Genomic DNA, 72089 nt, shown 5'->3' with positions numbered 1-72089 from the left:
ATAATGTATGATACTGCAGTCATAATCTACCAATAGGCTGGTGCTGCAAACTCCAGCTGGGCTAACATCAGTTCACTCTATTAAAGTGCAGCACTGTGCTTGTTACGGAGCCTTAGTAGGTTGAGAACTTTGGTTTAAGGAAGAAACCATTTAGTAATAAAGATAATGTGACCATGTAAACTGTCACTTAAGAGTCTCGCTCCTGACTCTCCTAATCCAGAATTTACTGAATCTATCAGGCAGCTGGCTTTTGCTGAACTGACCACTATACCCGGGACAAACCAGGCTCTTGACTGTGACTCTGTGGTTGCGAGGAGCTGGCCGTGAGGTGCTGGGTACGCAGTCTGTGCTAGGCACATGCTGGCTGCCCAGGCAGAACCCACCCAGCACCGTTCACTGAGCCTCTCATTCACACCAACGTTCCTCTGAAAAGCTGTTTGGTTGTGTTTTGAACTGTTGCTGCTTTTATAAGATGTAGGCAGACTGCAGGATTGGTCCTGACTACAACCGTAGCTGAAATATTTCCATACTTATGATTAAATATATATGTGAATGCCTTTTTTGACAGGGTTATAAAGCCCTATACATTGAGGACTAAGCCCCAATCCCAGGATATTGGTTTTAAACCACATTTTGCACATCCTGGAGAATCCAATAATAATAACATGCTATGCTAGTGACACCAGATATATATCATTCATTATGTCTCTTTCAATCTCATTTCATAAAAACACTTTTATGAAACTCATCCTTCTAACCCCACAACTTCAAGTCACATTTAATGTCTTCACTGTTGTGAAATAGAAAAAAATTGGTTTATGATCTGAAGAAATATTAGTTTTATAAAAGTTATACAGGGATATTTCTTAACAAATTTGCTTCTAAAGGTCCACTGGAATGAATCAAGTACCCAGATTCTTGCCATTGATTTCAATGAGTGTATTTAACTATTCAGTGTAAAGAAGATAGAGTACCTCCTTGACTTCAGCCTACAAAATTTACATCTTTATCTAACACTTATCAGTGGAATAAAACACTAAGTTAATCTAATTGGCAGTATTGGTAGGATGACTTCCTAGTATGATTCTTCAGGGCACAAATAAAACATTTTTAAAGGGTTTTCTTTTTTATTTTCTTGTTAAAAATTTATCGCCCTTCAGAACAATGCATAAAAAGTTTTGAGATCAAAAGTAGCAGTAAACTTAGTCTCTATGTATTAATTCCAGTCTAACCAGTCTGCCAAAACCACGTGACAGCCAGTTTCATGTACGACAACTACAAAACAGATAACAGAATTCTCTTATTTTTTTTTTCAAGGAAATGCACCAGAGAAGAGCCAACAGCTATATACTTGTTTCTCTAAGCCCGTAGAGAAACATGGGTTAATTCATTAACTATGTAAACATGTATAAAGATAGTGCCTCCACTGGTTGTATATATATAAAATTAAGATCAACTCAAAAACTGCATGAAAGATTATTTTTTTTTTACAGGAAAAAGAGATTAGCTCATTGTTCCATGTATAATAACTAGTGATCCTACATAGGAGTGACCATATTTTACATAAAATTAAGTCTTAATTTCAGTATAATTGCAAATAATGTCCTAGAAAAACAAATCTATGTATCAAATAAGTGTACCAGTTTTTATCAAAAGGGTCATTTATGTTTTTCAAAGAGGAAACGTTTCAACCGTATCTGTTTGGGAAACATAATAAGTTGTTTAGCATGCTTTTAAAACCATTTTTGTGGGTTTTATTCTACTTTATTTTAACAAAGACCACCATAGTTTGCTTTGCAAATAGCGTAATATGAAATGCATAAAAACCTAAAAGTATAAAACATTAGAATAGCTTTTCATGTTGTTGTTTTTCTTAAAGAGCATGTTTTCTAGTTAAATGGTACATTTATAAGCGAGTGAACATTTAGCCATCTTAATCCATTTGCATTCTGTTGAGATAAGTTATCAGTAGTTCAGTAATTGAATTTCTTTCTAATTCATACGGAGTCTGCCTGCAGGGGACACATTAAGTGCTAGGCTCAAAATTACATAAACTTTACAACGTTCTGCTAGAAATCAAATAACAGAAAGCCAAAACAAACACACGCACCCAGAGCTTGGAGAGAACTGAATTTTAAAGTGTTTTCAGCGTGGGGGAGGGGTCCGAATGGCAAGTTAATTCTTGAGATTCAAGTTACCCAGTTCACCAAACTGTGCTAAAAGCTGTTTAAAATCCAAATCAGCATCAGTATAGGCATGATGTTGACAGAATTCTAAACCAGAGGTAATTACTCTGTAGACCAGCACAACACAACCACTTTGATGGAGTGACAGGTCTGGAATACCACCCTTTCTGCTGTATTTGGCTGGCCTAATGGTCAACAAATGTGGGTCATCAAACATCTCGCGTGGGGAATGGCTGTATAAAAGGATAAGTACCTACACAGACACAGTTCCACAGAAAATGCACATTTCTACAGTACTACAGCCTAAGGCCACTATTTTCTAAGTGTGGCTATGTAAAACAGCTTAGTTAGATAACATACAGTATAGACAAACCATATCAGACTCTCAGCTGTATTGAATGGTGTTTGCGTGTCTCTCACCAGTAAGATTGCATCAGTTAATGCTATTTGTGGATCCTGCCTTTTGAGCAAACCATCACTGGAATTGTGAAAGAAATACAAATCCAGCCTCTCCTCTCCTCTTCTCCTTCCCTCCTCACCCACACCCAGGACTCCATGAGCATCATGCTGCACAAAGCAGAAGCTGTAACATGTACATCCAAGAGCTACTTCTTCCAGCTTGACCACATGATCATCCCTTATCCTCACACTACAAGAGATTCAACTGACTTTTTGCCTCCAGTGATGGCAATTCAATTTGTTTGACACTGGGCACAAGATGTTACTGCTGCTGATTTCGAACCTATGATAATGTATATGAAAGGTTGTTGTCTGTGAAAGTGATCATACTTGGATGGCATCCAACAGTTTACAAAGCTGACACTGTAACAGGACAGGTAACTCCTGATGACTTATTGCTGGTATTTCCATTTCTTTTTAAGATTTAGTGACAAAATACCACATTTAGGTTCACCAACCTAGAACTGCGAGTGACTACTGGGAAAATTGAGAAGCTACATGCATGAAAGTGTTCTCCAACCCAAAGAGCCAGAATAGAAGGAGAGGGGTTATTTCCTGGCTTGATAGTGCCACCAAACCCACTGAGCACCAGCAAGAAGGGTGGAGGGACTGTGACCTTAACACATCCCAGATGAAATTTGACTGGACCTGATCAGTACTTTTACAGCAATGAGCTTTATTGCTTCCAGTAGAACAAAGCAGCTATGCTTAAAATATATCCTTAAATATAATATTGTTAGCATTTAAATGTTACGGATCAGAGATGTGATACATCACCCTAGGATCACATCATGACCATCTGTCAGCTTCAGTTTTTCTCATTAGCAGTTGTCTGTTGACAAATACCGGACCCCCACTCCTACTATTCTCTGAAAATCCCTGGCTGAGGTATCTGGAAGCCATTCTCAGTCTGTGCTGCTGCTGAATAGCGCTGTGATGCAGAGAGCGTACACATCCGTGCATCGGATGCAAAAGGGCTTAGGGATTTAGAGCCACGGATCTTTTAATAAAAGTTTCTTTCTCCCTATTTTCTCTGCTATCCCGAGCACTTTTGTCATATATAACAAAAGCAAGATTCTTTATTTCTTGTAACAAAAGTTTCGCGAAGTTATGGCATTGCAAAAGCCCCAGTGTATGACACCTGTTTTTCTTTTTTTTGTCCCAGTAAATATTTGCAACTGGGAATGTGAGTGATCTGATTCTTTACTTTCTTCTAATAAAAACAGGTGGTAAGCACAGATTCTTTAGATGTCAAATGCTGGCTTTCCTAAAGGGTTGCTAGTGCTCATCCTTGCAACATCTCCAACAAATATTATTCAATGGACACGTCACAGATTCAGTGAGAATAAACTGCAAAGGAAAGCACAAGGGATATGAACAGTAACGAGCACACTGCATTAGAGAGAAATGCTTTTGTAAACTTTAAGTGTGTGGTCCCTGTGAACATCTGTGATCTTTCATAGAATGTAAATCTGTTGTTTTCCCACTTCTGTCAAAAAAAGAGCTGGAGCATGCTGGACCTCAAGTTTCTAAGACAACAGTGTTATCTGTCCCTGAACCTAGGCTGAAAACAACTGCTACTCTAGAATGATATTTCCACAGCCTCTACAGAGTAAATAGGGTGATCCATTGACCCTTCTGCAATATTTTAAACATTTATTAGATGTTTATGGTTTCATTTCTCCATCACACTGTAACCTGAAATAAACAGTACATTAAGAAATGAAAGATGAAAGGTGTCCCTTAGAGTACCAAAGGTTGTATAAGAGCCTCAGCACTAATCATTATAGCAGCAGATATGTGAGATAAATATGAGTTGGTGTAAGGGATAGAGAAGCCTACAGAGAGATAACAAAGCAGTAAACCAAATTAAAGCCATTAACTAGATATTGATGAGCTGGTTTGTCAGTTATTGTCGAAGGATTGTGAGTGAAGAATCACTGAGTAAGTTGCTATATCTGCAAATAGGAAAATGGAGCTTGTGTGGTTTTATTGCCAGTGATAAAAATTTAGCTGTTTACAATTTATAAATTACATTGATTTGTTCTTTATATTTTCCTTAGTGGTAAAGTCCGTAATTCAGACTGATTCATTTTAATGAATGGCTTCTTCAAGACCACAAAGGGCTCTAATTTTTTTTAGACTGATGGCCTGAGCATTATTCATTATACTTGTTTGTTCAGTGTGGCTTTGTTTTTCACAACATTTGAATTACCATTCACTTAGATTGCTACCAGAGTTAATCTACTGCATCTAGCAGGTTGCAGATCCATTTGAAATAATTACTCATTTATTACTAGCCTTATTGTTTTCCTCTGAATTCCTTTAAAAAGAGAAAGAGAGATCATATTTTCAGGTCAGTTGTTTAGTCTGAATCACGTTGGAGAGTGAGTGATCTGGATCAAGATGACAGTGACTGGAATATCAGTACTGATTCTCCTCTTGCTTACATTGACCAAACCAATAAAGACTGTGCAAAATTGGCAAGAGAAGTCTGAAAACCTTAATTTTATAGAGGTTTTGAGAATATCTCTAGGGAAGTTAAAGGACAGGGATTGACCTAAGGAGCAACGGGAACCACTCATAAGAAAGTGTAATTGGCAAAGATTCTCAAATCATGGTGGGTGGGAAACTATTAATGTGACATATGGCTATACACTCTGTACAGTCGTAGTGGTTTGACGCTTATTTAAGGCAGGGTTTCTCAGTAGTGTGGTGGGTCACCCGAAACAGAACTACATGCATGCCACAGCTTTGCAAGGACCTGTATAGAAAGGTCTCCAATTTAAAGTATCTGCGTAATTCTATGGAGGACATAAAACAGCACAACACAAATTGGGAAAATTATGCAATTGGCAGGCATTGTCTTGAAATTCATTAGTGAATGATTAGAAAAGGATACAAGGAAAAAGCAAAGCACTGATCTCATCAGTACATAAGGCCTCAATAAGGAAAAGTAAAAGAATGTAAAAGATGTATTTTGTGCAGAACTTGAAAATGGGCTCTCCTGAATTGAAATTCTCAAAAGCATGTCATAGAAGTTGCCTGTATGGACTTTAGTGATAACAGAGGAAAGAAAGATGTATGGAAATGAACAACAGGCAGTCAATGCTTTCATAGTGTACCTAGCAAGAGTAAAATTAATCAATTCCATTATCTATGAAGACTCTGTAAAGAACATTATGTATTTTCATAACAACATAAACAGGCATAATTAGATGCTTACATCCAAGTTCACCAATCGGTTTACCATATTATCATTAGTTCAAGACACATCAGTAATGTCCAAAATTATCACACTGTCAGAATCTAAGGAGACATTTTTTTCAGGGAGAAATAAACAGAGTCAAAATCTTTTTACAAATATCTTTCATTAATTTAGAGCTTAAGAAAAATTCCTGGTCACGAAAGGAGGAAGTTCTACTGATATTTTTGAGAAAAGAGGAGAAAACTGAAATGTAACCCCTTTACCTGCTTTGGCAGTGGTGTTGGACTAGATGATCTCCAAAGGTCCCTTCCAACACTTACTATTCTGATTCTGTAACCATAGTGAAGTGTCCCATCTCATTATACTCCACAGAGTTTCAACCTTTCACTTTTTAAAGAGTTACTCCTTGTCTTGAATACTTTGGAAGAATATCTGTTGGATTTGACACAGAAAGCCTACCTGGGATCAAGTGTTTTCAGTTCTACAATTACCTGGTAGAAGATGGGAAGATATCTAAAGCATATTTTCTCAGGACTTAAAAAAAAAAAGCTTAGGATAACAGGTTGTAATATGGTGTCCGTGTTGAAGTGACATAATTTTACATCATAGTAAAATTACTAGGAACGTCTGTATGTCAACAAAGAACAAAATCTCATTCACTTCCTATAATCTCTTCCACTTGCTCTATAAGTAATTTTGGATTAAACACAGTGTCTGTGCTTTTCTTAGTATACCCTCACACAGATATGGAAAACTATTGATATGGGCTTATAAACCGGTTCAAAAACTAAAAAGTCTTTATTTCTAATAATTATTTGATAAGAGAAGAAAGCCACTAATGGACATAAATCCATTTTTACTTACTATGTAAGTAAAAGTTACTTTCTCTGAAGATTATTTTTTATTTGCAACACCTGAGCAAATCTAACTTCAGTTATGAAACATCATTCTATTTTATGCTGCATAAGAATGGAGAAGTAATTAAAAGGGAAGAAAAGCACCTGAAGTGGAAATGAAATATTAAGAAGAATTTTGTAGTAATAAAGAATTATATGTGGACAAGAAAGGCATGTATAAGTAAGTGTGAGAGAATTTCAGTAGGATAGGTACGTGCCTTATACACCAGACAGATAAGGGAAAGATACATTTTATACAACACATGGCCCAATAGCTCTGAATATGAACTGGTGTAAACAGTGAAAATTGTATTAAAATCAATTAAGGAAAATTAGCCACAGTACTTTCAGTTAAGATTGCTAATCTGCATTTATTACAAAATTACAAACAGTCCTCTAGATAGCCAGGTTAGATCTTCTTTAAGTATCCCTGGTCATTAAAACAAATAATTGCACTGAAAAATACTAAAAGTAAACAAAAAGTAATACATTCCAGTCTCAAAAAACATATTGTAACCAAAGGAAGAACCTTTATAAGGTTCTTTCTTTGTAAGTAACGTTGCCATTAGTACACAGATATCAAAGGCATGTAGTCAAGTTAGTAATGTATACATAAATATCTAAGAAATCATTTTCATGTCGATGAACTAACAGTGACCTTAAAATAAGACAGTGAATGATTGTATAATGATAGCAGAAGCCTTGGAAGCACAAAGCACAATCACAGACTGAAACCAGAGGAGCTAGGCCTATCAGCACAGATGGTCATTTATTGATCTATCCGAAAGCAACCTGGGAAGGCCCTGGTTTTAGAGCACAACAGAAGCAATGCCCACAGCTTAATTGTGCTGATGAAGTCATTAGCAGGATTTCAGAAAGGTGTGTATCCTGAACAGTGATGAGAGAAAACAGGAATCTCTAGCTGAAAGGGACTTTATGGTTTGAAGAATGGTGAGGGAAATCAGGAACTTTCTTAAATCCTTTGTCAGCAAATGTCCAGGGATCACATAACTTAATTACATCTAGAACTGTGTATCAGTTCATGAAAACTGCCCTTAACTCATCATCTGTCCAAGTCTGCAGCAAAACCCACTGTTTGTGCTGGCTCCATACTTCAGATCCAGTGCAGATCACTCTGCTAATCTGCACTGCACACCTACATACACAAGTGGTGTCTTGTTATCATCAGAGGGAATTGCATTTTCACATTTGCTCTAAGGTCTTGCTGATTGTGTTTGACTTGTCTGGTCACCTGCCTTTGAGGACTGGCTGTTAAATGTGGATGCAACACTCAGGCTGCACTTTTTCTTCCTATTTTTCACATGCTAGCTCTCAGTGCTCTGATAACCTGAAGGTGTTGCAAGATTGAAAAGTCCAACCTGCTATTTCACTGGAAATAAGAAATTACTGTATAACCCTGTTTGGTAAAAATTGTATTAAGATGATACAGGAATAGTTTCCAACACTAATGCTGAAGTGTGTATTGTGTTATAAGCTCAACTGTACCTTCTTCTTAAAAGTCTTTTTAAAAAGGTTATTTCTACCCCAGATATTGCCTCCTTGAACTGTGACAGCAAAAATTATTTTACCCCCATTTAATGTGATTTGGAAAATCTATTTTTGATACAGAGGCCTCAAGAAAAGGTGCTCCTCATCTTTTTCAAAATTTCCTCCAAAACTTTTCTAACCTGGTCTATCTCAAAAGCAGCTTATTTTAGTAACTGTAAAAGAAGGTTATTTGAAAAAATGTGTTGAGGTTTAGCACACAGGGTCATTCTGCAGAAGAAGGAAAGTTTGTATGAGAAGTTATTTAGTAGTAAACCAGCAATGTCAGAATAAAGTAGCAGACACCAACATAGCATATCAGTATTTGAATTTCCAGATTCAAAGCAAAAAGGCGATGTGTACAGAGCAATGCCTCAGCTCTTACTGTGAGCAATGTCTAATCCCTCTGGCATTTTAGAAAGCTGATTTATTTGATTACCTTGATTACATACATGTTTTGCACCAGGAAATGCTGTTCATGATGATCCCACTAAGAAAAGCACTCAGACCCTGTAGCAAAGTATCCCTTAAAATGCCATTTATTGGAGCTAAAACTATAAAGAAAAAGAGGATAGTATAGATAATCCTATGTCCATTCAGATGCTGGAAACCCTGAGCCGGGCAGCGCTGAACAGACCTCCAACCAGAGCATGGCATGCTGTGCAGATCCCATCCATGGAAAGGCAGCCTCATTTTGGTCTTTTGGGCTCTTACACAATTTTTTTAAGAGAAAAATGCTCTAGTTGTCATTTCTACTGTCAAACAAAAAGCATTTCACATGATGACTTGTTGCTGCACTTTTAGGTAAAAGCAAAGACATGCATGTGTTGTAATTGCCAGCGCGGGGTGGGAGTTGGCTGCAGACTCAGTTTAGCCCGTGGCAAAGGGGTCCCACAGCACAGCACTGGGCTGGGGCACACGCTGTGTGTGCAGCACACAGTGAGCACAGGCTCGCTGCTACGGGGGTCACTAATGCCTCAACGCACAGTGGTCTCCCAGTCAGGATCACAGCAACACAAATTATTCATTTTCGCTGAAAATAGAAACGAGGAGCCACTTTTTTTAACATGTGGTCTCCACTGACTGACTTGACTGAAGTTGGACGACCAGTCTTTGAAAAGTCCAAGTCTAGAAAACCAGTTCCTTGATTTCCACTTCAGAGCACAGCAGAACAAAATTTTTTGCACTTATTTAGGTAACAGAGTTGTTTGACATTTAACTTGAGCACAATGATATGTTCACAGGTGTGTAATAAACTACAGAAAACTTTGTCCTGGAAAGCAGGCCTTGGAGTGCTTAGTTTACTATTTTTTATCATGTTACCTTACTCAAGTTGATTCATGCTTAAATAGGACTGGACTTAAATAGGAACACAGAGTATAGGCTGGGCAGGTACCCAGCCCAACAGAATATCCCTCTTCCCATTTATTTCACTATTATCTGATAATTAAAAAAAAAAAAAAATTTCATAAAAGCAGTTTTACTATACCTTTGTACTTAGTTCACATGAAAATTATTTTTCAGGCTTGTTTTTTGTGATATGTTATCTACTTGGGAAGCTGGGGGGGCTGTGTGGTTCTGGTTTGGTTTCCTCAGTTTGTTAAGTCACAAAATGCTGAATAATCCTTTATACCTTGGCACGGCTCAAATTATTGACTTTAGCTTTGTGACATTAACACAAAAAGTGTGTTCTTAATTTTCTTGCTGAAACATATTTGTGGTAGAAAGACTTTGTACAGCTGTTAAGTTTATGAATTACTGCACTGTTTCCATGGATACTTCTCAATACAGGCGCAAGTAGTATCATTAAAGTTAACGTTGAAATTCCCCAACAATATCACAACTAGACATTTGCATACTCTGACACCCCTATGATTAAGTTTGAAAAAGCTACCTAAAATGGAAAGGATGTTTCCAGAATGTTAAATTAAAGCAGATTAAAAAAAACTACTCTTCTCCCCACCCCACCCACCCCTCCAAAAAAATAATTAGCTTTAGCTTACGGTCTGTAACAAACCTTAAATTATGGTCCTACTAGGAAAGGTGATTCAATAAAGTAGCCCTGTGTTGTTGTGCTTCTCTGCTTTCTTTTTTTTTTTTTCCACCATCTACCTCCAAATGTATTATTTGGCATTAGCTACAAAATTGCATACACACTAAGTAGCGGAGCTGAACATTTCCTCAGTTCAGAATAATTCTTTGGTGCTATAAAATTTTCTTCATCAGTTCTCTCTAAAGCCACCGGTGCCAGGAAGGCGTGCAGCCAGCAGACCTTTTAAGAACATGACGCAATCGGCTCCTCTCCAGCGTGTCACAGCCGTTCTCACTGGCGCCAATCAGGGCGCCCCTTCAGAACTGGGGAGGGTATAAATATCTGACTCGTCTCTTTTCCTGCTTCCCAACAGAAGCAATTCACAAATGAGAAGGACGTCCTGTGTGTATAAGTGTGTGTGGGAAGGGGGATGTTTTTGTCTTGCAGCCGCCAGTCCTGCACACCCACCCCACACTCTGAGAGTCAGCTAGATTTTACCTCTTCCAGTGCCCACGTTTATTTTGCAGGCCACGTTTTGCAGCCAGCCACAAGTACACAAACTCTATATTGTCATGATAACGGAATTCTTTTGTTGTCAGCAGAGAGCTTTCATGGAGGAGAGAGGCCGGAGCACAATAAGGAATTGTGACTGCCCATTAACGCAACACTGAGCTGGCCTGAAAAATAGGAAGCGTAACTGTTGCAACCAGAGTGATGGGTGCTTAAGAGGATGATTGATAAAATGCTAGATAATAGACTAATGAGCAACATGTGTATTATCTGGCAGTGAATTAGCAAGTATCCACATAAAGATACCAGTCATATTGTACAAAGAGGATGTGCATGATGGAAAACATTATTTATTTAGCATTTGAAGACATCTCATATGAACTGAATGCCAAAGTGCTGCTGAGAGCCTGAATATCTGTTGACTTTTGGCTAAATCAATTAAGTTGTCAATAAAAGCATAAAAGTTTCATGGCAGAACGCAACCTTTAGGAAATAAGTGGTACAACACACAAAGGCCTGTTAAACTAAAGATGCAAAGGCACAAGGAACCCATGGGCTCATTTCCTTGAGCTTGGTCTGCTGGAGAACTGGCCCTTACCAAATGTTCTTTTGCCACTGGTATATAGCGTTTTGCTTTTATTGCCTGAATAAAGATGCCTACATGTAAAATTCAATCTTGAGTTTTAGTCCCTACAATACCCCGGTGTAATTATGAATTCAGAGAGAGACAAGATCTTTTTAGAGCAATGCAACACATGCCAGAGGAAATTACAGAATAATTTTCAAAGTAAAGCTTTACAGGAAAACATACTTTCATTTTTTAATGGGGATTTCATCTTTCATTTGATTTCTTTGTGTTCTCTTCTTTATCGACCAAGCTTAATAATGACTCCAAATCTCTGATTGGACTGACAATAATGCAAATACTTCTCTTCACTGCTGACTTGTCACATCAGCCTTTCATTCTGTTTTTTCAAGTCTCTAAACTGAAGGCAGACTGGCTCCCTTTTCTCTGAGCATGAGATAATGCTTTAGGAGCAATCTTCAGGCACTTTCCCCTGCATATGCTAGGTCAGACATTCATCAAGCTGCCTAGCTATATTAACTTCCATAGCACCATACTGACCTACCTCAGCCACATACATGGTCCCACTATATAAACTCCATTCTCCAAGGGGTCAGTTGAAGGTGTGATACTAAAAAATTTGTTTGATTTGTGCTCTTCTCAGAAGTGTATGACTGATGTTCTGCCTGACACTGCTGTGACCATAATCCTTAATTCCTAGTGGTACGTCATCTCCCTAAATCTAACAGAACTGGCTAACTTGACATGACAAGACACGATCAAAGACATGGCTCCAGCACCCTGGAATAAATAAGGTCTCGCTGACTCATACACAGCATTTGGGAGAGGTGAGTGTCTTTTCTTTGAGAAAGCTAGCAGTAAAAAGAATCTAAGGTGAAAAAACCCCACAAACAATATCATGCTAACTTTATTCTTCACCTTCTCAATAGTAGATTAAAATCTCAATTAGCTCTTTAAGAATATACCCCGTTCAACCTCCACAGTATTTCATGTAACTTCTAATGCAATTTTAAATAGGTTTCTTTCTCTTCCAGGCTTTCTTTTTCCTTGCCACTGTTACTTTGTCACTTTTTGAGATCCTGGGCAAATGTCTGATCGAGTACTCATTGAGCATTTCCTCCCTCTCACAAACCAGAGTTGCAGCTGTTCTGTTCTCAGGTGTTTTCAATACTCCCCAATCTATCAGTTATCATTTCAAAGAAAATCTATTCTAAAATGAGTTAGTACAAAAAAAAAAAACCTCAATACACAGCCAGAAGCTCTGAGAACATCTTTCTCTTTCATTTAGACTTCTGTTACGGTCTGAGAGAAAAATCAAAGCTTTGAAAAATCAGATTTGAAAACAAACAGTACAAGAAGCAGTTATAGATTAATTTCATATGAAATGCTAGTGGCATGTATTTACTTTGCTAACTTGTTATATAATACTTAGATAAGTATGTTACCTAATACCTATCTAATTACTTACTAAGTATCATGACTTATTATCATGAGTTGAAGGTGATTTCACCTGAGCATCCACATTGATCCATTGATTTTTATCCAAATATTTTACATTTCTAGATATGTCATCTTTTTGTGTGCATCTGTACGTGAGAGCTGTTGAAGCTTTTGTTCATTGAGATTTACAAATATAGAAAACTAGATCTTCTGCACCACTGTTTGTTTTGCTACTGGCTTTAACAGACTGTCAGTCACAAGGAGTAAGCCTTACATTCAGATGACTGTAAAAAGCTAAGTTTACCTGTTCATCCTCTTAACAAAGCGCAAACAGTATGTGATGTAACATAAAATCTCTCAGGAAATAAAACCACAAAATAGAGATTGCATTACTTCTTGAAATGGAGGTTAATGTTCATAGGTGGTAGGATTATTCTGCTTCTTACCAAGTGTCTTTCAGTCACTGCTAGGATCACAGTGGATCATACAGTCTTGCCTTCAGGTCAGTCCCATCTGGAGAATTCCCATTTCAACAGAATGACCTATATGTAGCTCTCATAAACATACAGGCATATTCCAAAGTGCTAAAATGTTGAATGAGGGCTACAATTTTCAGATGATCCTGTGTAGATTTGGATTCCATGTATATCTGAAGCACAGTGTAGATTCAAGTGTCTTTTTAGAGTTTAAGAAAATCCCATCCTACATACTCAGTGTCCTGGTTTGAGGTAAAACAGAACTAATTTTCTGTTCAGTAATTTTACTTTTTAAACTGGGCCTCTTCTAAGTAACTAAACTCTGAAATTAACAGCATATTGTTCAGAAACTATTCACTCTCACAGTGATAAGACCTGATTACACCAAGGAATGGCAGAGAGGCCCTTGCTTATACTTATTGCTATAACCACCAAGGTCAGGTAACTTCATTATTTGCCCTGTCAGAGGGTCAGAAGTGGAAAAGCGTAGAGGGGTCACACCTGTGGGGAGGAGCGGACAGGACAGGTGACCCAATACTGACCAACAGGGTACTCCATCCCATCTGCATCATGCTCAGTATAAAAACCGAGGGATCAAAGGGTCAGCTCTCCATCTTTAGTGGCTGACATCCATGGAGGACCCTCTCTGTTCATCTGCCTTTGATTCTGATCTGAGCATTCCTGACTCCAGATCCGGAATCCAGTCCCGGTCTGTCACCAAGTCCAGTCTGGGACTTTTCCCTGTGCCTGCTGGATAGTTATCCTGGGAGCTTGATACAGTTTTGTATATACTATATACTTTTGTTAAACCTTTTTTTTTTTAGTTATTTATTACTTCATTATTTAGTAATATTTTCATTAAAGTAGTTTGTTTTTTTTCTAACCTCATAAATCTCTTTATCTCTTCCTCTCCTCTCTTTCTTCCTAGAGCGGGGAGAGAGGGGCAACCTGTCATTCTGATTGGTCAATCTGGCAAAAACTACGACACTCAGCAAGACTTCTAGGAAGAGTTTCAACAGTTTTACTTGACCATGATGCTACTCTACCCATCGGGATTCATGCAAAACAAAGCAAGTGCCACTGTCAGCTCTCAGAAATTTAAAGTGACTGTAATTAACAGCAACAATGCTTCCATTATTTTAATAATTCAGAAAGGTTGAATTTCCATTGTTTACTACAGCTTTGTTATAATCATAAGATCTGTAAATAATAATTAGGCACCAACTTTAGACCTGAATATTGAATCATATTTCTTTGCAACTTAACTAAGTAATTATATTCTAATATATGTATTAAATTAAAATAGCACTCTAATTTAGAGGATCTTTATACACTTGATAAAGTGATGACACCTGAATACAAACCTCTCCATGAAGTCAGTAGCTGGTCTTATGCAGAAGAGGTTTGAAAGCATGAAGTTGTCTCAACTACAGACATTCCAAACCCAGATTTCTCTCCTTTACCCAAACTTCATCTTAGAGCTCAGGCTTCTGCTTCATCTAAACTGAATGTTTTTCCACTGCTATCACCAGCATCATTTTTCCAGAGAGTATCAATGGAATAAAATGTTCCATAGATTCTTATTCCTTTAGAATAAGATGTTTCTAAGGTAACTGTACCCAGGAGATCTACTAATAGCAAAAAGTGGAAAATAATGTAACTTCTATTTTAAAATTACTTTTCTAAAGGGAAGAGGAATTGCATTCCCCCAAACTTTTTCCTTCGTAACTCTGTCAGTCTCTTTAACAAAATCAAAGAATTCAAAATTTAATCCTGAGGCTTTATATATAATCATGTTGGCAACAGATAGAGAGGATGTATTGGGATGTACGGTGTTATAGTGTTAAGCATTAGCTCAAAAGAAAGAAATTGGGTAAAATTTAGTTATGTTCTATGGATGGTCAAAATGTTTCAGATAAAATAAGATCCAGCACAAAATTCTGTCCAACCATCAAACCAAGCCTGCAGATGTTTTTTTTAAATAAAGTCTAGTTTTTAATTGTTGCTAGAATTTTTTTTATAATTCCTAGAGAATGTTTCAGTAAAAGGTTGAAAACCAAGTTGGAAAATAAAACCTGATTTAGAACTCTATCACTTGATCTTACAAACGTTTGTGTTAGACTGCCTCATGAGTGCTTAAGTTGATCACATTGGCCAAGATTTCCAGTAGGGATAACTCTCCTATGGTACCTAAAGGCACATACAAACTAAACAACTGCAAATGCAATTACTTATGTAAACATTTACTCAATTGCTTTAGGGAAACATGGCTTTTTATGCATACAATCACAGTACTCACCTTATACTACAGATCTTTAAGTACAGCCTGCTGCAAATACTTAGGTTTCATTAAAAGGCCCTCAGATCAGAGATTTTTTTGGGATCCATATTGGTAATCAGCTTAAATTAATGGTACATAAAATGATGACATTTTTTAGTGAAATACTAATAAAGAATTAAAGTAAGCAAAGCATCCACTGCAAAATAAATGTTTTTAAATGGCTTCTATGACAATGATTGGCCACTTAAAAAAAAAAAAAAAAAAAAGTGAGAGAAAAAAATAACTACTGTCTGCAAAAGGAAGGCAGTAGAAATCCAAGAGCTGAATCATTAAAAGTGCACTACACTAAAGTTTTTGCACATATTACAGTAAGGACTATGGAGACTAAATGAACTTTGGCAGAAGGAAGAAAATGGTCTACTGATATTTACTTGATTTGTCTCATTCCCCTACTTATGTATATTAAAAACATGATATTTTAGTTGCTAGATATTCACACATTTGCTGTTTGAAATATCCATCTGAAGCTGGTAGCAGAACAAACTGGATCCAGTTTTCAATTTCACCAGAAACACAGAAACATAGACTTAGATCTATAGAAGCTCTATGTACCTATCATAGAATAAGAAGATACATTGGATTGTTAAAGGAAATATTTAATAGCTAAGAAGATGTGATGTTTTAGTTTTCCTCATTCCGTTTTCAGTCTGATCCACTGCTATTTACTATGTTTGCCTAAAATACACCTTTCCAGCAGAGATCTTTACGGCAGGTGAACACGAGCTAAGAACCAGTGTCAGGCAGTCTGACGGTAAGCTGCAGCTCACATTTGATTGTAACACAGAGGAGGAAAACAAGCCCCATTTTGGTGTCAGCCCTTGTCATATATCTGCACTGTGACATGAGGCTATGCTGACTCACTCGGCACTGTTGAATTAAGTGCACTGCCGTAGGTCTGTCATTTAAATACAGGAGCAAACTGCTGAGTCTGAGCCGCTGTGCAAGCAGAATTAATTTTTTTTTAAACTGAGATATTGCACTTAACAACCTAAACAGAAACTCTAGTCAAGCTAGACAGAAAATGATGCATAATAAAGCATTTCTTACAAAGGAGTTGAAACACATATTGGTTTTGGCTCATAAAGATCCTTCTTGGTAGACTAGATTTAACTACTTTTGTCCTGACTTTCTGGAGTCTAACAAATATTTATGATCCAGGCCTTTCCAAGAATATGTGATAAAAGTACTGCAATGAATGTTCAAGAAAATGATTCAATATTACATTTTTAAACCATGGAGACTTTCAGTATAAAAATCCTAAGAAAACAATATATCCAGTCAGACATGATACATAGAGGAGGAAACTAATTGTACATAAGCTAGAGGGCTAAATGTTGCAACCCAGATTCTTTCGAAAACAGGTATTGAAAAAGCAATGCACAAGGACAGTCTGAGGCACTCAGAGCAGCAGTGAGTAGGAGGTTTGCAGTGTTAGCTGTGCTTTGTTGTGGTCTACAGAGACAATAATACAATTTACATTAACATCATAGGCTAGCAGGAGAATTAAACTCTCTTTTAAATAATAAAAATTCATAAATAACAAAAGCAGTGACAAAAAGGCATGAATTAATTGGTAACCTGAGATTTTAGGCATAAGGCAAAAAATAAATTTAAAGACAGAAGGCAGAAGGGAAAATGGAAGTGGGAAAGACATCCACCAAACTGGGACGTTCATGCATAAGCAGTGAAGTGATGTGTGTCCAATAAAGACTACAGACTAGTGTATAAAAGATCCTCAGGGCATGTCTCATCAGGGATGCGAAGCCTCCGTGATCAGGATGCTCCGCAATCAGGATGTCCCCACTGCAGCTGGCAATAAACTCCACAGGCAGCTAGTGCATCATCAAATCTCCTTTGCCACAAAGTGTGCAACCGTTTGCCTTGTTCTCAGATTAGGGAACACTAGAGCTCCTGTTGTACATCTATAAATCATACATTATTTTACTCACTCTATCACATTCCTTGCTTTCCCTGTCCTTCCTTCAAAGCCTGACTGTCTCAACAAGTCCCCTTAGGGTTTCATTGCCAAATTAGGATGCCCTTTTGCACACACATAATTTCACTGAAGGGTAAGAATGTACCAACAATTCACATGAGGCTGTAATATCATATTATTGTATGACTTAAACATCATGATATTTAACTTCCCTTCTCATTGTAACTCAAAGGAATAAAAGTTTACAATTCTTTATCCCTACTGACTCGCCACTTTTTTCCTGAGTTGTTACATTCAATCTACCATTTTTTACAATGCACTTCACCACAAAAATCCATCTACCATTTGGAAATTTTCCTGCTTCTGTCCCTCTTGAAGACCATCCTTCATGGTCTTCCCTAATCCTAACTGTTAGCAGCTATCCATTACCAACTCTGGCATCACTCCAGTTAATGTACTTTCCAGATATTTAATACACACCCTTAACCCATTAAGCCTCATCAATCTCTAACAACAAGGTTCTATGCAAATAGCTTAATTTACTGCAGCCATCAGACTGCTTTTACACATGCTAGAAATGGATTAGCAGGAAAACCATAATTGTTTGAAGGTATACCTATATTTATAATGCTTTTTGAGACAAAAAATCAAGCAAAATAATACAATGTTATAGATAATCACTGGAACATAATTATCTACTTAAAACTTCTTTGTACCAAGTTTCCACAGTTTTTTCAGCTCTTTCACCTAGCATCTTACTTGAACTCACCCTACTGCCACGAGTATTCAGATCCTCCACCAAATCAGCAATGATGGCAGCAGCAGCAGCAGTGACATAGAGCAGGGCATGGCCATGAGTCTCCGTTCTCAGACTCATGAATAACCCAGAAAAAATGTTACTTCTACAAGTCCTGTGGACACTGTAGATGATGGAAGAAAAACTGTCCATTACTGAAATCCAAGGTGGTATAATTCTATACGCAGAAGATCCTCTTACACTATTTAAAGTCTGTTTGTCTGTTTTCACCACTTGTTACTGGTATTTATGAGAGACTTGACATAAAGTCTTTTCAAATGTTTGTAAAATATGGGGTTGCAGTAATATTACATTAGAAAGTAGATATAAATTGATTAGTTTCCCTGTTGTAATGGAATTTTCAAGTAACTGGAGCACCCATACTGGAATCAGAGCTGACATTGAGCATGTTACTACTCATAAGAGTATGTATAAATGTTTGGCTTTATTCAGACATAGACTTTTTTTTAATTACTTGACATTGAGTATCAATGAGATCACTGACATAGATCCTCAGCCTCTAGCTGAAAGGTTGGGCAAGTCTTCAGAGACCCATTATTCTCAGTCCAAAAAAGAAATTGACCTGATCTAGCACAGGAGGTAACTTTTATTTATTTAAATTACACATTTTTGAGGTGTTTCCCCTGCTACATATCATCATCAGCCTGTCAGATGGCCTGTCTATGCTTCACCAATCAAATGAACAGTGGCAGAAAGAAAATATCAAAAGCTTTCATATTGAGAAAGTTAGGCATCCTTTGAAACCAGCTGTTTTGTAAAACAGCACCACTATAACATACAAGTAATATTAATGTATAAAATAATTTATTCACTTTGCAACTTTGCAATAGTTCTGCAATGGGTCTTCATTAAGAACATAAAATAAGTAGTAATATATTTCACTCTTCTTCAAGCACTTTAAAATGAGCCTTTTCCACACTACCAGGTTAACGGAAAATCAGTTGGAAATATCACTTTTTGATTAAACTATCAGCGTTTTGAAAACTGGTCCTAAATACAAAAATTAAACTCCCAAAACTTTAAAAGAGTAACCCACAAAGCATAAGGATAAGCATATGCACATTATTGAAAACAAAACCATATAATTCTACTTGTACTTAAAACTGCAATGAGCAAAGGTCTCCTGCAGACACGCTTGTCCAAAATCATGACAAATAGAGCTAAGGGGGCCCTCAAGAGGCCACCTAGTTCGTTCTGTTCCTCCTCATGTTTTGCAACTGCCTTTTGCATGCTCAAAACTCTCCTCTTGTGTTTCCTCATTCTCCTTTTTCTTTTCTTGGTTAAATTACTCATCTCTTTCACTCTTTGCACACCTTTTGCCCACTGTTTATTCTCTTTGTTCTCCCACACACACTCTGTGATGTGCTGCCTCAAACTGGATGCTCTACTCTTACTGACATCTCACTAAACAGGGTAAAGAAAACAGCTTTTTGCGTCACGGACATCCCTTTGCTTGTACCTGTTACTTATTGCAATGGCACGATGCTGTTAACTTTTTTTCTACCTAGTCAGACTAGCTAGAAACTCTATCTCCCTTCCCACAAAACTTACCACTTGTTCTCCAAAAAGAACTTGTGCAGTTGATTAACGTTGCTTAAAAGTAAGATTGAACTTGACCATAATACATTAATCCAGTATCAAAAAATTATTTTTCTTACGATTTTCCAAAACTGTTTCAAATTCAAGCCCTGTCCTCTAATGTGTTTATACCCTTAATGCTCTTTATTTCATTATTTATGTCTTTCTTATGGTCCTAAAAATGACCCTCCCAGAATGCACTGGATTATTTTTTTTGGACAGTAAATCACTGATAAGATTCCTTTGACTACAGTTTACCTTATAATAGTTTCATCAAAGTTATGTTACCCTAGCTTATTTATGAAAATGTCAAAAAAGACAATTATCTCTTACTAAGTTCAAGATGAATGACTTTATGGCTTTGTAACTCATAACAAGGCCTGTTAATCTGTCAAAAGGAAATTAGCTGGTTTTTGGCAAATCCATGTTGTCTGATAGTGATTTCTTCGCAACCCTCCAGGTGCTTGCAAATATTCTGTTTATTTTTAGAGATTGAAGCTGAGTGGTTTGATCTAAAATTTCTTACCTTGGCTCTCCCTTCCACCTCTGTATTTCCTTCTTCACAGTATTCCACTACTTCCACTTCATTTTGGAAGATAAAAATCCTCAAAGGTAACAGCTGACAGCTCTGAGAAGGCCTTGGTCATTTCTTTCAGTTGATCATGCCCAATGTACAACATGTCATCAGCCTTTCCATTATGTGGGATTTGTCATACTTCATACATTGATAACAGCCACTGCCAATAAAAAGAAAAGATATATTTGAAGTCATGCACATTTTTGAACTCTGAATCCACCAACATCAGCTCATAATGAGTTCTTCATTTTGCAAAATTAAACAAAGTAATGTCATACTTTGAAATAAATACTTCTCTTTCTATTTAAAATTATTTAATGAATCCCCCTACTGTCTTCATGTGTATGTAATAAAACAGGTCCTCAGAGAAACTAAGAATAAGATGCAGAAGGCTGAATTTTTGAATCTTTAGGTCAAGTTAGGGTCACAAAAGATATCTCAGATTTTTTTAATGTACCATGAAAAAAACTTACTGCAGTAGTTTCTTCCTTTTCTAGGGTAAAAGGCTGGAATAAAAAGAAGGTCAATAGCCCCCTGGGGTGGAGCACAGGCAGAAAAGCAGAAAAACTATCCAAACTGAGTTGATTTGCCTGATTGCTGAGACATAAATTTGGGGTTGACTGTGACCTTACAGTTCTTCCCATCTTCCCGATTCCCCAAGCAAAGGAAGACCAGCGCATGCACCTCCCACCTCCACAACCATCACCTCCTGTTCTTTTTTTCCAAAGTAATGAGTCCTATGTATATGGAAAGGAAGCAACTGCTGGAATGACTGGATGCTTGGTAAAGCAGAACCGTGGAAGGATGTACCATGGAGACTCTTGCACCAGAGCCTAAAGCTAGCCCTTTGACCTTTGGGGTTAATTTTAAGGGGCCTATGACACATCACTGACATTTAGACAGATTTACTAAAAGAAAAATATATCAAGATTAGAAAATTTGTGAACAGGGACAAAGCTGTTACTGCACTGTAGTATCAAAAATTCATTTTAAAGTATTTGGTATACATGGAAAATTCAAAGGCCAAGCTTATAATTTAGGTTTTGTTCTCAGTGAATACAGAATTTGAGGTGGTGTGCAAAGTAATCACTGAAACTATGGAAACGATTATGCAAAAAGCTACAAGAGAGACAGGGAACTACTGGAGAGAGTCCAATGTAGGACAACTAATATGATTAAGGGATTCGAGCATCTCCCTTATGAGGAAAGGCTGAGAGACCTGGGACTCTAGTCTGGAGAAGAGAAGGCTGAGGGGAGACCTTATTAATGCTTATAAGTATCTAAAGAGTGGTTTGAGGGAGGATGGAGCCAGACTCTTTTCAGTGGCTCCCAGCAACAGGACGAGGGGCAATGGGCAAAAGCTGGAACATGGGAAGTTCCATTCAAATATGAGGAAGAATTTCTTTATGGTGAGGGTGACAGAGCCCTGGAACAGGCTGCCCAGGGAGGGTGTGGAGTCCCCTTCTCTGGAGATTTTCAAGACCCGCCTGGAGGCCGTCCTGAGGAATGTACTCCAGGTAATCCTGCTTAGCAGGGGAGTTGGACTAGAAGATCTCTGGAAGGTCCCTTCCAACTCCAACAATTCTGGGATTCCGTGATACAACACCCCTTTTTTTTGGACACTTATGATATCTCTGAATGCATTCATTATATGCAAATATTCACTTTCTAGTTTACTCAAATAATTAGTTATGCTCTCTGTGTTTACTGTTCATTCTTGATATTGGATGCTTGTTGATTATGGTGTGCAGGTGGCACTTTTAAGCCACATGGATTTTCATCCCTGACTGGATGACTGAAACTTGTAAACAGAATTTTCTAACATTTAAACAAAGCAGAATCTTTAACAATTAAAAAAAAATGACAAAAAAATCACTGCAGAGGTCACACAAATTTAGATTATTCTTGGGTTTTGTGCTGTTGCTGTTATTCAAAAACAAAACATAACTCATCTGCATTTACATGAATAACTAGAAACTAGAGAAAACCCTGTTTTATGGAATGTTCATTAGTTTAAAAAAACACCTCCCTATGTCATATGAAGAGTTACCTGTCTGGCTCTAGTAGCACTCTTGCACTCCTGAGACACATAAGAGATGAAGGACTATACGTTTTGGCACTACATTTATGCAGAATTTATGAATACAGTTTGGAATTTCAGGAAGCTGATTTCAAAAGCAGAAGGATAAATAATCAGATAAAAAAGTAGAGTCTGTGCTTCTTGCACATTATATTGTATCTTGATTTCTATTAAGAGTATCTAATCAACAGGATAACTTGCCACCACCAGGAGATCTTATGTATTTATTCTTCAGAACTTACCAGAAGCATGGATGACATCTTCTAACTTTCTTACGTTTAAAATTGTATAGAAAACATACTTTCAAAAGAGCATTTTTTAAAAAAAGAGAGGGGAAATACCTATTGAGTTTTCTGCATTACTGTTACACCAACCTTCCCTTTATATTTTCTTTAGGTACCATATAAACTAAAAGTGCCATAATTTCAACATTTCCATCTGTAGATAGTAGGAAGTAATTTTAACTTTTACACACATTTTGCTTGAGTTATTCAGCACCAGTGAAGTTAAAATGATTTATTTCTGCTAAGATTCCTGTTTAATATATTATTATATACATAACACAAAATCAAGCCCACATAATATGATTGCTGGAGGGAGTGGATTGAAGGCAGCATCCTGTCAGGTGTTATAAAAAAGATGAGTGAGACAATAAAGTAGGAGAGCAACAGAGAAAAAAGACTGATAAGAGAAAAGGAACATTATTATTACTGCAAGATCTTCAGAGTACTGTAAGGTTTGGAAGGTACTTTGTAGGTCTTGTTAAATCTTTTCATATAAAAAGAAAGTGAGCAGGGCATACTTGTTAACCTGTTAGCTAAGCACATTATTGTGGCAAAGAAGTGTGAAGCAACAATAAATGAAATTTGTCTGAATTATTCTTTCAGATCCCATTGAGGAACAAACAGCCACAGAGGAAATACAGAGTACGGTAAACATGGTTTACAGCAGTATATTGCAGTTACAGATCATGCCACTGTAATTTAAAATGAAAGCCTTAAAAGTCTATACTTTAAATTGCCAGACTGCCTGTAAAATATGTGAGTTGCCTCTTCTGCAAACAGCACAGATACTTTTCACTCTTTCATAATACATAGCTCTGGCCTCACACAGGTTAATTACAACTTTTGAGGGCAGATACAAAACACTTCTTTTAAAATATTGCAGTAATCTTTTCTGCTTTCCATAGAGCTTATCCATCAGCTGCAAAGCTTCTTTATTTTTTAAGGAACTCACTCAGCCCATATTAAAGTCAAAAGTCAGACTGGCAATGGGAACTAGCTTGGGATCTTAATACCTTTTTGACCCTTGTCAGTGTCCCAGTTGATTGTGGGCTTCAAGGGTCTAGACTTCTTAACACTGACTTCATTTTCCTCTCCTTTGAAAGAAGTGGGCAGCTAAAACATATTTTTTGACATGTTTGTCTAAGGCATAAAGACTATGGCTGACAGCTCCATTCCTGAAGCACAATGGCACATCTTAACTGCAGGAAAATATCCTTCCTGTGCATGACTTATTTTGAGCCAGCCTGAGGCAAAGGAGTGAACTCCTACAAACACCAAGAACTGCCTCTAATCTTGCCAGCCTCCACCTTTCAAAAGAAAGACATTCTTCTAGAGCCTTGCCTTTGGGAACATGTACTTTCAGAAATGTATACATTAAAAACCCAGGTCCCTATTCAAACAAAGAATTATCCCAAAATCAAAGCTGCCTCACCTACCCCCTGCCATCTGGGTGAAGATGGGAGAGAATGAGCAATTAGTAAAAAACACCAGATTCATCATTCATGAAGCCTAAATTACATTTACTTCCTTGAAAGGTGAAAGTTTGGAAGGAGAAGGGAGAAGCAGAAAACACAATTGAGGAGCAGAAGAGAATGGGAAACAGCGACAGAAAGGCTGTGTCTTATGGGTGAGATAGACTGAGTAAGTGGGGAGGGTGGGAGGAAAGAAGCGCAGAGCTGAGGACGGGTGAGATGAGTGGTGAAGGATACAGGCAGAAGGAATGAAAAAGTATTACTAGCATGAGTTAGAGTCACACCTGTAAGCCTGAGATAAACCTTGCCAAAATACCCTGCCTCCCCTTACACAATGTCCTGATCTGGAACCAGGAGACACATAGGGAATAAGTGCAATAACTATACAGGAGTCTTTGTTTTAAGACATGAAAGATACCCTTAAAAATGTCACCCTAATGCACTGCTATATTTGGATGTTGTTTACTTAGTTGTTTCCTTTATGTTAAGTGGCTAATAAATTCAAAGTCTCTAATGACAAAAAAAATAAGTGGATAAATAAACAGTGCAACAAAAAGCTCTTTCTAGAGTTTCAAAGCTGAGGGGTCATGCAGCAGCATTACAGGTTTCTTTGGGTGATGAGTGTAAGTTTGGAATAAAATGGCTGCAAAATTTTTTAAAGGCAGATGATTTGTAGCAAGGATTTAATGATTTTGGTTATAGAAAAAAATTACACTGTGTGTACAACATGTAGACTATTACCAAACTCTCTATAACGCTACAAAAAATTGATAAAGTAACTCAAAAGAGCTGAAAAGAACAAGAAAACATAATTGAACTTCAGTTAACAACTTCAAAGATGCAAAATCTGCAAGATCCCAAACTCCTTTAACAGTTTAGCTATGTGATACGGTAACCAAATGCTGTGTCAATCTGCAATTGTATTTATCTCAATGAACATGCTAGAGAGCTTGCACAGTATATAAAATGTCTGGTAGACTTCTCTCTACATCAAACCACAGGAAAGGAAAGGTGCAAACGTCTAGGACCTTGTAAGAGATAATGAAATTACTCAGATTACTCACTCACTAGATTATGAAATTAAATGCAAGATTTAAAAAAAATACATTTTTTTTCTTTGAGAGGAATTCAAAGCATACTAAATAACTGCCAGTACCGATTAAATAGTCCTCAGACTAGGAATTCCATCAGCTTGTGAAGAGTAAGAAAGCAAAGCTGAAAAATCCCTACCAAAATCATAGTTAACAAAACAGCGATAACATCCTTTCTTCTTTGCCATTAATTTGCTTCAGTCAGCGTAAATGCATGCTGTGTGGAATAATGTCTTATGGCACAAATTTTGAAAGATATTTAGTTTTCACTCACAAAAATGCCATTTCCTCTAAAAGGAGAGATAGCTATTTGTTTCACAAACTGAGGGACTTTTCATCAAACATGGAAATCACCTTAATATCATTTACCTAGTTTCTTCCTCAAAAGTATGGGCTAAATAAGTGTTGTACAGAATAAGTTTTTAAGTATGGAATCTCTGAAATGCAAATTCATTATCTAGTTCTATCATCCTGAAAGAATATGATTATCTCACTGCTTCTTTCTGCAAACAGAGAAAAAGTAATCTTATTTCTCTCAGTTAAAAGGTCTCTGGGAGTAATGAAAAGGCTTGGCAGTGGGAGAATAGTGTGGGTTGGTGTTGTTTTTTTTTTTATTTTAAACAGCATTAAATACAGCAAATTATCTTTACTGAGATCTGCTCATAGATAAAAAAAAAAATCTTTCACAAATTATTAGCACTTCCATCTAACTCTCAAGTGTCACTTCCACACAACAATGAAAATATTCCGTGTAATTCAGTAGGAAGCATTCACAGAATCAGACATTTCCTCTGATTGCAAGCTGGATGAGCCTAGCAGTGAGATTTGTTCATTTAATAAAGGAATACATTTGGATATTTTTCCACAGACAAATTTCTTGAAAAAGGCACAGACTTCTATTAAGTTCAAGGAGATACCACTGCATATCTATGATTCCATACATATTCAGACACTAAAACAGAAAATATGCACACTGTATACCAATAGCAAAATGACTGAAGTCTGTATGTCGATAACTATATATATATATTCTTACCTCCAAAAATGCCAAATACATATGTGTGACATTCTGTATCATGGCCATGTTATGAAAGGCTTTTTTAAATAGGCTTTTTTTGAGAAGAATATATGGGCATTGCAAAATGTACTACATCCAATCATAATTTCCAGATTTTGCATATAAATAATTTTGGGGTGGAATTAATCAAAAGAACCCCCAACCAAAACTTCAAACAGTAGAAAGGACACTTTGTTTACTGCTCGTTTCCAGCTGATCCAAGGTAAGAACTGGAGAAATGCCAGGAAGTCCAGGAAATTGACAGTCTGCACACAGCTCAGGCACATAATCAAATTCTTTAAAGTTTACCTTTACTCCTAAAGCAACCCAAAGTGCTGGGAAAGTCAGAAACCTGCATTCCCTGAAATAAAATTTGTACCACACTAGGACTACTTTTGGATGACACAATCACCATGCCTTCACAGGTTGCTTGTGATAAAACTCAGATTAAAGCCCTAATCAGCAGGACATTTAGAGCACTGAAAATCTGTGCCTTCTCCTCATTTCTGACCAGCGTCAGTAATGCCACCCAGCAGGTGAATTTATCACAAGTTTCCATTTCAACACCAGCAACATGGAACTGGCCAAAAGAACAGAACAGCTGCTAAAATTATACACTCTGAATATTTCAGAAAGCAAAAAAACTGGGAATTAAGAAAGTTAAGATAAACATGGACAGGCCCACATGCAAAGGAAAAGGTATATGAGCAGAGGAAATCAGAGCCAACAAGAATATTTTTAGATGCAGCATTGAATTGTTCAGTGCAAGAATCCCAAACTGCATTATCAACAAGAACTAATTTTTCTTTCATATACCCTTCTTTTGTAGACAACTATTAGTATTCCCAATTTCTAAATAAGACCTAGAATATTAATAAGCCTGATCTGAAGCCTACCAAAGTCAGTAAAGCTCTGTCAAGACGAAGGTAATCTGCGTGATTTTCCCTGCAACAGAGATGTAGGATACTGACACTCGCATCTATGACTCCAGACAGGAAAAAAAGTTTTCTTTCTAACTATGGTGGATGTAATTTTTATGCCTACCACAAAGAAGTATCTCAGGCCTGTCTATGCAACAGATTGTTGTCAGGCCATGAGACATCAATTCTATTAATAAGAGTTACATGAAGACATAATGGACTTCGCCTCTATTTGAGCATAAAAATCTGAAATGTAAAAGAAAATAGTCATGTGATTGTTTTTCCATCTAATTGCAGGTACAGTCAGTTTAAGCAGAAAAAATATGAAAGCAGCAATTCAAACTACCTGATCTACTGATAGCTGACCTATTAAATCCTAGCTAATACACTTTCATCATTAAACCACAAAGATTTATCCCTGAAATTGCTGTAGAGAAATCATTCAGAGAGCTATCTGATGTAACACAGTGAGTTAAAATTATATTCGTAGACGCTGATATGACTTGGGGAGCTTACCAGAGACCTACATAAGCAATCTGAAATGCAGGGCATGACAAGAAATAACCCACAGAGTGGAGTCACAGAATAAAAACGCGATCATCAGTAGCAGTGAGCTCCTGTCAGTCACGCTTGTCTACGATTCCTGCAGGAGAGAGAGTATTTGCTCAGATTCCTGTATTTATTTGCCTGCCATGCTTGTTTTGATGTCTACCTGACAATCTGTGCAGAATGAGCGGCGCAGGCAAATGCTGAGGAGTGTCAGCACCGAGATGAGATGAGGGCTGACTGTATTACCATTTTAAATGGTCTGCCTGCCCAGGGCTGTGATTTCGTTCCTCCCTTACCTGTCACGCTTCATTAACTGGCTCTCTCCGCAGCCCTGTGCTGCCCAGAGCCCCGCTCAGCCCCGCGTTGTGGATGGCAACCGCGGTTACCTCCTCCCACAGCAGCAGATTCCCCATTTTCCTTCCCTCCCTATGCCCTACACGGAGGGCACTTGTGCCCGCGTGTGTGCAAAGGCCCGTAGGCACGCTGCGAGGCCTTGCACGACTGAACGTGCCTGGGCTGCGGGAGGTTGGTTGCTGTTCTCAGCCTGTTAAGCGAGACAGCCTGGGGTGCTCTGAGGACTGCTCCCAGGCTAGGGCACGGGAGAGAAATACTTTGTTCCTTGCTGTGTCTTCGATGACACCTCTGAGGAGAGAAGGACAGGTCGTAATACATCTAAGCCTGCAATTCGCGTCAGGGTTCAGACAGCAGGCTTGCAACAGCAAAACACCGCCTGCAGCAAAAGCAAAGGAGTTCTCTCGCTTTATAATTCATAAAACCACAGAAAAATTAAACAGGACCATCAAACAGGCAATAAAAGATCCGATAGTTTAGAAACACGGTGATATAACAACTCCTTTTTTTTTTTTACAGTTTAACATTCAGTAGTTGGACTAGCTTCTCCAAAACAAGCAATTCTCTGACATGAGAGCAAAGGCCCATTTTTGAAGGGCACCATTTAGAAGAAGACTAATGTTTCATTTCTAAATGAACATTCACAAATTCTTCATCTGGCTCCTGCATAAAATAAGCTTGAGCAAATATTTAGTTTTCCTGGCCTTGTGTGCTGTAATCTTAATCTTTTGAACTATTAACACTCTGAGAGTTCAAATCAGCTGGCCGTTTGGGACAGAGTGGGCAGAACAGGTGATTTCTGACTCGCCCCCTCTCCCCAAACAGAATGTCAATAATTAGGAATAAATTCAGCGCTCATATGTGGCCTTACAACATACTTGTTTGCAATCTATTTCACTGCTAACAGAGTATTACAGTGCATTTTGGAGAGCAATTTTATAATTCTTTGAAGTTATTTAGGCTCTTTTTCCCAAATGTGGGGAATAAAGGCTTAAGGTTTTCTTTCTTTCTAGTAACATTTGGAACTGCTACCAACAGCTCCACTCCTGTAGCAGAAAGTCTTTACATCTCTGTGAAAATCCCAATTTGTCAAATTTTTAAAGTGTGCTTAAATATATTTTAGCTACTGTCCCTATCACCTTCTTTGAGATTCGTATGTTTGAATTTATTCTAGTTATGTTCATAACGCTGGTGAGACCACACCTCGAATACTGTGTTCAGTTTTGGGCCCCTCACTACAAAAAAGACATTGAGATTCTGGAGTGAGTCCAGAGAAAGGCAAAGAGGCTGGTGAAGAGTCTGGAATACAAGTCTTACAAGGAACAGCTGAGGGAACTGGGGTTGTTTTGCCTAGAGGCTGAGGGGAGACCTTGTCGCCCTCTACAACCACCTGAAAGGAGGTTGGAGAGAGGTGGGGGTTGGTCTCTTCTCTGAAGTAACAAGCAATAGGACGAGAGAAATTGCCTCAAGTTGTGCCAGGGGAGGTTTAGATTAGGAAAAATTTCTTCACCGAAAGGGTTATCAAGCCTTGGAACAGGCTGCCCAGGGAGATGGTTGAGTCCCCATCCCTGGAGGTACTTAAAAGATGGGTAGATGTGGTGCTGAGGGAAATGGTTTCGTGGTGGACTTGGCATTGTTAGGCTGATGGTTGAACTTGATCTGAAAGGTCCCTTCCAACTAGACGATTCTATGATTCTGTAAATCCTTACATAACAATGCAATTATACTATACAGTGTAAACAAATACCTCTGAGGAAAATTAAGATTTTAAAATGAGAAATTTTTTTAAAAGGTCAGGAAAGAATTAACAATTTTAATTTAGAAAATATCCGGTATTCTAATAATATAGCTAAAATGCAAGCAACATATAATTGATAGCAAATCAAACATATGGTCCAAGATGGGATGACAAAAAATCTACCATTTTTGTTTGAATTTTTAATTTACTAGCTACAAAGACAACTGAAATTTTAAAAATTCAATGTATTATCATTTCGGAAGTCTGACCAACTCTAAAACTGCAAGCTAGATCAACATTACAGTCGCTAGTTTGCTTTCAACTATGGTCAGAACCAGAAGAATTCATATACTGGACAATTAAGGAACACTTAATCACTAAAGAAAGTTCCCTAAATTTTCTCTCCATTATTAACCATTTTTTGCTGTGAAATATGAAAGTATTTATACCATAAAAAACATGGACACACTGCTATGTAAAGGTGGATTTACATCTAATAGTTTAAGCTTTATTATAACTTTTATTTTAATTAATATTATTTTTCTTATATATAGAAAATGTGTATGAGAGAGTTGTGAATGAATCAGGCAATTCTATATGATGTATGGTTTAATAAACTGCATGAGAGTGAGATCCTAGTTTTCCTTGAAATGAAACACTTGGGCAGAGTGCACAGTGCAAGTTCAGGTGGAAGAGGCAGAGCACTTACCTGGGACCTTGCCTTGCTGGACCAGGTTTCTGGAGGTTTTAGAGTGTTTTAAGGTTGTTTCAATAAAGGCACTGCCTTAAAGAGGACATATTCCTTTCCCTTTATGAAAAAAGCAACGTGTACACTTTAATGATAACCTAACCAGACCCTACACAGTCTTATTTCCATGGTTAGAGCCTTCACTAATTCCTTTGCAGCAGCTGTATATATTTATGCAACAGCACAGTGTTCCACAGGGAGCTGATTTAAATAGGAGGAAAAGTGGAATGTAATGAAAAGATACAGGTACTTCATTCAGGCTCATAGAGTTGATATAAAATTCAGAGATACTGCTTGATACAGTGCCACAAGTATCCACTGTAATGGGTCTGCATAATGATGGTCCCTTCTATAAATATGAGATGCACTGTAACATTTACACCATAATGAATGTTTTAGCCCTTGCCTTTCTATAGTTTATGAGTGCCATCCTTTAAGATCAAATAATAGTTACTGAATCTGAGTGGATTAAGGCTTAAGCTTTTTTTTCAATATGAATGATAAAAGGCTCATTTTTTTTCTTCTGCAGTGAAATGTTAAAATGCTGGTAAAAGCATAAATTGTATTAAAATGGAACATTCTGTGAATAACTTAACAGCACCACAAAAAGGCAAGAAAATAATGCATTCATTTTCTCATTCACTTATAAAATCTATAAACTATAGACCCCTTCAGGGAGCATTAGACTTCATTTACAGTATGAAAAGGAATGGCTTTCAGATAAGGGAATTAATCAGCAGGAGTCCTGTGGATCTGTTAACTACAGATAATAGTTACTGAATGTTTTTAGGCCCCAAAATCAATAACCTGCAGCCACTCTCCCTTTGCGACCTCACCAGACATTGTAAGACATAGCAAGGCTCTCTTTAATTAGAATTCATGTCATTGTAAAAAGTGACATTCCAAAGAGCTTTTCAAAAAGAAAAGTTTAAATTTAAACTCTACTACCAAATTAGATCAAAATCTAATTTATATATATTTTAAAAGCCCTATTTCCCCCACCAAAATGAAAAAAACACCTCTGCAAGCTTCCAGCTGCTGCATCTATTCAAACAAATAAATACTCTTAGCACCATTAGCCCTAACAGAATATCAATTTCACTGGTCAGCTTTCAGGAACTAACATGATTGTCAGGTGTGTGCAAACCTTCCTCACACATCTAAGCTGGGGCCAGAGATCCCACAGCCAGCAGGATCTCTGGGTGGGCTGACTGCAGAGGTCCTCCTGATCTCTGCATCATGTCTCCTATGTTCCAGAGCTGCCTTTAGACCCTACAACTTCTAGGTCTCTGGCACCAGAAGACACCAGTGACAGCTCAGAAGGTGAGGGCTGGATACCAGAGTTTCTACCATCTCTGCTTCAGAGCCAGATCCTAACAGTTTTAAAGCTTGAGATCACTTTTTCTTGCATCTCTGGCCATAGGAGTAGCGCAAAGGAAGCTCTTGCACTCTTCTGTCTGAATATCGAAACAATAACTCAGGCTGTCAGCTCATGCACTTAATTCAAAGTGATCTTGCTCATTTTTATTCCCTAAATGATTCACTTTTCACACAGATGTACTGTCCTGTCACTTCAGTGGCTTAAAATTATTTATTGTCCCTAGAACAGGAATTATAAAATATAGTCATTTACCCTAAAGGAATAAAATTCATAGTATTTTAAGCAAGAAAGAGATCCATTCCCCTCATTTTGAGTCTCTTTCACACATTATGTTCTACATTGGGCCTTGGCAGAATGAGATATGTCTGTGCTGCTGGAGATGCTGTCTTTCAGATAATGAGACATAAGGCCAAAACTGTCACTTACGTCACTAAAATACCTCATAGTACTTTCTTAGATGCTTTTCCAGGACATAAAATGATATAATAAAGAATGATACCATGCAGATAAAAAGGAATACAAACTAATAGCCCTTAAACTGTAAAATTATTCTTAGTAGCCTGCAACAGTAGAAAACAACTAAGATAATATAATTATTAACTTGAATATGTCAAAGAAAAGGCTCTGGAATAAAAATAAAGAAAGGAGCTTTGATATTCAGAGGCTTCCACATTAGAAACAGTGAACAGAATTTAGCACAACTTTTATCAATTTCTCAAAGGGAAAGCAATCCCTCTTGGGTTAGCCAAATGGATCCCTATGTAGGCTCTGATTTAAAAACTAAATAAAACCCCAGAATGAGTACTAGTGATAGCTCTGACAAAATTAGCTGTTGAGGTAACTTGTTAAGGTTCTCAAGCAGATAAAATATTAACTCATAAGAAGATTTTTTTACAGAAGTAACTGATCACAAATGCCAAAAGGCACAGCCACAGAGAAAGACACAGAAAGATTACTGCATATTATTTTTGTCTCTCACAGATCTGGAACTACTTTAGGAACTTTATTGATATGAGACAGCTTTGCCTACAACTGCCAGAAAGTTGTCAGCCCACAAAATCTGAAATTAAGTGTTCCAGCTGCACAATCTTTCTCATCACTATGTAGTCTCCCATCACAGAGTTTGCCTACTGTGACTGCCCGTGGGTACAGGAGTCTTCTAGAAGGAGAAGGTCTCTCTTTTCTCTTCTTAAGGAGTCCCTGGCACTGGGTAATACTGGAGGGTTGTTCCAAATAGCAAAGAGATCACTTTTCATCAATGGCAGTGGAATACAGACAAAAATAAGCATTAACAGCAGGATTTCCACAAAAGGAGAGTAACCTACGTACCATCCAAAAAGGCATTGAGAAAATTGTACTGCCTCTGCTATTAAAAAAACCCTCATGCTCCAATTCTCTGTTGCTTGTTTGTTTGTTAATAACTGCAGATTATGGTGATGCATTAATCTTGTCTCTACTATTTATTCACATTGCCTTCTAATAGGAACAATCCTCCTCTTGAGTCAAAGAACGTGTACTAAGCACTTGATTCTGTGACAGTACAAAGTCTTAACAACAGTTAATCACACAAAAAAGTCAAGCATTGCATGCCTGAATTAACACAAAATGACGAACATGAATATTTCTAAGTATTTTTTCAGATGCAGTGAGAGCCTGGCAGGTTTCTCTGAACAATTTGTAATGCTACTAGAAATGCCTTCTTGACAAGATTATAAAATGATGCAATCATGTAACTACATATTGCAGTGACTGCCACCATAAAATCATCAGTTGCTGTAAACTAGCAAGCTTTCACAGAGTTCCTACAGGGTTACACCAAAATACAACAGCTGAAGCACCACAACTTTGAGCTACAATTTACTTTCTGTTACTCTTATGATAGCAGATCATTGATAGAAATTTTGAGGATTTGTGATAAACCGCAAGCTAAGGGAAGCAAGTATGAAGGCTTTAATTAGATCTGAATCTCTCCTGATTTGACACAGAAAAGACACACATCGCAGCATTCTCTCCATTTCTTAGAATACCTGATGCTTGGAAATCATAGTTCACAGAAGGCTTGCTGTGCTTCTGCGCCAGGCAGGGAGCTAACAGAGCACAGATGAGCTTCTTCAGAAAGATACCTACATGTAAATTCCCAGATACACATGAGAAAACCTAGAAGACTATTATTCCTAATGGCTAGTGCTTTTCTGTGAAATGATAATGTTCCTTTCTGAACATTCAATGCATTTCCCTCCATTGGGATAACTGTACAGTCACAAAGAATAACTGTAACTTCATATAAAGTAATTCAATGACCGAAGGCTCCATCTTAGAAAACGGATTTCCTGATGCCTCATTTGACTAGCGTGTGCTAAAAGGAACTGCACAATAAGGTCAAGCACAATACGGACAACCTCATCTATACGGAAAGCACAGAGACACATGCACAGCCTGTAAGTGCCTTCAGCAAGGCTTCTGAAAACATACTCCCAAAATTATTGTGAAGAGCCTGCAGGCTTCATCTATTTGCTCCAGATTTGCAGATATTTCTCAGATCATTAACAGAGGCTCCAGCCAGAAAAACTTGGGCCCATACTTTCAAATCACCAGGGAGCTTATTTTTCATATCACACCAACCCAGTTCCTCGGCTGGCATAAATTATTACAATGCATTTAAAGTCATGCATGCATTACAGCAGGATAGATGCAGTGTACCCACTGTACTATGGATATGTTATAATTACAAGAGATACAAAGCAGGCTTCCTACTTTATCAGATGTTCTTTGAATGAATTCTAATGATTTTACTTAGATGTGCTACATAGGAATTAGGCAGCTAAACAATCATCTGTTGGATTTGGACCCTTCTTATCTTGCTGTTCACAGAGTTAGTGAATCGATATCTGAGAGCACATCCTTTGAACCTGCTTATTAATTCTGAAAGTTTTTATAGTGAAGAATCCTCATTTACTACAATGGCCAAGACACCTGAAGCATCTGGATGATAGGAGTTGTGGAGACATCAGCAGATACTGCTAGTGGAATGAATTGAGGTCATGAAGAACCAGATTATGCACAGATGCACTGGCATCATCTTTGGCACATCTAAGTCTCTTCTATCTATGGTGTTCACTCAAGATGTGCTGCAGCTGGTGCACATGGAACCGGAGATTATCTGTGTGTCACTGATGCTTGCTGAGAGACTCCGCTATTTCAGCTTTCAAACGCAAACACTCTGATGATCTGGGAAATGAGACAAAGACTGAACATAAAATTAGCATCACAGTGACAAAGGAACGTGTCAAAAATATTTCAGAAGTCACTGAAGTTGCTAATTTCTGCTAACATATCTCCTTTTGCTATTCTACCAGAAAAAAATTACAAGATTAATATTTGTAAATTCATATTTGATTGGGCAAAGAGAAGTATGAGCTGTCAGCTTAGTATTTATGTGTTGTAGCTGGTAGATCCAAGTGAAATATGCATATGACAACATTGTCATTTCCTTGTTCCTCATGACAGTGTATTCGGTCCACATACAGTACACCCCTCCTATTTATTATCTTCGCAGACAGTTCTTTATTTCTTGGCCTCTTGTTCACTCTTCCTCCATCATCATTGCTATATATTTTTGAAAATTTATAAAAACAGTATCCAGTGTATGTTTTTCTACTGAAAGCGAGTGACTCTATGGAAAGCTTGATAGTTAAAGAAAAGCCTTTCAACATTTTTTACCTAATGATAAGGTTCAGGCACAACCTTTTCTATGCATCAATCTTCATCCTTTAGAAGTCCCAGTGAAGTCACTTAGGACTACATATGAAAGTGAGATGCTATCGATCTGAAGGAAGAAGTGGGAAAAGGAACACATTTCTGAAGCTTACTCCATCACCAGTCTCAATGGAAATAACTGTCAAATCTGACTAAACTGGGGGAGCCATTTTTGCCGTGGGAACAAGCAGCACATGACAGATGGCAAGGTATAAGAGCGTCTTTTAGTGAGAGACAGTGTCTGAGTACGGACAGATTCTGCAACTGAATGTGTTGTGAGGAACAGCCAGTTTGAGCAGTCAGCTTGAGGGAAGTGTGATGTGTTTTGCCTGCTAAAAGGTCTAATTGCCTTTTTTTAATATTGTTTTTCCTTTCTTGGTATATATCTCAGCTATATCAAAGATCCAAAGTGCTATATGGGGTGAGCAGGAATATTCTGAATGGCTGATTCACCACGAAAATTCTGGGTCTGTAAATTATTTAACTGCTACCAAAAATCTCTTATGCTTCTCAGGCCAGTCCTTCAGGTGACAAAGCATACTTACCACCACCAATGAAGCTGTATCAATTTAACACAAGTGAACATGTGGATTTTTTATTGGAATCAGTGATTGGTTTTTGATTTCTTATCAGTTAACTGCACAGAACCCCCAATAATAGAGAATGATTACAAGTGCAAAGAGTGTATCGGATAAAATGTGTACTCTTTGCACAATCAAGTGTCACTAATCCTTTAAATCTTCAAAACGTAAAAAAGTTAGTGTTCCTGTTTAACATTTTTTAGCTATACGAAGAACAAGTAACCTCCACGTCATATATTCCCTTTCAGTGAATGGACAAAGAAATTTTGGCCTCTGCTTTACATCGAGGCTTCATTTTATTCAGATGGTCATCATCTTCCAAGAAAGCAGCTTTTGCCAATTATGATTACACTTGTATCTATCTACATCACAGCAGTGAAAGAATCTTCTCCCCATACTATGCAGTCACCAAGCCTTCATGAAAGGAATTGGTGATGGAATCATAGAAACATGTATCCATTGTCCTCACAGCCCTTACTAAACTCTGCCAAATCTTGCTGCCCTGTGAGTAAATCAGAACACAGCTGAAACCCCCACCAGCAGGAAATTTATTTTCAGTGGAAGGACGGACACTAAGCATAACTCACAAAGTATAAATCTGTAGTTCATTACAGTCTTAACCTTTTTTTTCAAAGCGTGATCTGTGAGACTGCCAATAGAAAGGTGAAGGACCCACTGCAAACCTAAATCCCTTCACAAGCCGTGCATGTAGTCAGAACTGAAACTGGTCATAACAGTAGCAACAATTTTGCTCACATCCTCTAAGTCATCTATCTAAAATATACCTCAATTTATATAAAATCTGAGTAACCAGGTTAAATCCACATCCTTTTCCTGTCTTTGGTTTTGTATTCTGGGATTAAATGTTGATGCCATTCTAGCAAATAGGCCTCTTCTATTAAGTTCAAACCTGCCAGAATTTCTCCCCACAGTCCTGGTTTGTCAGAATTCCCAGTAATATCAGAGGAATTTTGACTAAACAAAGACTACAGGCCATGTAGAAATTTACAGAAATTTGGCCACTCTCCATTTCCTACAGCACTTACAAAGCATTTTGTTAAACGATATGTTTTCTGATTCTTAATTAAATAATTTGCTATTTTTCAGTTTTAAACATTCAGCCTCAATGAATATATATATATTTTTGTATATGTGACACACAAATACTTTTTTGTAAAATTCAGACAATAAATTATAGAACTCTAAATAAATACACTTTGCATGCACCTCTCCCTCTCAAAATGTTATACGCTAAAAAACCAGATTAAGCCACACCAAGTGGTATGCTAGTAAAAGAAAATACATCATCAGAGCAACTGAATAGATTATTCCTATTTTGTTTTAGAGAGTTTATAAAAGTTGTCCATACACATAAACTTGGAATTGCCAGCAGTATTTCACAGTGACGTAGTCAAATACCAGTGTCAGAATAGTCCAACCAGTACATTTCATCACAAGCTTCACCATTTTTCTCTACCTTAAATTTATTTTTTTCTTACAAGAGTCTACTAATGGAGGAAGTCAGAGAAACTCCAGTTTTACACACATCCTTCACATTACTCAAATAGATTTTCTTCTCCCATGGTTGTCCTTGTTAATTGTTCTTTACCTAGGCTATTAATAGTGCAACAGACTACTTTAATTTGCTCATCTTGACTATCTTTCTTAAGATGCTTACAGGGTCCTGTAAGACATGTCCTCCAGACCGTATCTCTGGCCAACGCAGCTCTTTGGCCTCCCACAGCAGCAGTTATGAGTTGCTCACTGGGTCTGTCAAATGGGACAGGCAGGCTTCCAGGAAGGGGTTTCATCCAGGAAGCACACGTTACTTTGCCCACCTACATGCTTTTAAGATGCATTATTTGTCATTTTGAAACGTGGCGCATACCTGTGCACTGGAAATGCTTTGACTGTGAGCCTCAACCTTCTCACAGCAAAAGGAGAGAGGGAGGAAAAGAAAAACATTAAAAGCAAAGATACCAGCCCCAGCTTAGCAAACATGCTGAAGTTATTTAAGTCGTTACACACAAATAGAGAAGCAATACCTCAAGTCATTACTCATTAGTACCAATAAATATGTTATTTGGTTTTATTTTCCAAGTAAACTAAGGTGAAATCTGCATAATAGAGGGCTAATTGACAGAAGTGTGGGTGTATAAAGCAGCTAAGCTCAGAGAAGAGCTTGCTGAACAGGCTAAATGTCATTGATGCTGCTGTTCAGAGCAGACATTTGCTACCAAGTGCTTCATGTTTGCCTTGAGAATCTGCTTTTGTTTTCTCAGGCTCCCTAAAGCTCAGGCTGAAGTCAGCACGGATCCAGGACATGCCCAAAGCACAGGAACTGTAAGAAGCAATACACCCCTGAGGAAGCTCACGTAAGGGACTGCAGAGGAGACAGAGTAGCTGCACAAGAGATGTGGGTGACCTGAGCTGGGCAGACATCTCTGGCATGGCAGCAGCCTGTGGATCCAAAGGCAATGGCAGACACAGGCAGAAAAGGTGAGCCAGCTGAACATTGTCTGGGACCTATGCACTCTATGGTAATAATTTTGCACTTTTCTGATTAGTGCACGCATATTCCCAAAATCTGAGGAGTGCTGTCCTGTGTCCCAGGTAGAGGGTAGAGGGGCAAAGAAGGCTGCACCTTGAGCTTCCCAAAAAAGTTTTCTGAGGTGTAAATAAAGTTACATACACAGGCAGAATCTATGTATTAAAGGTACAGAGAATTCATGTTTTCTGGGAGATAGGAGACAGTTCTGCCTTGCTTAAGGGACAGGCCTCACCATCCCTTTCCGTAAGGTAGAGTTGCCTTGCAGACTGAGGGACATTAGCAGTGAAGAGCAAGCTGACAGTGCACACAAGAGGACCTGCCTGAACCCAAGGTGCTAAATCCTACATAAAGAGAACACAGCAAGAGCAGAGAGAGCGCAAAAGACCATTTGAGGCCTGAGAGAACAAGTGAGGAAGCAACTGGGCTTCAAGTATCCCTTCCACCTGCCACACAGCAGTGCTTTCTTGCTACCCAGCTCTCTTTCTCAGTGGAAGCCACGGCTTTGGCTTTAGCCCCTAGGAGTCCAGGGTTTCAAATGGTCTGAAGATGCATGTATCAGCTTTTGCATCCAGGTTGTGTTCCCAAAACTGCCAGCAGTGGGAAGAGGAACTGTTGCTCTCACCAGCGCTGGGGCTCTGACAGGGAGGAGGGCAAAGCCTACCCATAACTGGCAAGTGGCTGAATGGATCTGTCATGCACTGCCCTCTGGTAGCCCCCTGTTAAGTTACAGAAGAATAGCTTTTAAATTATATACTACTTTATCAAAGGACAGCAAAATTTTTCTTCTGAATATAAAAAGAATTCATTACAGCATGTCACTTACTGTAGAGTCTTTTTTTCCTTTTTTAGTAACAGACAAAAATGAGACAAAAATGCTAATTTAAAGTACTTTTTACAATGCTTTACAATTAAAAATTGCAAATGTGATATAATTTGTTATAAATTACACTGTAAATGCTTTAAAATTAAATAATAACTGCTAAATTTAATATGACAACATACATTTCTCATCTACTAAATTTATACCACATGTCTTAAGCATCTGTCCTCTTATACTAACATAGAAGTACATATATTTACCCAAATCTCTAACCATTCAATTTTATTTACCCTCTGGTTTGAAATCATTAACTCAAGTAAAACCAAATATTGGACAACAGAATAATGATTTCAAAGGGCATGAGTGATTCAGAGCCAATGTGCTATTGTCAGCATTTAAACCCAGAACTTGAAAGAGATACTTCCCTTCCTAATTGAAATATCTTTGTAAAACGGGCATAAAGATAAGAGAAACAATATTCCCTTTGCAAAATGCTTGGAAGTCTCTATTAGAATAGGAGAGTACCACTACGTTTAATAAAATTGAAATTTTACTGGGTACAAAGCAGATGTTCAGGTAATAAAAAAATAGACCTTGCAAACTTAAAAGCAACATAGACAATCACAGCAAGAGGAATCACAGCCTTTTCACACGCTGTTGTATAAACCATGGCATAGTATATCCCTCACATCTTAAACAAGCTGCTGAAAATACAGACTCTTATTTCCTGAGTAATATATTGCATTTTAATAGATGTACACAGTAGTTAATTTTGTACATTATATGCAACTGTATGAAAACTAATCTGATTTTTTTCTGTGTTTATGAATCAGATTGCCATTTCTGTCAACGCCCACTGAAAATGATGCAAAAGATCTTAAAAATTTTTGACTTTCATTCAAAGCTCCTCTTCACTGGAATATATGTGTAAAAATAACAGAAGAAAAATAGAAGAAAAAGTTCATTTGATACAGTCCCTTGCTAATAACAAGATTATTCATAATGGACCTTTCTGCCTGTTCTTATATGGTGCTGTAATATAAAATGACAAGCTGTAAACACAATCCCTGTACACAGCATGCATGTCTATCCCTCCTGTCAGGAGGGACGGGGCAGAGAGGGTCTCTTTTTCTCATGCGGAGGTTGGCTTATGAATGAGCAGGCCATCTAAACGCACGTACAACAGTAAAGCCATGCATGTTTATGGTCTGTGAAACAACAGAAACACATGGAATCTTGATTGTCTCCCTGGTGTAGTAGTGTCCGTACCCCAAACCACTTGAAGGTTAGCATATACAGATTTGGGCAGTCTGGCTTTGAATTTGGTGGTGGAATTTTTCTTGGTTTGGTTGGATCCTCCAAGTAGAGAAGAGGCATCATACAATCCAATACAATAGCAAACACATAATTTTTAATATTTGAATAGTACTGATGGGACTCCTCTCTGATTAAACTTAGCAGATTGATACCTCATTATTTTGGATCCAAATTTATCACAGAGGCTTAATGCTGAAGTCAAGAATGCACTTTTATGCTTTCTACTCTCAGAAAAGTTTTATTTTACATTCCCTTGTAAAAAGATAGATGCAGAGAGTAATGTTTAGCACATCTAACTTACAAATAGATTTACTAAGGCAGCAAAAATAAGCTTACTAATGTTCTAGTTTTACAACTTTCATCAGAAAATTATTGTATAAATAACAAAATGTAATGCTGAACAGTCTGCCAGAATCAAAAGGAAAACAAATCAATAGCAAGTAAATTAATTACCTCCTCATGCATGTATATACATGTAAATAAATGCATACCGTTTATACTACTCTAAAGATCAATAACAAATTTAGTGCACATGAATTGTGAAATATGTATGCAATAATAGCACTGTCAAATGGAAATAACTGATCACATCTATAGACACTGAAATACAAGGACAATGTTTCAAAACATCACAGAAAGATAAGGGCATGCTGAGGTCTACTCTGACCTGCATATATAAGTCAAATAAAACATCAAAAATAATGCTCTCAATGTACTACATATAGCACTGTGAGTCCATAAAAGTTGGGGCAGTTTAAATACAAGCACTATTACAGCTACCCTATTAAAAAAAAAAAATAAGGAAAAAAGAGAAGTAACATTTCTGTAAATCATGGATGATCATAGAGGTTAAATGTTAATCCTGTCAGTCCCTAATAATCATTATAAGTAGATTTAGACCACGTCTTTAGACCAGGTTTCACAGTCATCCTGGCACCCTACCTTCCACTGCTTCCCTTCCTACTTACCATGCCATTTGATTATCGAGCACTGAGGGTACCAGCACACCCTGCTACTCCCCTTCCAGAGAGCCATGGCATTTAACTCTTCCAACCTAATCACTTCCTTTTAAGTCATTAAATTGCACATTTATTTTGTTACAGATCTAGCACGTTTTCTACCTTCTCGTTCTATCTCTGCATTCCTTGCAGAAATTCAAGGACTACTGTCTCCTTACAGCTTAACAGAAACTCAAGCACAATCTAGGAACAAAGGACTACACATTCAATCCCACCTCGCTGCAAGCAATGACATCTCTGTATCAAACCCTATCCTGGATGTGGTGAGCTCACTGTCAAAAGAAGGGAAAAGTCCAGGGCAGAGCCCAACAGACTCTGCCACTTCCCTGCCAGAGGGGGACAGGAGAGTCTGGGCCCGTCTGGTTCCTATCCTAAAGGATTTCCCCAGCCTAGACAACGTGCTACACGCTACAGCTACTGCCCACTATCAGCACTGCTGTCCCTGATGTTAGGTGTGAAGAATTTTTATTCATATCTTTGTGCTGGTAGCTGTGTATTGACCAGCATCACCCATTGCCCTAATCGAAACTGCGACTAAGCTCTTGGGTGATACCCCAGATGCCCTTCTTCATCCAAATTCTATCAGTATGTGCAGCTAAAGAAAAAACACAAATATCCACAGAGGCTTGATATAACTCTGCTAATACCTACCTCTTCACTCTCTGCTTCATTCTGCTGCATATTTCCAGAGTTTTGACTTCCTCATTGAATGTTTTTATGAAAGGCATGTAAAAGTACAAGTATGAAGCAGGAGAAGCTTCATAAAGAAGGTTTCAAATATAATCTCTCCTCCTTATCAAGGACTTAAAAAAACCTAACAGTTATTCATCATATAACCAATTACTTTATAAGGAGCTATTACTGGAAACAGAGTGAGCATATCATGGTCACAATTGTTCTCAGTCAGAAGCTGAGACACTCCTGCATTTTGCGTTTGCTACAATGCAGAAAAAGAAGATCTACAGCAATTTGTCTTCATAGTTAAAACAAAATATACTGCTGTTTGCAAGGTCATAACTGGATAAATAAAGACATAAACAGTCCAAACTGTAATATTGGAAGGAACAATTTCCTTTCATAGCTCACCTGAGGAAAACTATAAAAAAACTAAAGTAAGTTTCTTAACTTTCTTCACAGTATCTCTATAGTCCATTAACTTTGAAAAAACCCCTAATCAAGCAATGTACCATTGTGTATTATGAGATGAAAACTAGGCAGCTCTGAAAAATAAAATTATAAATACCATTAAGAAAGCCCAAGATTTAGAAAAGTTAGCAATCCTCCATCTACCAGAATAACAGTTTTCATTCATAAGTTTAGTGGCAATACTCTGTGCAGTATTTGAAAGACAGACCAAGTTTCAAAAGCAGGTAAGTATCTGGACCATGGCATAGGTCTTTGACATAAGCTCTCAAACACATAGGCTACATCTTGATTTCTCATACAATTCCTAATTATTATCTCTGTACTTTAATGTAGTGTTTACTGTCATAGGCTAGGACGGTGCTTCTACAAATGAAAGAAAAAGTCTACCCCTGCTCTAAACATGACAGTCAGCAGACATTTCCAGAAATGTTGTCATGGTTTAACCCAGTAGGCAGCCAAACACCGAGCAACCACTCACCCTCTCCTCCCATCCACAGTGGGATGAGCAAGAGAATCAGGGGAAAAAACTAAAATTATGAATGAGATAAAAACAGTTTAATGGGACAGCAATGGAAGAGAAAATAATAACAATATTAATGATAAAGAATATGTAAGTGATGGATAATGCAATTGCTCACTATCCACTGACCAATGTCCAGCCCATTCTTGAGCAGTAATTGCCGATTCCAGCCCCCCAGCCAACCTCCATTTATATACTGAGCATGACATCTATAGTATGGAATAGTCCTTTGGCCATCTTGAGTCAATTGTCCTGTCTATGCTCCCTTTCAGCTTATATGGGAAGCTGAAAAAATCCTTGCCTGCTTAGGAACAACTGAAAACATTACTGTGTTATCAACATTATTCTCATCCTAAATCCAAAACATAATACTATACCAGCTGCGTGTAAGAATGTTAACTCTATCCCAGCCAAAATCAGAACAAATGCTAATTACAGAAGGACTATTGTTTCCTGCACCACTTTGTTATTTCAGTTGTCCCTTGAGTAGAAAATTTTCTTCCCAAGCTTCAACAGATAATTTCAATGACATGTTTTGTTTCTCATAGCAGAAAGACCACCACCACCAAATCTCAAGAGATATTTGACATCTCCTAGGTGAAATTTCTTATTGGACATTAATATTAGCCTCGTATTACAGAGTTTACCTTTCAGAAGCCAAGATAGATAAAATGACAAACCAGTAAACATATCAGCATCGTGCATAAAACTTGCACCAGACATCATTGTACCTTGAACTATCAGGCAGATCGGTATAGCCCCTAGAGTATCTCACTTTATTCAAAGAGAATCTTAACACTGAGCACATTCAAGATGAATATCCATGAGCAATCTGGCTAACAAAAGGATTCTTTCCATAAGTACATCAAATCACTGCAAATGATCTCTTCCTAAATATCCTTTTTTTTTTTTTTTACTCTGTAACTAAGAAGGAAAGTTATTGTTATAATTTTATTACATTTTATTTTCTTCTTTTTTGGAGACACTGTAATATTTTGCATTGATATTACAAGTAGATTTTTCTTCAGATGGGAATAAAACCTAGAATATTTCAATGGTACTATAAAACAAGACAGGAATTCATTCAAGATTTTTTAAACATTCCACAAGGAAATTACCTTGAAAAATTTTATTTATTTAGTATATTAGAGTTACTTCTACTAAGTTTCATTTGTTTATCTTTCATTCTTTTTTATAATGTAGCCTCTAAAACAAAATAGTCAGGTAGTAAACTACCACAAAATCATCTTCACCCTAATGAAAGCCTACTGTGCCTTCTAACTTCCTCATTATCTATGTGCCAACATGTCCCAAGGCATCAGCGTGGATAGATGATAGGCTTATTTTGTCAGTTTATAAATCTGAAAGGCTGGGTACAGTGGTTTTGGAGGAACATTGGTCCAATAACTTCTTTAAAGAAAGAGAAATACATCTTTTCTTCTATTTCAGAATAAGAATCGCCTTTAGTCAAATAATCTGTTGTCATACTTTAAAGATAGTGGGGCAGGCAGCAATTGAGTGGGGTGAAAAAAAAATGCCCAAAAGAACTAGGGTAAGGATAGGCATACTACGAATAGGTGGGTTTGGGTTGGGTTTTGGAAGAGTTAGGGAGGGTGGGGTTTGATTTTTTGTCTTTTCATTAACTTTTAAGTATAGATCGTGTATTTATATTCTATCTTACATTTTGCAAGGCATATTTGCAAGGGTATAATGGAGTAGTTAGAAGGGACTGTAAGTATAAAAGAGAAAACCAGAAAAAGGAAAAAGCATAAAAGGGACAAAAGAAGGATAAAGCCCCCATACAGAACACGTATATTAAGAAAACATAGGAAAGATTCAGGGTGAAAAACAAGCATTTACTGACAAAAGGATAACAACTAAATCTCAAATTATTAAATCAAGTTAAAATTCCACTTAGTACTGCAAAACCAGGTTGGATTCCCCTGGAATGAGTTATTATAAATGCCTGAAGAACACAGCAAAAAGATAGTAACTGTCATCGGAGCAAGATGTGTCCTGATCTTCCTTCTAATTGATTAAGCAAACCCAGAACTGCGCAAGAAGGAGCGGCTGTTTGTTTTGGTCTGCACAGAAGATGAGAAGCACAAAACCGCAGAGCAGCAAGTTCTTCTCTGCCACATCTGCTGACAGCTGTTGGTCTCTCTCCATGAGAACACAGGGCTTGGCACACGAGAAAAGCTGGGAAGAGGGAAACCTGAGAGTGACTCCGCACACTCCCTCCTCCTGTAAACTCCCTGAAGGCAGGAGCGTGCTGGATCAGTTGCAAGCAGCTTCCAGCAAAGATGAGAAAGTCTGCAATAGCACTTGCGGTATGTTCTCTCTGCAGCATAAAACCTGCCTTCAGGGAGGATTTTTAGAGGCTGTAGAAGCCTAGCAAGAGTTTAGGCTTTTGTTCAGGAAAGCACTTGAGCACATACTAACTCTTACTGAATTCAGCAGTACCTAAGCTTGTGCTGAGCCTTTAACGAGTTGAGTGGGGTTCAGAATGTGCTCAAAATTAAGAATGTGGCTTAGGTACATCACTGAAACAAGTCCCTTCTCGTTGTTAAATTTCTGTTTAGTTCGGGGGCTCTCTGTACACAAGCAGTTTTCAAACTATGGAAATACACTGCAATGAAAAATCCTACATTCATTCAAAAAATGTCAACAATCCCTAAAATATGTTTATTCTGAATATTAAAGGATTTCATACTAACAGGGGGGAAAAAAGAAATGTGTATGAATTATTTATTTCAGTTATTAAAGTATTTATAAGTTACTGGAGTCACCCACCAAAGCAATAAGGATTCTTTATGTAAATAATTAACACTTTTGAAATTGTTACAAAATGTGTGATAATTTGTTTATGTAAAACTTGATGGGGAATCATTGTTAGGATGGCATAACTGAAAGCCATTACCTACACAGGCAAAACAGCTATTTAGCAAGTTCTATATACTTACAAGCAAGAAAAAGTTCAAATATTAATGTTTCCATAACAAAAAATAACCCAGGTTTTGTTTATATACCTGTCTGTATACACATAAAAGTGCTCACATGTACCTATAAACTATATATACCTATATATAGTGCGGAGGGAGGCTGATTTGCCTATTAGCACATTTTGACATGACTGATACTCTGAATCACTGTTAATATTGTCCTCCTTGATACAAGACTCATTTGGATATTGAATCTCTTGCCAGCATTTTCCTTTAATTTTCAGAAAATATCCCTCCAGAATCCCTTCAGGATATACTTTTGAACCACCTCTTTAAATGTGGAAAGAACTTCAAAGTTCCGTTAGTAATTTATGTAGATGACGGAAAAGACAATTTAATATAAAATGCCTCCTTGCTCAAAAGTTCACACAGAGGCAGGTCCTGCATGCCTTCTTCATGCAGGCAGTCCTCTTTGAAACCAGAGACCTCATCCCCTTGTGGTTTTTATAGTCTCTCACACCAAGGTGGATAAATATTAAAGATGCCAGACCTCTAACCTAGCAGCAATTTATCACACTGCATTCACTGAACCTCCAATCAGACATGGTTCAATGGAGATGGGTTCTAGTTATAATTAAACAGTGGCGTAAGAGTAGCCCCAAAGCCAGGCTGGCCAGCTGCCTGTGTGGCGTACCTCCTGAAGCATTCCTCGCCATTTAGGTCTGGGCTGATGCAGTAGCTGATGCACCACAGGGACAGCCCCGGGTACCAGAGACTATTTATCCACCCTGCAGGTCTGGCTTCACCACTCAATCCCATCTGCCCTTGCAGCAGAGCCACATGACAGACCACTGAGAGAACCAGACAGAACTGTCTCCTTAGCAAACAGTCCTGTGGTTGTCCAAGGCAAGTGCAGAAAAGGGAGGCTTTTGGGCACTGTGAATTCAGGCTGTCCATAAAGACAATGCTGTTCTCCCCAGTGCTCTCATCCACTGGTCACTGCTGGAACCAGCCATGTCAGACAAGTGTAGGATTTGCCCGTGCATAAATACGGGCATCGAGATATTTTTTTTTGTTGTTAAATCTTTTGCTTTTGCACTTCAAAAACTAAAACCAGCTTTTTGGTAAAGGACATTTGTGGGTTAAACTTGATGCAGGATGTCGCAGCTGATCCATCTGGCTCAAAATGTTATACTGATCAAAACATAATATTCAGGAGTACTTGCCCCTGCAACCACTTTTGTCTTCCAAAAAGATATTTTTTGGAGTTATAGAAAAATGTTAATGAAACTTTTAATTACATTCTTAAACCTATACTATGATATCTAAATCAGCCTGACAGAGCTGAAAATCAGGCCACCTATTTAAAGTGTTAAATAAATTATTCAGAGAGAACATCTTCAAAATTGAAACCTATTTCTTCTTTTGTATCCTTTGTTTTTAAGTATACCTCCCACCAGCATTTTGACTCTTTTTTGTCTTCATGTTTTTTAAACACTTAGCCGATACTAACACCAAAGAGTAACACCATACATCTATTCTGGAATAGTATTTTTTTTTTGGTTTGTATCAATTATATATAAAATGTGTTCTCTGGGGTAATAAATATGTATGCGTTTCTACACCGGCCCACACAAGTCAGTGAATTGGCTAAGTAAAATGAAAGATACTAAAAATGAAGGCAAAGCAGCACGTATGTGTACTTGTGTATACACAGCAGCTGTTGCCCACTTGAAAATTTGGCACAAAGGGTCTGTTTCCATCCCAAAGACAGCCTTGTTATCGGTAATTTTCTTGAATTATCAATGATGATTTGCTAATGATAATCATATTTTCAAAATATAAGTTATGCTTAGTGATTTAATAACATAAAACTTGGTATTAATTCTGTAATTACTTCTTTCTCTGTGTGCTGATAAGCAGATATTCGTCCTGGGATGCTCGCAACAGCATGTCAGCCTCTCATGCCATAAAACAAGCCGTGGAAATACCAACATATAAAAGAACCTTAAAGAGAGGATTATTAAAAGTCATCCATAAATTTCATGGCTTTTCTGAGCTGAAGACCTATCCTCTTACATTAACATAGTTTCCTCTGATCTGCACAGCTTTTAACTGGAAGTGTCTCCAGCTTATTATTCAAAAGAGATATTTGTGAGGAGTATAGAATGAGAAGCACAATTAGAAAACAGCTGCTGTTTAGCATTTGCCATAAAACTTCAAGATTCCTAGTAGGTGTTCTTTAGAAAAAGTCAATTAGTAATTTAGAGCAGAACAGAGCTCATCACCATTTCTGTTCTCAGTAGCACCAGGGGAGTTCTCCTTTGATTAGAATACTTGCAGTGGGGGCCTCCTTTGTATCCTTCATAATGGAGTTTACGTTATAAAGGCATTTTTTTTTAAACACTACAAAACTCAGAACACCGATAGACAGCTCTGTGTCTCTCATCTTTATCTCAAAGGACATGGATAAAGTCTGTTGTCAAATTAGTCAGTGAGGAGGGAGGATAATCCTTGGCAGAGAGGCTGTTAGGCAGATCAAGGATGAAAGAGTGTCTAAACACAGGGCTCACCTATGTAATTAATTGCGCTCATGCAGAAGCGCTGAACTACTAGCGCAGTCCCTCCAGCCTAGGATATTGATCTCCAGGAAACAAACTATATACTATCTGGCAGGTCCCCAGCGATTACTTCTTAATATCTCAGCTGGGCATCCAGGGGAGAGCGGAAAACCGCAGTGAGTATATACTGAATATATCCACAGTCGCTGCAAAGAGCAGCCCCCACTGGTTCCACCAGTGCCGAATTCGATCAGATGGCAAGCGCTAGGCTCAGTGGCAAAAGGGCTGCCACTTGCTTGCAGGTGAGATGTATTTGCGCCATCCCTTGAGTACTGCTCCTGCTTTGCCAGGAGAAATCTAAGAGTAGAAGTCTCTGATCACGCACCGTTGCCTGAGCAGCAGAGTACAGCAACGCAACAACGTGAAATCTGACCTATATAGGCTCCGTATTAATAAAATAAACAAGAGAATCAGAGTTGTAGGCAAAAGATACTAGGCACACTGCACTCCACATTAGAGGCTGTGAGAAAACATACGGGTCACAAATATTAAGAAATCAATCATATTATAGTAATCAATTAAAAGGGCTGCTTCAGCACATTTCACAGATGAGAGAATGTTTCACTTGTACTGATGCAAGTACAGTCAGAGATACTGTTCTAATTTCTGTCTGCTTTAAACAAATTTTTTAAATACATACAAAGGTATGTCATATTATATCTAACATGCACTAAAGCAGTGACAGCACACATTCCTATTCAGAATATTCGCAACATCACACAGCACAAGCCATGCCAGTTTTTAAGACACTTGAATTCACAATAGTTTGTCTCACCAAACTATTCCTGACTGCAAGCTGTGATCTAAACCTTCCCACAGTTTCCTGTTGCAGCTTTACATTCTGGAGATGAACAGTGATGCAGAAGAGGACTGAGAGGTGCTCTGCAGAGCTTAGAGGTTGCCTTATACTTAAAGACACAAAGGGTAGAGGAAACTCACTACCCCTCTGGCTGCCTTTCCCAAGCGTCGGACACAGCAAGGATGGCCTTGCTGGTGTCCACAGAAGAGATGGTTGTGCTCAGCACTGTGGGCAGAGAACAGGCTGCTCCACAAATCCCTTACAGCCCCTCATTGTTCTTCTGCAGTGTCAATTGTAAGGCCTTGTACAGCTCCTTGGAAGGGATGACAGGAGTCATTTTAAGTTGGGTTCTTCTCTGTCTTAGCAAAGACAGCAGAGGTTTGCTTTTGGTGCTTGATCATCTTCTTTGAGACACACAGTGTCCCACTGAGCTTATCTCAGTGTTTTAGCATTTCCTATTCAACATATGTGAGGCTGCAAGAGAAGATCATGAACTGACTTGGTGTGCAATTAAAGAACAGCTTCAATGCAGTACAGAGAGTGCTTCTTTCCCAGAAGTTGTGTTAGAGAGAATCTGAAATGAATTTTTATTTGAGGGTTGGTGGTTGGTTTTTTTTATAGACATGATGCTGAATCAATAATTTGCTGTTGAATATTTGGAGTGTGCCAGTGGAACTACTTTACTTGCAAATAAATTAATTTCTTAGTATATTTAAAAGATATATAGAATAAGGAATATCCTATGGATTTCTCATTTATTAGCTGAGCAAGACACACATGAAAGTAGGAATGCAACTGAAAAACAGACAGCTAAATAGTAATGTTGTTCTTTTTTATTTATTTATTTACTCAGCACTTACTATCTGTCCCTGTGATTGAATTTGCAAGGATATAATGGAGCATATATAAATTCTGATCAGGAGCTCTTCAAGGAGATTGTCTAATATGAATTGATAATGTAAGGAGTTAATAATATCTGTCTACAGGATCGTTAAGGCACGCTGAACCATGAATGTTTTCCTTCATGTGTAGCCTGAAGCTCCAACCGATGTGAAACTTTTAAAATGTTTAATTAGTGGTAATCAGGCATCAATACAGATCCAATCTAATTGAGGGGATAGGACAGCTCTCCAGCTTGGCAGCTACTGCCAGAGGCAGAGCAACGTGCTTCTCTAATATTCAGCAATTCGTCTTTATTTTCTTGAATCAGAATTTGCTGTTATTTTTGCTAAAAGAAATTGAACAAAACAAGTGTTATCAGATGAATAAAGTAATAATTTGATACTTTGAGAAACTAGGTATGAAGAGACAGCAAGATATCTTCATAACATCATAGAAAGTACTTTATGTTTTTTTGCATAACTATATAACATGTTGAATGTGGGTTTATGTCACAGTTCAATGTCATTTTGCAAGATTTAACTCCTGCAGATTAAAAAAGAACCATGTTAACATACTTCAGAAATGCATAAATGTGGATTTTATGAAAACAAGCTTGCCATGTTTTTTTATTTTCTCAGATTTAGGTTGCTTTCTAATATCTCCACTGTATTTTCTTTAGCCAAGATATAATTTTGCTTGTGACAGAAGTCAAAAACCAAGTCAGAAGTACGAACAGGTGGGACTGTTTTCAGCTGCCTAAGAATCTTCTGCTCCTTTTATATATATTGCCTTGTTTCCATAGTTGAGCAGGAAGCCTAGCTCTTAATGAAAAGCATCTGCATTATGAAGAAAACTCACCAGCACTTAGTCCTGATGAGGTATAATTTCTTCCTTTGTCATAGATACTGGACCTCTTTAAGATGCAGAAGCTGAAACTGGTAGAACAAGCTGAAAAAATACATTCATCTTCAGGTAGAAATAGCCACCACAGAAGCTACCCAGTGAGATCTACAGCCATGAAAAACCAGCATGAATCTGAATGAAACCCTTGGAGTGTAACATGCCATAAGTTTATCTCCAGACACATAGCATGTAGCAAATACTACACACGTTATTCCAAAAAGTGTATTTTCTTTTTTTTCTGAAACAAATGGAAGATTTTTCTATCATAGTTTTGCATTCAGAAGCCCCATAACAATCTACCAGTTGAAAAATACTTTAGTAGACTACAGCTGGCCACTACAGTAATGGCAGGTTTACTTAGAAAACAAAATGTAAAACAGGAGATTTAAAGGGAGTTACAAAGCAAGCTTTTAATAATGTGACCCAAGTGCAGGACCCAGCACTTGGCCTTGTTGAACATCACACCATTGGCCTCAGCCCATCAATCCAGCCTGACCAGATCCCTCTGTAGAGCCTCGCTACCCTCGAGCAGATCAACACTCCTGCCCAAGTTGGTGTCATCTGCAAACTTACTGAGGGTGCACTCAATCCCCTCGTTCAGAACATTGCTAAAGATATCGAACAGAGCTGGCCTCAATACTGAGCCCTGGGGCACATCACTTGTGATCAGCCACCAAGTGGATTTGACTCTGTTCACCACAACTCTTTGCTCTCAGCCATCTGGACATTTTTTTACCCAGCAAAGAGTATGCCCATTCAAACCACAAGCAGTCAGTTTCTCCAGGAAAATGCTGTGGGAAATGGCGTCAAAGGCTTTACCAAATTCTAGGTAAACAACATCCACAGCCTTTCGCTCATCCACTAAGCAGATCACCTTTTGTAGAAGGACATCAGGTTAGTCAAGCAGGACCTGACTTTGATAAACTTGTGCTGCCTGGGCCTCATCAGAAGCTTGACTATTCCACATTGAAATTCTTTCAAGTGGTTAATAACCGGGTGTTATCTGCTTTCTTGTTTAAAATCAATCAATCAAAGGAAAATCTTCCAAGAAACAGTTCAGAAGTACCAGAAAATCTCCGGTTTGGAAAACATATTACGTTATATAGTATAATTTATACTATGAAGTATATGGGTTATGAATAATCAATGCAGAGAAAGTATTTCTAGTAAATATCTCTAGCAAATTGGGTAATTCTACTCTAAAATATTATTTGTTTCACATCATTTTGTGTCATCTTTATGATGCATCTCACAGCCACTTGGATTTTATTATGTGTTTTTCAGATTTTGCTTCTGTATATTGATGCACGATCTGATATTAAGTACCATAAAATAGTAGGCTGTAAAGTAAATTACATATATCAACAACAAGTAAGACATTACAAAACACATTTATTGCCTCATCATGTGCTATCATATGCCAGGGTAGTACACTCAGCATTGACAGTTGTCCTGCTTACTTTTGGTTATGCCTCTAAGCAAACTTCTATTGCAGTAGCCAAATGTTAATCACTTCTCAACCACCTGTGAAGCAGCTTTTCTTAATGCATCACATTAAAATTACATTAAAGTGAATGTTCTCCCTCTTTGAGTTAAAAAGCCCATGTTGAAGGCATGGGGTTTTTGAGCAGAATCTACAGCATGTCATTCCACCAAAAAAGCCTCTCAGCAGAAAGATGCTTAGGCCATTTTTTTCAGCCTCTCTTGGACCAACATAAAAGAATCCTCTGAAATGAGAGCCTTATGGTTGTATTGCAGCACCTATCCCATATTCACACGGGGCTACACTAGCACCTCTTGTCATGCAAAGAATGAGAACTTCTGGTTTCTGCAACCTCCTACCTCAGGCACAATACACTCAGGAATGAACACCGAGCTGTGTGGCTGTGGATCACCTGCTGTACAGCTAGCACAAAAAGATCAACCAGCTTGCATGTCAATTTAAAGAACCTGGAAGTTACGTGCAATAATCACTCCTTTGAAGGGCTTGAATTTATACGAAAAATGTATGAAGAACACACTGAGAGTGAACATATGCAAAGAAACTGCTTGCTGAGTTAAAACATGATCTTTGATTTAGATCAAGATGGCCATGACCTTAATTTGTTCTGTGAGCTCTTTCTTTAGTTTCCATAGCTCTGAAAGTGGGATGTCATTTTCCCATAATTTGTTACTTAGCTTGCTTCACTGTCCAAGAAAGAAGGTAAGTAGTAATAAAACCTTAGTTGTACTACATCTTAAATGCAGAAATTATTGGGAGAGGATTGCAAATGTGCAATTTTGAAAGAATGGTGGCCCCATCAGCAAGAAGGCCCAAAAGTTTTACTGTTCATATAGTTACGTGGTTAGCCATTATTACTTTAAACTTACACGGAAGCAAGGAGAGTTACAACTTTCTGCAACGCAGCCCCATCCTCTAGATATTCATCTATGGTTTGGCTTAAGCTTTTATAAAAAGTATGACAATGACAAGGTGCTGTAGCAGTCCTAGAGAGACAAACAGAAGGATAAAAATACGTATTTTCAGAAACGTCAATCCTTTACTATAATTGTATTTTTATACTAGAATGCTGCAACTAACGTTCTTGGTAAATTTTCATAAGATCCCTCTGACTTCTCCTTTCTGTCACATCCATACTTCAGAACAAAAGAGTAATGTGTTTGTTGCTGGGATAGTTTTTGACTTTTTTTCTTCTCTTTTTTTTTTCGGCTAAGTGAAAGAAGAGAGCAAAACTGTCGATATGTGAGGTGTGGGAAGCAGAATGTAAGTACCTAACGAGCACATCCCCAGGTGTGGGCTATCCATACTTGAAGGCAACATAACTATTTTGGTCCTTTATTGGAGGCTCCATCTCACAAATGCATTCAAAGTACAAAGACCAAGTAGTCTAAAGGATAAAATGCGCTTCTGCCTTTGTCTATTCAGAGGTAACTTACAAGAGCCAACTTCAGAAGCCAAGTATTTATCTAAAACAATGAATAATGTCATAAACAAAGCAGTCCTTGAAGAGATAGAAGAGATTTGTGCCCAGGTGTTGAAATAAAACACATAAATGTAGCCCTGGATTTTTCTCTCCAAGAGCTGAATCTCCAATATTTTGCTGGAGTTCATGTAAAGAATAAATAAATACAAGTGTTGTTACACTTGAGCAAGTAAAGTGGTTAAACGGTAATGGGAAAATAAGAGATGAAAGAAGGAACAGATTATTCAAAAGCTGAAATTTCTGTTCAGCTTGCCTTTCGCACATCTATTGCTTTCCTGCTTATTCCCCAGCTCAGATGCGGAGAAAAAGTTGTTCAGATGAGCAGGCAAGAATTGCTTAGACACACCACATAGATTAAAATGGCAAACTGCCACATTCTTTAACACAGAGGCACAGTACTATAATCTTACCAGGCCTAAATTGAATACAATGCAGGTTTATAGGATACCACAGCTAAGGAGAAGGGGTGAAACCAAAATCTTTTTGTCCACCTAGCCTATGTGTTGCGCTAAGAGCTGTCTCCCCTAGGACTAAGGGCCTGGCCTTTACACAAAGCTCACCCATTCCCTAACCTGTTGAGAGACACCTCCTGGCACAGCAGTGATAGCTTTACTCTGCTTTATTTTACTTCTGCTGACTGCCTCCACCTTGGACCTCACCTCCTCATCGCCTCTTCAGGTGAGCAGCAGTAGATATGAAACAGCATCCTTTTTATCCTGATGGTATTAAAAGAGTAAGCATAGCTAGCCCTGGCCAATCCAGCCTGTATTGTTACCACACGGTATAATTTTTCTTCAAATCACTATGTTCTAAGCCAACTTATACGAGGACTAATAAAAGAATCCTTAATGCATCTCTAAGAAATGAACAGAGTAGCTCCCCTTCTCCTATCTAACAGTAGGAGGGCAGCAACGAGTCTCAAAATCAATAGCTCTGAGGTCAAAATTCATTAGTTTTAGTAATAACTCAAACACCAATATACCTTAAAGCTCCGCTGCTTACCCATGGCTGCAATAAAAGAGAGAAATTGTCATATTATGAAGGTCTACACTACTTTTTTCAAGTATTTCTCTGCTGCAAATAAAGGACTACTCAAAAACATGTAGAGGAGAAGCGTACATGGGGCTACAATGTCTGATAAAAACCAGGTTGCTGAAACTGATGTTGTTTTCTAGAAGACCTAGCTTTTAAAGAGTTTAGGAAACACTGTTATTGATAGTCTTTGAGTGAGGTGAGTGAGCTGTTCTAAAAAGTATGTATTGGTAGAGAGTATTGTTAGATAAATCAATGTTAAAGATTGTTAGTTACTTTTCAGACACTATTGAGGATGAGAAAATTCTTAAAAATATTTGCAAGAAATGTTTATTTTTTCCACACTAAATGCCATCTCCTGATAGAATAAAGCATCTTATGCTTTGTGGAAAACATTTCAGTGGACTAATTCTGTCCAGCGTCTTGCTACTATTTTCTCCCTCTTTTTAGAGTAGAAGTGACATTTATATGAAAACACGATCTTTGTGTCATGACAATTACTCTGCTTCAACTGCTTATTCCCCACTTGAGGATGCGGTTATTTCTATACATGTCAAATGTATTCTCACCCAGGAACTGGTCCAAAAACCAACAAGGTCAATAATACACTTCCCGTTCATTCTGTGGGCACCAGGTGATGTTAAGAATCCCAACATTCCACAGGAGACAAATGTCTCAGAAATAGATTTTTTTAATGTCTTTTCCCTAATAGTAAATCTAGGAATGAAAAATAAATGAAAATACTTCATATTATAATTATAGGCAAGATATTATTATCTTTAAAGTATTTTGTTCTAGAAACTTGACCTGTTCTTGCAAATTAGTGAAGTTTCCAATAAAGCACTGTTGTGCAAGCACTACAACTTTTAATCCTGATGCAGAACTGGAAGACTTTTTTTTTTTTAAAAAGGAAGAGACAGCAAGAGAAAAAGAGAAATAAGACATTGTAACTGTTGTCTTGTCCTTCAGCCCTTCTCAGGTCTACTTGCTGCATCTACCATTGGGGCTCTTCAGATGGATTAGGGTTTTTTTCCCAAATACCTCTTCAGTTTTTTTCTTTCTACCATACAACTGCTTAACTGACTCTTTTTCCATGTTCTGCTTTCCTGCTTCACAAAATTTCATAATGTTCTGACATTCTTTACAACATGATACATCTTCTTGTAGGGAGAAATTTAAAGGGATATATCTGAAAAACAGAGGTGCAGATGCACGTTAAATGATAGAGATGTCCTTTAGAACCAAAGCTGTAGCAAAATCCTTGGATGCAGATAGAGAAGAACAATAAAGAAGAAAAAAGAATCTCTGTTCTATATCTTCTGCTAAAATATTTCCTCTTTTTCTTGTTTCCAAAGTTCCAGGAAGATATGGAAATAGCTGTAAGGTTTCAAAAGAGGGGAATAAAAGATCTGCGAGTTACAAAACAAGGCTTAAGGCTCACCTTACTAAGAGCTTACTTTAAGACAAATTGGAGAGATTACATGATGATGTGCTATAAAAACTTAAGCATCCAAATGGATCCTGATTAAGTGGGACACCAGGCAGCTAGGAACAGGTTTTTTGGATACAAGTTACTGCTAGATAAATTCCGTTGTGAAATACATGTAATTCCTTCTTAGCAGGATGACCAAAGGAATGATTTACCAGTGACTTATGGTGAGCATCTTAAAGATGAAATTCATTGTCTCACTAAAATACATCTTTTATCCATCTTTGGGTGTAAATTCTTTCCCCTGAAGTGGGTGAAAGAAGGGCTGGCAAGGAGCTGTAACCATTCTCTCAACCTCAGAATTCATAAATTGAGGTCCTTCCATTTCTCTTCCTTCATGGATCCCGTCAATAAAAGAATTGCTTGGATGGGCTTTAGCATAATCATAATGTTAGTAGTTTTGAATTAAAACAATGATTAAACTCCAATTCCAGGCCTCAGGTCCTCTGCTAGTTAACCTTTTCATTTGGAAATTTATTTTCCTCCTCATTGCCTCTTTGACTACTTCCACAGTGCTCTAATATACGAGCAATATATTATGGCTACAGGTAGCACACCAAGAAATGGATCATTCTCTATAAAAATCCTCTGTCTGGTATGCACAGCTCAGACACACAATATCATATTGTTCATGAGGCTTTTTTTTTGGGAAGAAAATTTTCTCCAACTGATACTGAGGTAGATGTGGGGCATTTCACTTGCATGCAGAGGGAGGAACTGTTGGATATATATTGCCTGAGAGATCGTTTGACACTGCAAGGCTCTCAGGAAATGACAAATTGATGTCTGTATTGATGGCATAAATTTTAGAGCTAGTTTGAATGCTGAATTATCTGGCCTAAAGTCTTCAGTATGAGCATGAAACAGCCCATAACATAGAAAAGTCCATTTAAAAAATCAGATGTAACTTGATGGTCATGATTTCTATGAAACACTTGTCTTCATTTGATCTGCTGTCTCTTATTTTTCCCCAGTCCTTTGCTGCTTCTTCATTTACCATCTAAAAATTGCAACCCCTGATACCTATGTGCCAACACTGGTGGTGAACAGAATTGGCCAGTGAGTCTTTAAATCCACACAGAAGGCAAATGGAAATAAGCATATATATTTTTCCACATTCTTGCAGAATATGACTTTTCAGAGACAACTATCTGGTACTGTAGCTTAGAAACTGCTACTTTTAACAAACCTGAGCCCCAAGACTGTCACCATTCTTTACTGTGAGTAGCAAAAGTGTGTGTTAACACATTTCACAGTCTGCAAATTATGGAAATGAACTGTGAGTCTGCACTGATAATGAAAATGAGTACAGCTTTCCTTTTAAGGGGATCTTAATATTGTCTTAATAAATTGTAACTGTTTTGCAACTGTCTTGTTTCCCTCCAACGTGAACCCCATTATAATGCATGTGTCCACACAGCATTATCACCCACATCTCTGACTGTTGGAAGGATAAAGAAAAGAAAAAACTAATTATATTTTTTTACAGAATTTTTTTAAAGCAAAGCAGACCAAGTTGCAGCATTTTTTGCAAACCTTGCTTTATATGAGCTGAAAAGAAACCTACCAGTGTAGATTTCCCTGCCAACAAACAACACTGCAATACCAACATAGTTCTGCTGAGTTTCGGAATGTGTCTGTTCTGTCCATTGTTTAAGGATAGCTTTGATTTATTTACTAAACAATTAGCCAAAGAAATGAAGCTGTTCTAGATTCTCCAGTCTTTTAATGCAAAAGTAGTGGTTCTGTTCTTCTGGATCTTCTACCTCTGGTCCAAGATCATGACAATAACACAAACCATTTCTATGTGATACTATGAGGTACCACATATAGTAAGAATATACGGGGTTTTTTTTAACACAGAAATTAGAGGCTATTGATACCATCCCTGGTCATATTCTTTAAGTCAAAGAAGACCTCAAAAAGGCAAATGCTGCATCTGTTGTTGTCAACCATATGATTCCCTTGTCTCTTTTCATTACTTTGCTGAAGATGAAAAACTACCTTGAATGGCAAGAAGAATGTGGCAATACAGTGCTTGTGGATGCACATATTCAAGAAATTGAAGCTGACATTTTATTCTGCACTATGTTAACCATAAAACATTATTGTTTGTCCTCACTCCAGTCCAATGTCAGACAGCGACACCTTATGCTGCTGGGGAACAACCTTGAACATTCATGCAGAGCTAGGAAAAAAGTGATGGTGGTTGGGAACTGATTTGACAGCATAAAATCGAGAGACATTCTGGGATAGGAGCTGGTGGCTGAAGTGACATCTTTGACATGGTCAGCTCATGCATACAGTGTCTCATTCTAAAGTCAGTCATCTCAGTACTGGTATATACGAAGCTCTTCAGGGATACACAATGAGGTTTTTTTATGCAAAACAAGCAAGCAACACCTCAGCCAAAACCCTGAATGCAAAAAGATAAATCAACAGTCATTGTATGACTTGATAATTACCTAATACTCGATCAGCTTATTAGTCCTTCCTTTCTTGTATTATGAAAAACAGTGAAGAGATGTTCTTTTTCCCCTTTTCCATGGAAGTTATAATTTTATAGACTTATAGTATCCTTCCTTAATTATATTTTTTCCAGACTGATAAGTCTTGTGCAATTTATCCTCTACACATACAGAATATATACCAAACATCAACAATCGACTGCTTGGTGATAGTACTAGATGTGGAATATCAGGGCTTGAGGTTTTAATTTCATAAGACAAAGCCAGTGGTGGAATGACATTACTTTTGTTTCTGAAGTGAATACATAATACATAATTAAAAGGTTGTTGAATAAAATTACATCAATCTGACCCAGTCCAAACCAGGTCTCAGCCAAACCTGAGTGTTAACTGGCACTTAGGCATCAGCTGTGGCATTTCAATTACTTCAGATTTGGTTTATGCTGCATATTAGCAGAAGGAATCTGGTGTTAGACAGCAGATGATGGGGTAACTGGAAATTTCAAGGCAAGCTAAATCTGCCTTTTCTAATGTATGCTGTCCTTGGCTAAATTCATCACCAGGGTTGACTAAACAGATAGGGTCTCAGAGGTTTTATCTCCAGAATAAAATTGTATGTCTAAAGGTTGCAAAATATATCCCACAGTTAATAGTTAGCAACTTATTTATAAAACAGTTTTAATTTTAGACATCTATCTGTCTGGTTTAGTTACACTGTGGAATCATAGGAAAGCTTAGGTTGTATCCCTGGAGATCACAAACCAAGCAACTCAGCAGTTAATCAGTTTTCTCAGGATCTCACCAGGTCAAGCATTGAAAATACTCTAAAACAGACAATCCACATTCTCTTGGGTAACCTGTTTCAGGGCTTAACCCTCCCAGTGGTTCCCAGCACCTCTGTGAAACGATGTTAATTTCTACTTTATTTGTGCCTACAACTATTTTGATCTCAGCTACAATATGGCCACAACATTATATTTTATACATAGTTACCATAATGCCATAAAAATAGGAAGCCAGTTCTGAAAAATAATTTTTGTCATATCCTTTAATCTCTCCATGATATTTTAAAGATCAGCTTTCTTAGAGGATACTCATTTTCTGTTTTCCCTTTCTGATCTCTTGACTAGAGCCCTGTATACTCAGCAGTATGACTCTTAAGGTTCCAGATAAACAATTGCTTTCTTGATGCTTTTCTGAAATATAAAATAAAGTCTGTTTGCAGAAGTTGGTATTTGTCATAGGGGCTTTTGAGCCTCCTGTCACTAATTAATACTCTGAAGACAATCACCATTATGAATAAAATAATAATGCATGTTTATCCCTAGATGCAAGGGTTTGTGCCTAAACACTGTCCTTTTTGCATGGCAGCTCTTCACTGCAGAAAGCAGTCCACTGAATTGATTGGCATTATTTAGACAGTGAGCTGTTCTCTGTGCTAAAGGCACTAGGATTGGTCCTGATATGTTTATTTATTTTTGCACTTTTTCCAAATTGGATAATAAAATTCCTTCTGGCATTTCACTTTTCATTAACCATTTTTTGAACATTTGCACATTCTCGTTACACTGGTATAATAGCAAATTGCTATAACGACAAGGCTAGAAATACTGGGGAATAAAAATGTCCTTTGCTATCAGGACTTAATATTTGTTTACTATTTGTAATATAACAAGACTGTACAGTCTTAATACAGGTTTACAAATGCATTATGTTGGCATTAAAGATCCTATATTCAGAAAATGATGCTTGCTCCAAAGAACAAGTCTAATAATATGCCTAATTTGTTTTAAGTCTAAAACATATTAAAGCAAAACCTAAAATTTAAGGCAAATTTTAGCAGATTTTGGTTTTTTAATGCTCTATTTAATATACATAGGTATTCAAAAACCTTAAAAATATATTTTTTTATTCTGTTAGAAATTACCATGTTATTTTTCTTATCATCCCTTACTAGTGCCATACTGTAATTATTGTTTCATTATTCTCTGAGCATATTCTCTGAGCCCTAATCATGAACAACAATCTCATTGTGTCAGGCTTTGTAGTAATATTAAGTAGGTGGTCACGAATGAATTCATGTACTTTGGTTCACAGAGGTGACATATCGGCAATCAATTCCCATCACAAGACTTCACAAGAAGCCCATCCTATACCCATTACTTTCAAAGCTCTCCATATTATGTCCATAGGAGATGTAATGAGTATGCAGATTTGAACTGGGGAGCCTGAGTTTCTTATAGGTTCAGAGACTTTTTTGGATGTTAGCCAAGAGCAATTACAACCCTTTTCCTTCTGTATCTATTTTCACATGATTCTTCAGTCCCACAGTTGTCCTTACTCCAGCCCACCTGTTTAGAGCTATTAGGACAAGTTATGTAACAATCAATTAATCTTTTTCCTCTTAATCTTAGTATTAAGGACAATCCAACTTCCAGACCAGCTCAAAGTTTGGACTTCACTTCCCATTACTATGAAGATAAATACGTCCACAAGAATTTTCCCACATTTCAGTGAATGATCACCATGATTTCACAAAGTGACCTACACACTTCATAAAGACTTTTTCCCTTTTTGGCTGGAGGATTCCCTTCTAATATTACTCCTCTTCCGCTTTCAGTTTTGGTGGGAGCACTGAACTACCACGACCACCCCACCCAAAAAGATGCAGAGCTGAACATCATCACATATCAAAAAGTGAAGAAAATAAAACAGAAAATAAAGTAAGATAGGATATGATACAACACGATACTCTGGACTGAGTATATTTGGTACCCAAGTACTATATAGTATCTTACTGTATAGTAGTCTACACTTCACAACTTAATAGAGGATTAAGACCCACTGAATTCTGCAGATTTTGTGAACGTGTTTTTGGAGATTCACAATGTTGCTTTAGAAACTTAACTTTGTCCAACTACTTGAAAGTTTGCAGAATTTCCAATAATCTTTACAGGTTCTGATTTATTTTTTGTGGTGGAGAAAGCTAATGATTTCATGCTGTACAATCATATAGAGAACATTCAAGAACTGGTTCAATAACTGAGAGAAAGGTTTTGTTATTTCTGCTGTTGTTTACATTACCATTAATATTTACATCAATACTCAAATAGGTATTTATTTGATACTGAATTTCCATCTTTAATTGAGATGAGCAGGAAAAACATGTGCCTTTTAGTTAAAAGGAGGATGGATGGATGTAAAAATGGTGAGCCTTCTGTTGTTACTGTGGAGGGATATGAATTGCACTCATTAAAAGGGGATGTTGTTAAGGACATGATATAAATCTGAAAACAGGTTGTCCCTGAGATCAGCAGTGGGTCTGAAAAGGGATTTTGCATGTAAAGCAAAGAACTGACAATAAACACAGTGGCAGTATTGCTTTTCATGGTGTACAGGAAGAGATGCTTCTTTAGAAAGCTAAAGACAAAAGCTGCCTTCTTTACAGCATATATATGCCTAGATTTATAAATACTTGCATTCAAACATTATCAGAGAAAGCAAGTATCATTAAACAGATAATATAGTTCGATTATAGCATGAATATGGCAACAAAGGATAGAAACGATTGCTGAGAATATGAAGATAAAAAAGGTAACTTTCAGAAACAGTGCTAGTTATATTTGAAAACTGAGTAGTTTGAGCTTATCTTACATGAAACTAAGGTTCAAAATGAAATCTTACAACAGATCCACTTATTAGGCATTCCTTTCTTGATTCAGCATTGTGTGGCACTATTAGGAGAGCTGAAAAGCAAAGCCTCTTTCAGAAGTTCTTCCTGAAGGTGAGAACAAAGTAGTGATCCTCAATCAGAGAACCTTGCATTTAGTCCAGATTGAGGGGACAATCTAGCGTTATATCAGAAGTCACTGGAGACCTATCCAAGACGGAAAAGAGGACAAGTTTTTCTGCCTGTACACATCAGAGGGCTGTAGAGCTGCTACTGCAAGTAGAAAAGTGGATGGATTCAGAGCAGGTTCTGCTCAGAAGCTCTTTAATGTAAAGCTGGGAAAGAAGGAGAGGAAAGCACCAAAATAAGAAGAAAGAAAAAGGAGGCCATAATACAAAGGAATGTGGTATCCAGATGAGCAATTTTGCTGTCAGTGGAAGATAAGGGAGGCAAGCAGTGAGGAGGAGAGGGAGGGAGAATCCAATTAGCATGCCGAGTTTGACAAAACATTCCAGCATCCTAAAGAATATGTTTCTCTCTAAGAAGTCTTTTCTTTTGTACAGCCTCACAACTGAAGAAGAAAGTGAGGAGGAAAATAAAATACGCTTCAGTAAAAGGAAAAAAAAGGAACAGGAAACACCAGATAAAATAAAACTGCAATTACACATGCTGCTCTCTGATTTAAATAATTTTAAAATAATCAATGGAATCAATGGTTATTTTAATAGCCTCTATAACTACTAATCACATAACTTAAAGAATACTAGTTATGATGCTGATAGTAATTGTAGTAGCATTATGGATGGATATAATAGAGGGGATGTCTTTACTGATTCTATTGTAATGCAAAGTAACACCTGCCATTTCTGTTCAGCAGAATCAATTCCATCAGAGATTATTTGCTGCTCTGAATAGAATATTATATAGTCATAATAATTTTAAAAACACTAAATATCAAAGCATATTATTAAAAAAAACCCACCAGCTTCTGCAAAACTACTGAAGATGTAGTCCAGAAAGGACCATATTACTCATATTACTACATCAAGTTGTTCCCTCTTGGATCTTTTTAATGTTTTGATTATTTAAATACATGTTAATTTTTGATGCAAATAATGTTTTCTTTTCCTCCAAATTTGGCAGTAATATTACTGTGGCTTTTAAAAATTACCCCAAACACTTATTTGGCAAAGTAATTGCTGCTTTGAAATACATGCAAACCCCAGTGATGCACAGTAGAAGAATGACCCAATTATTGCTCTTCAGAACATGCAAGCAAAGCTGCACAATCATTACTTTTTCAGGTTTTTACAGTTACCTCTGCTGACAATGTGGCCAGTGTAAATATTTCTGCTGAACTGATACTCAGTTTTTCCCTTCTGTCCAAAACAGTTTGAAAATGTATTATTGGTTCATAGTGAATTAAGAATGAGAATTTCTTGTTGTTACAGTTATAAGAATCACCGTGACCCAAAGTTCATGACCAAGCTTCATCGTCAAATTTTAATCTATGGAGAATACCATAAAAGCATGGTATTCTCCATACTATAACAAATAAATTCCATATTCAAACAAATTTCATGCAAATAGATACAGGAATTCACTGAATTGATTCAATTTTCTTAAGTTCTTTCTTTATTTGTTTATTTTGTTTGCAACTTTTTCTTTTTTACGAAGATCATACTCGGCAATAAATAAATTGAATGGTACCAATGTATACTGGAGTGGAAAATCCACACCAGTGAAAAAGATTTGTCTGTGATCAAAGTACATGTTATGGGTGTACTTTGGTACTAGTGGTCTGCTCTGTTAGCCATACGTTAGTCCTGATCACTGGTGTGCTAATCTCAAGAGTGGGTCACCTATGGCTGTAAGAGGTGATGCAAATCTCCTGACAAAAAGACCAAGACCAAAGATCTATTCGGGCTCAGGCACTTCTGCTCAAGGGCTGTGATGCACTCTAAGTAAAGCAGACCTGCTTCCTGTTCTGCAAATAACCTTTCTTGTCCAACAATGTTTCTGAATATTATTTAGACTCCCACTATAAACCACTCTTCCCAGTAATACATAGGGTTTTAGAACAAAGCAATATCCATTGCTCACTGCTGTAAACATATACACAATAAAGAAAGGAAATGGAACGATAATAAAGAGCCAAGCTGTGAGTTGGATTTTTTTTTTTCCTGAGAAAAAGATTATGTGGTAGCCTGCACATATAAAAACTGTTCTGATTTTATCATATATTACTTTCCACAGAGGTATTTGGAAAACATTAACAAAATTCATTAAATCATTTTCCCATTAAAGTCAGCAATGGCTAATAAAAGATTTTAAATGTATGATGACAAGTCATGCAAGGAGAGGCTGAGGGAACTGGGCATGTTTAGTTTGGAGAAGAGGAGGCTGGGGGGAGACCTCATTGTGCTCTACAACTACCTGATTTTAAATGTGTGATGACAAGTCATGCAAGGAGAGGCTGAGGGAACTGGGCATGTTTAGTTTGGAGAAGAGGAGGCTGGGGGGAGACCTCATTGTGCTCTACAACTACCTGAAAGGAGGTTGTAGAGAGGTGGGTGTTGGCCTCTTCTCCCAAGTGAATAATGACAGGACCAGAGGAAATGGTCTAAAGTTGCAGCAGGAGAGGTTTAGATTAGATATTAAGAATTATTTTACTGAAAGAGTAAAATAATTTTTTTTTTTCTGGAACAGTAAAAGGCACTGGAACAGCTGGCCCAGGCATGTGGTTGAGTCACCATGCCTGGAGGTATTTAAGAAAAGTGTAGATGTAGGACTTCAGGGCATGCTTTGGTGGCCAAGACTGTGGGGGCCTTTTGTGTGTGTATGGTTGGACTCAATGATCACAGAGGTCCTTTCCAACCATGAAGATTCTGTGATTCTATGAACAATGTAAGTCAATAGAAATTCACTTTTTCTATGGAATAAATGTGACTTACATGTAAAGATGCTGAGTGATGCTCACATATAACCAAGCTGAATACCTGGGTTCTTTTAGAAAATATATATCCTTCCAGTTTCTTGGAAGGAAAAGAAAGAAAAGATACAATATCTGGAATTACTCAGAGTAAAACTAAACTGTTATCACCAAAGAACTGACCAAAATATTTAAATAGCTTTTCCCAATGTAAGACATTTCGTCCTGAAAAATCTACAAACTACTATAAAATGTAGAAATCAGACTTGAAAATGCATAAAATTGCAGCCATTTTTAAATTTCTTCTAGGAGAGATTTTTAATGATGAAAGCATAGCTCAGTGAGGAGAACCCAAGGAGACTGCAAACATAAAAATAATTACTTTCATGCCTTTCATGCCCAGCCCTGAAATTTTGAATCTCTGGAAGCAGTTGTTAGACTGATATTTTAGCAACAGCTTGTGGAAGTTGTGGGCTGCCCCGTTCAGATCACAGCTTCATTCATTTTCCAACCTGGTCTCCACATAATCACAACCTTTGGCTGTCCACTCCAGCTTCTTTACTCAGCATTACTACTGAGGAACCAATTATTCTTTTCTTTTTCTTAAGAAATATGTTTACATCCATGCTCTGCTATTTGCTTACATCTCCTGCACAGAAAGTGGGGAGGCAACGTTGAAAGCCAAACAGGCACAGGAGATGGCATTTGTCTGTTCAGGCTTCTGCACAACTTATATAGATTCCACATTTTGGAACAATTAATATAGGGTATCATAAGCTCTTTGTGTGGATGCTTCTCACCAGGAATTGGGATTGTATTGCTGTTCTCCTACTATAGAATGCTTTATTGTTTTCTCAAAGCCATAGGTTTTTAAGGTCTACAAATGTATTTAATGTTTCTTAAAGGAATATATAGTTTAAATTTAGCTAATTAAAGACAGAGACAGATATAAAACACTCTCAAGTGGGTAAAAGATTCCTGCTCTGCTCAATAGCATGAAGAGATTGCACATCACATCAATTATAAAATGTGAAATTCTAAAACAGAACATTTAATCAAACAATATAAAATATTCATTGCTGCTCTATTTTCATTTCTGTGTTTCCTTGGGAAAAACATGACTAATGTTTTCAGTGCCTCAAATATCTTTGTGCTTAAAAACGTATGCCATCTTGTCAACATGCGCACTCATTCATCCAGTTTTCCCAAGTGTAGTTGAATGCAAAGCACACCTTTCCCTGCAGTGCTGAGCTTGGCAAAAAGGACATCAATTTAGCTGCTGGATAAGAATATTTGCAATTTCTTTTGTTTCTGTTGACAGGTTCTTATCAGTTTTTCTGTCAGAGAGTCTCTGCAAAGTACTGTTTGTTCTGTTCAGTTTTGATTCTTCCTTTAAACTCTAGCATCATTGCATCCTGACAAGTAATCTCCATTTCCCTTTAAATTCTAGGATCCATCCATTTGCTGTCAGAGGACTCTCCTCCACAGCTTGCTACGTCTTCCCATTTATCACCTGCTAATATACACAGCAAAATCTGAATTTTATCCTTTTAACTATTGCCTTCATCTACACCTCGCATGACTTGTTTTACAAATCGGTGATCAAAAGCCAATGTGGATGTCTGGCTAACTCCCTCATCCAGCAGCTCAGTTAGCACTGACTGTGTACCTATAACTTGGCAAACAAAAGAGGAAGAACTGCCTTTCTATATACTGGGGGCACTCACCAAACCGTTCAGCAAGTAAACACATTCAGACAGAACCGGACTTTCAGACTGCAGACATATTCCTTACCCTGTACAACATTGCAGGTGCCACAGGTGAGGCAGCCAAAAAAGTTATAAAAGAATACAAAAGCAGAACTGGGAATATGAACCAAATTTCTTCATTTCCAGTTCACTTTCCTAGCTACCAGCCAACATTTCTCCTTTCCTTTTCCCTCTACTGAAATATTCAAGTACTCCTGTGCAGAGTCCCAAGAAATTACTCAGAAACTGTAACTGTTGGTGTTTTGCTGCACTGGTAGAAGAATGGGGACAGACAGACAACGAATTTATTCTTAAGGATGTGAGACCACAACAACTCTAATTTGCATTCGCTGTGAAACAATACAATGTTATGAATGTTCTTTCAGTAGCACATCAGGCCATTTGCTGACTCTTGATTGTCTGTGAGTCTCTCTGTGCTTGTTAAAACCACAGCACTGAGCTCAGTACACTGTGCTTTTACCATCTGGCACTATAGCAGGAAGACTACATTAGCATAACCTGTCCTGCCATCCCAGGATTCCAGTTTTAGGTGGCATGCTGATTTCTTTAAAACAAATAATGTCTGTCTTTCATCAGAAATTTTGTATTATTGTAGTTCTAATGGCACTGGGAAAAAATTGCTCCAATCTTTTGTTGATATTTGACATCTATCTTCTTTAATATTTTCATCTATGCTAAACTCACGTTGTGCCATCTTTATAGCCAAAATAATAAATGACTGATCACAGACTTTTGATTAATTTTTTTGGCCAATAATACACAAAGACAGTGATGTTGATGGCTTATTTAGCAAAACCATATGGTTTGCTTATTGTTATTATTGCCATTTAATAACTTCCCAGCTTTAAAGACATTTCTGTTACCTTGTATTTCAAACAATTATTTCATTACATACCTATTAATGCAAGAATAAGTGTGGAATATTAACGTTAACAAATACTTTGAGTTGAAGTTTCCATAGTAACTTCCATCCATTGCCTTGTGTGCTTATGTGCTCTAATTTATGCATTCTTAACATCCTCTCTCTGCTATTTTATCTACCGACAGCAAGTAAATAAAAAGAGAAAAATTATCATTATTTCTATATTCAGGCATTCAAAATATGGTAAGAATGCTGAAAACACATATACACATATCTTGAGATAAACAGAATATCTCATTATGATCATACTACTCAGTATGCAACATTAAAATAAACTATTTTCCTGAAAGCCAGATTAAAGACAATGGGTTCTGTTACTGCTGGCATGATGTCTTATTGCAAGTCTAGGCTCCCAAAAGAGTAGCAAATACTTCCTCTTATCAGCCTTCAGCAGAACTGAAGTGTTGCACTGCAGGGGATACGCCATGTTTTCTTTTTTTTTTCTCTGAGAAATAGGAGGGTAAAAAGACAAGAGGGTATGGTTCAGTATGCATGAAGAGGCATGGGCAAGGTTTCTCGGGGCTTTCAGACTGCTGTGGTATCCAAGGAAGGGCCAGCAAGGTTTTGTCCCACATGAGTATCTAAGACTGCAGACACATAACTGTTTCTTAGGTCCTGGTCAAAAGCAAACTTATGCAAATGGGTAACTTCAGTGGGATTAATCTAAAGTTAAGAAGATGCATAAAATGCTGAAAGACCAGCACTTCGAGTGTAAGAGAAGAACTATTTCAGTATGTGCTTGTACACTGGTAGTACAGTGAGACTCCAATCCTAACTTTCTGGGTGTTTTCCCTATAAAAATTTCTATTCCTTAATCAGCTAACACCAAATTGACTTAAACAGTATGTAAGGAATGAGAACAATTCACCTGTTTGCTATAAGAAAGTATAGATTAGATAAAAGAAAAACTTGCAGGAATCTTTAAGTTATTGTCCCTCTGATGATAAATCTGCTAAACAGTATATCTACCTTGTTAGTCTTATGTGGTCATTAACAAGAGAGAAAGGAAAGGAAAACAGGCATGTAAGAAAAAGAGGAAAAAGAGTGAATGACAGAAAGAAAAATAAGCTATGTAGAGTATGGGCTACTCACTTTTAAGTCCACACAGCAACCAAAAAGGGAAAAGAAACAAACAGAAAAAAGAAAAAAGAGAGGGTAATCAACAGCCTTTCTGTATTTGTGTTAAGTGCTGAGTTACTATTCTGCTGAAAGAAACATTATTTTCTGATTTTGGAAATGAAACTATTTTTGCTGCTGTTGTAAATTTTTTTGTATCTTCTAAGAGAAAAAAAGAAAGAAGGTGGAAAATATTTGAAGGAAATACAGAAAAATCTGAACAAAACCGAGTTATCAGTATGACAGGACAAGCAGTCTGGAACTCAACGAAGCAAATATTCCAAACGAAAACTCTTTTGGTTTCCGATGCATTCATATCCAGCACTGACCAGAACCAGCTCTGCTTAGCAGATGAGACCTGACATGATCACAGCCCACAGAAAAACACTGCAACCTGCTAAGTTCTTGTTCCTGAGGTTAATGAACCCTGAGAGGAGAAAAACAGTAGTAGGAACCAAAATAACACACCCTTAAAATGTACCAGAATGGAATATAAGAATCTAAACCATTCTCAGTGTTCATAAACTACTAAGTGCATTTTTTTTGCCACAATAACTTTCAATACTTGGACAGTGTGACAAAACTTAATAGGGATCATATTCAGATACACAAAACATATAAGCCAGGTTCGATTTGAGTTTCATAATTAGAACAGTTCTAGATGTATAAAAGTCTGTTTGCATTACTTCAAGCATTGCTATTTTAGTGCTTCAAAGTCAGTTATAATTTGCAGCAATGGGGTCATTATTCAGCCATTTGGGTTACTGCATTAAGCACAAGCCACTCTTTAAGCTACATGCATTCCTCATGTGCCAATTAGTTTTCTCTGAGGGCTAAGGCTGGAGTAGTAAGAAATTTACGCTAGTGACTACATGGCCAGCTACATGGCCTTACCTACACTGGTAGAAATTGGAAACAGTATTCCTTTTCTCATATCATTAAAAGATTCCGTAGCAGATAACCAGAGATGGAGCGAATTAGGAAACAGTAGGGTTATAACACAAAAACCAACACTTGTTATGTTCCCAAATTATATGCTGGAAAAGCAGTGCATCGAACAGAGAAAGGCAAAACACAACAAGTTTCTGAAAATACATTATAATCTTGTACCAGCTCCATAAGCAGTTTAAGAAAAATAAATGTTTCCTTAGCCTTATTCCACTGTATTAGCTCTGTCCTAGGAAGCGTCTGGGAGTTCCTGTACCCTCTACAAGGGAAAAAAGAAAGTCAAATGTCATTTATACCTTTTCTTGTTCTCAGTTGAGAGTAGTTTTGTACTTACATCTGAAGAAATGCTGTTGTGATGGCATATTACGTTATCATGAATCTAATGATCATAGACCAGAATGGTAAAGCTCCTACTAGCTTCCAGATACGTGCAAAACTATTTAATAGCCCTTCGTTATCACAGCTACTTACAGGTAAGCTCAGTTTGCCTTTACTTTGCAGACATGTGTCCTGGTTTGGGGTGGAGCAGAGCCAACTCTCCCTTCTGGGAGAGAGGCTCTCACTGATCCTTGGTGCCATGGCAACCAGGGTCTGCTGAGTGGGTTGGTTACCCCCTGGAGGGGTTGCACCTGTGGGGAGAGGGG

The sequence above is a fragment of the Calidris pugnax genome, unplaced genomic scaffold (assembly GCF_001431845.1).
Source record: "Calidris pugnax isolate Ruff unplaced genomic scaffold, ASM143184v1 scaffold15, whole genome shotgun sequence".
Classification (NCBI taxonomy): Eukaryota; Metazoa; Chordata; class Aves; order Charadriiformes; family Scolopacidae; genus Calidris; species Calidris pugnax.
The sequence above is the reverse complement of the archived record's forward strand: the minus strand, read 5'-3'. Positions refer to the sequence as shown.